The 72,089-nt window shown below is 31.9% G+C and overlaps 1 protein-coding gene and 3 non-coding genes across 5 annotated transcripts; all 4 read right to left on the reverse strand.

Annotated features, from left to right (window-relative positions):
• Positions 1-5,457: 5,457 nt before the first annotated feature.
• Positions 5,458-5,564, reverse strand: LOC128039359 (small nucleolar RNA R71). Its single transcript, XR_008193863.1, has one exon. It is a non-coding gene; the product is annotated as a small nucleolar RNA R71 (small nucleolar RNA).
• Positions 5,565-5,770: 206 nt separating this feature from the next.
• Positions 5,771-5,876, reverse strand: LOC128039380 (small nucleolar RNA R71). The gene has a single exon (XR_008193885.1). It is a non-coding gene; the product is annotated as a small nucleolar RNA R71 (small nucleolar RNA).
• Positions 5,877-15,943: 10,067 nt separating this feature from the next.
• On the reverse strand, positions 15,944-16,050 carry LOC128039370 (small nucleolar RNA R71). Its single transcript, XR_008193874.1, has one exon. It is a non-coding gene; the product is annotated as a small nucleolar RNA R71 (small nucleolar RNA).
• Positions 16,051-47,642: 31,592 nt separating this feature from the next.
• On the reverse strand, positions 47,643-49,464 carry LOC105787970 (protein RGF1 INDUCIBLE TRANSCRIPTION FACTOR 1). 2 transcript variants are annotated; one of them, XM_012614602.2, is made up of 4 exons: positions 49,258-49,464; positions 48,886-49,095; positions 48,356-48,571; positions 47,643-48,271 (listed from the first exon to the last, which is right to left on the reverse strand). In XM_012614602.2, exons 1-4 carry the CDS (start codon positions 49,318-49,320, stop codon positions 48,044-48,046), a joined length of 717 nt encoding a protein of 238 aa, XP_012470056.1. In that variant the 5' UTR covers positions 49,321-49,464; the 3' UTR covers positions 47,643-48,043. The 2 variants fall into 2 exon arrangements, with proteins under 2 accessions (XP_012470056.1, XP_012470058.1); XM_012614604.2 differs by having other exon boundaries at positions 48,886-49,109; positions 49,258-49,443.
• Positions 49,465-72,089: the final 22,625 nt, after the last annotated feature.

Raw genomic sequence — 72,089 nt, forward strand, 5'->3', positions numbered from 1 at the left:
CATTCACTAATTCATCATTTGAATACTGAATTCATTCCATATCATTTTAATTTGTCAATTCATATAATCTATTTTGCTTGGTGAAACTTAATAAATGAACTCGAATACACAAGTACTAAATCACATTAGTTGCTCATTTGAGCTAAATATAAATTCGTGTTAGATTAGCAATCCAGACTAAAACTTTAACGACATGTCAAATTGCTTGGCCAAGTCGAAAATATACATGTCAGGTTACTCGTCCGAGCTAAAGCTTTAAAACGATACCAAGTTACTAGTCTAGGATAAAACTGTGTCCCATGTATCTTTGAGGCCATAAAAAATTTTGAATCTTGATAATCATCAGTAACCAATCCATATCAGTGTGCACAAGACCTTTACTAAGTTCATTCGGACATTTTCATCATATATATACATTTTTTACAATTTAGTCCAAATCTCACCTTTATACCAATTCGCAACCAAACACATATATAATCACAAATTCAATACACAAGAAATTAAACACATTTGTCCTATACGAACTTACCTAATCAAATTAGTGAACAAGTTGAGTTTGTAAGGACTAATAGATAAATTTGCCTTTTTCTCATTATCTTCGGTTTTGTTCAATTCTCGATCTATACGATAATTCAATTCAATTTATTAATTCCAAATAGTTTATAATATACTATCATATGCATAGATCGGTTCAATTCCTAAATTTTTCATTTTATTCAATTTAGTCCTTAAAACTTAAATTGCTATAACTTTCAAATTTGAGCTTGAGTTCAAATTGATCGTAATTACATCCTTTTAATACCATCTACTATCAATTATTACAAAAATTCACATCAAATTCAAAATCTATACACTTTGGTCCTATGTTCAAAACTAATTACTAAACTTTACAATCTAGTCATTTTTCACTTTTAAGGTTAAAATCTAACAATTTAATACAAATTTCTTCAAGAAACCATCAATGACAACTTTAGAAATTTTAAAAATTTTAAAAATTGGTACATAGGTGATAAATGCTAAATGTAGCATGTTTTAGCCTCATTCTTAATGCGTTTTTGGATGATTATTCGAGTTAAAATGGTGAATTTTATGCTCCTAATCCTTTAAGTTCATGTTTCTATACTTAAGAGAGCATTTGGGAGAAGAAAAATGAAAATCAGAGCATGTTTCAAGAGCCACACGGGTTGGGCCATTCCACACGAGCGGTACATATGGTCGTGTGAGCCACACGGGCTGCCACACAACCATATGACAGGCCGTGTGGATTTCAAGAACTGCACTCTAAATGCTCGGAAAAATGAAATTTTTAGGTTTTTTTTGGGCATTCTAAGACATATATATCAAAGATAAGAAGAGGAGAGCAAGCCGTCAGAGAATATTAAAGAATACAACTTGAAAAACACCATTTAAGCTGACTCTAAAGTAGATTTCCATCAAAATTGAAGATCTCCTTTTGATTTCTTTGAAGTTTATTATGAGTTTCTTAATTTCTTCTGTTTATGGTATCTTTGAGATGTTTTTATTTGCGATTATGATCTAATTTTGTAAATACCTAGGGAAATGAACCCTATGATGAATTCTCTTTTTTTATATCTATTTTACGCGATAAATACTTGAATCTTGTTCTTAATTATGTGTGCTTAATTCTTGGTTTAATATTTCTAGACTATTAATCCATGTTTGATGTGCTTGAATCAGAGGAGAAAAAGTCCATGTTTAAGAGTAGATCTAGCATAATTGAGTGGAGTTGCATGCAATCCTAGAAATAAGACAATATAAATCTACCGAATTAGAGTCAAATCTAATAGGGAATCTTTAGACCAAGTTAATGCGATAATAGAGGTTTTAATCAGGAAAAAATTTCTATTAATCAACCTAGAGTCAGTTGCTCTTAGTCTTGAAGAGAGATATTGGCATAATTTATGGATTTCTATGGATCAAGATACTAAGTGAAGAAATTGTTTAATTCATATTGATAATGACAGATGAAATCTAGGTGGATTCTTTTTTGGGTATTGTTTCGCTTCTTGGTTGTTAATCGTTTGTTTTCCTAATTTATTCTTTGTCGTGTTCTTTGGTTAATTAATTTAGTTAATTTTAGTTTAAATCAATCACTCTAATTTTTTGGTTAAATGATAGAAAGAAGATAATTACCAGCACTTTTAGTCTTCGTGGGAATGATATTTGTGCTCACCTAACTATACTATTAATTGATAGGTGCACTTGCCTTTGTCGAATTCTTAGTTGGTTTACGACTTGCAATCAAGTTTTTGGTGCTGTTGTCGGGGACTAAAATGTCAGGAAAACTTTATTTCTATTAATTTAACCATTTTTTATTTTTTGTATTTAATTTTATTTGTTCTATTCTAATTTTTTTCGTTTGTTTGATTCAGACAAGTTCTCTCGGTTTATGACTAGAGGAAACCAATCGAAACTGTTGATTTTTTACAGTGAGATTAAAAGAACTACTCGTAGAAATCATAAAAAAGGTTAGAGAAGCATGACAAGGTCAACAAAATATAGTAGACGATCAAGAGGAAAATGATCTGACTGTGGAGATGGGTGATAATCAAAATAATCAGCTACTTCCTACTCCTCATACGATGTTTGATTATGCTAACCCTACTCTGATTGAGACTAAATCGACTATTGTGAAACCTACCATTGCTGCAAACAATTTTGAGCTAAAGTTGAACACAATTCAGATGGTACAATAGTATGTTCAGTTTGATGGTTTGCAAGATGAAGATCCGAATGCTCATTTGGCTAACTTTCTAAAGATTTGCGACACTTTCAAGATTAATGACACTACTGATGACACCATACACTTACGGTTGTTCCCATTCTCTTTAAGGAGCAACGCAAAATAGTTGTTGAATTCATTGCCATGAAGTTCTATCACGACATGGAATTAGATGATTGAGAAGGTTTTGTTGAAGTGCTTCCCACTGGCTAAAACAGTTAAGTTGAGGAATGTAAACTGAAAAATATATAGGATTTTTCCTATATAAATCATCAGCTTTGTACTTAAATTTGTTGTTAAAACCAAGTAATTGTTTAATAAATTAATGAAATATCAAAAATATGAAATTAGGACATAGAAATTATTAAAATGTGATTTTATGCTTTACTATATAGTTTTCATGCATAAAATGACTTATTTTATATTAGTTTGATCGTATTATATTCTTAAGCTATAAAGTGGGCCATGCATGATTAAATTAAATAATAAGATATAAATTTATATTTAATAATTCATTTTAAATATTTCATTAATAAATTGGGTTTTAATTAATTAAGTAAATTAATTAATTGAAGTGGTTAAAATTATATTATTTGGTCCTCTAAACTATCTACTATTTTTGGACAGGTCTAAGAGTTTTTTTCTAATTGCAAAACTGTCCAAATTGGGGACCAAGTCAACCCAATTTTCGGCTGCACATGGCTAATCATAAATCAATTTTGGTTTAATTACACAAGGTCCTTGAAGAGTTAAAGAAATCAGAAATTTTCCCGAAGATTTGCTGGTGACCGAGTCTTAGTCCTGAGTTGTGGTGGCACTCAAATTGACCAAGAATCAAGCAGAATCAACCACATTTCCTCAATTCATGGCCGACCATCCTTGGGAGAAGTTTCAAAAGATGGACACTCCTATTTTTAGCAAACTAGCTCATTTGCCTCACCTATAAATAAGAGCTCCTTTATCACTTTTTCAAGCATCCCTCACTCACTCATTCATCATTCTCTCCTCTCTCAACTCTCTTAGCTATGTTCCCCCCTCACACCTATAATCATCCTTGCATAAGGATTTTTAGCAAAATTATCCTCTTAAAGAACCCTTGGTCGGCCACCTTGGAGAACCATCAACAAAGGAGCGAAGCAAAGAAGCGAAGGAGCTTCGTCAGTCAGAGTCTTGGGTGACAGCCACTCTGAATTGGGTTTAATCTTTCTTTTCTTTCATTTAATCTAAAGATGTTTGCTATGTGTTCTTTGTTCTTGTTTACAACAATGTTAGCTTAATTTTATTTAAGCTAGAATGATTGCTTTGATTAAATAATATTTATTTGATTCATGCTTATAATGTTTGTGCCTCAATCGATCATGTTTTCAATTAAAATCAAGTCTGTATGTCATTCATACGTGATTGGAATGCACCTGAATCAGCTGAACGATGCTGACCAAACGACGACTAGTGGACACATAATTGAGATGTGCATGCTTAATTTAGATACTAACCAAGCTCTGTTATCTGCATAGTTTTTAGATTTGTGTGATTAAATTGTTTCAAACTTGACACGTCCCTGTTACTTCACACGAATACTAAGAAACCCTTAGTAAATAAGGATCAGTAAAATGTGTATTTACTAAGTAAAGGATTCCGAAAGGACCTAATGTGGTTTCCAAACTCATGAAAGATCGAGTTGCCATGGAAAGTTTTTCCGAATGTTGTTAAGCATGTTGATAATAAATTAAGTTTAATTAAAGTAATTGTCCTAGTTTATTTATGTTATAATTGTTGCAAAATTGTGGTTAATTTTACTAAAATCTATTTCATTCAGTTTGCATACTTAGGATAATTTGCATTAGGGATAATTGCATTTAGTTTAATATATTTTAATCACGACTTCTCAACTATATTGTGTTTTTATTTACCAAATTATTAATATAATTTTACAAATTAAGTGATTTAGCACAAATACAATCCATGTAGAGACGGTAACTCGATACTTACTTATTACTTGATAACGACTGTGTACACTTGTACAAACCTATGCGTTACAAGTTTTTGGCACCGTTGCCGGGGATTGTCAATTGTTGCCATAGTCATTTTTTTGTGAAATTCTTTATTTTTAATTTGATTTATTTCTAACATTACTAACTTATTCTTTTTAATTTTTGTGATTTTATTTTCAGGTGTTTATGAGCATAGATCGAATTATCGATTTACTCATTGTAGGCCCTGAAATTGAGCAAACTTTCAGACAAAGAAGACGTGAATAAACAGCTCAAAGACAAGTCGAGATGGACCTAGGAAATCAGAATCAAAACCAAGGTAAAGAAGCCGATCATGTATGAAATGCTATCCTCATTGCCGATGATAGGGATCGATGCATCAGACAATATGCTGTGCCACTTTTCAGTGAGTTAAACCCAAGAATTAGAAGGCCAGATATTGAGGCAACTCAGTTTGAATTGAAATCAGTGATGTTTCAAATGCTACAAACGGTGGGCCAATTTAGTGGTATGCCCACGGAAGATCCACATCTCCACCTTCAATTGTTTTCATTCAAGATAGCCGGTGTGACTGAAGACACACTGAGGTTAAAGTTGTTTCTATACTCGTTGCAAGATCGAGCACGAGCATGGCTCAATTCATTTTCACCAAGTTCCATATCTACATGTCAAGAATTAGCAGAGAGATTTTTGGTTAAGTATTTCCCACCTAGCAAAAATGCTAAGTTGAGGAACGAGATCACAACTTTCCAACAATTGGATGACGAGTCTTTGTATGAGGCTTGGGAGAGATTCAATGAGTTACTTCGTAAGTGTTTTCATCATGAGATTCCTCACTGTATCATTCCACCTTCGATTATTTTCATTCAAGATAGCCGGTGTGACTGAAGACACACTGAGGTTGAAGCTGTTTCCGTACTCGTTGTAAGATCAAGCACGAGCATGGCTCAATTCATTGGCACCAAGTTCCATATCTACATGACAAGAATTAGCAGAGAGATTTTTGGTTAAGTATTTCCCACCTAGCAAAAACGCTAAGTTGAGGAACAAAATCACAACTTTCCAACAATTGTGGACGAGTCTTTGTATGAGGTTTGGGAGCGATTCAAGGAGTTACTTCGTAAGTGTCCTCATCATGAGATTCCTCACTGTATCTAGTTGGAGACATTCTATAATGGTCTCAATGCACATACAAGATTGACGGTAGATGCTTCTGCGAATGGTGCAATTTTGTCCAAGTCTTATAATGAGGCTTATGATATCATTGAGAGGGTTGCGAGTAATAACTATCAATGGCCAACAAATCGAATAGCCTCAGGAAGACGCGTAGTCAGAGTTTATGAAGTTGACTCCTTCACTTCGTTATCAGCTCAGGTATCGTCTATTTCTTCTATGAAAAAATAATTAACCACTAATAGTACTAATAATTCTGTAGCTCAGCCACCAAGTCCGTTTGAAGTAGTTTCCTGTGTGTACTGTAGGGAAGGTCATTCTTTTGAGAATTGTCCATCAAATCCCGTGTCAGTGTACTATGTGGGGAACTAATATCAAAATAGGAGTGGACAAGGATCCCAGTCCAACTTCTACAATCCTTCATGGCATAATCATCCTAACTTTTCTTGGAGCAACCAAGGAAATGGATTGAACAACAACTTATTACAACAAAGACCCAACCAATCTCAAAGGTTTAATCAACAAGCTCCAAAACCACCTCAAGTTGAGGCATGAAATAGTTTGGAGAACTTGTTGAAAGCGTACATGGAAAAGAATGACGCTTTGATCCAAAGCCAAGCAGCAACACTGAAAAATTTGGGAAACCAAATGGGTCAGTTAGCTACAGAGCTACGTAATAGACCACAAGAAACCTTACCGAGCGATACTGAGAATCCAAGAAATTTGGGTAAAGAACATATCTCTGCAGTGGCATTACGAAGTGGTAAAATTCTAGAACCCCAATTGATTGATGTCTAAGATAAGCCCGTTGAGAAGAATCAACCAGTTGTTGAAGTTTCTACACCAAAGGAATCAGAAACTACAAAGTCTGACAAGGTAAACACTGACTTAGTGAATTAAGATATTTTAACATCTTCTTTGGATACAGATTTACCTACTCAGAAAAGTTGTCTGGTTCAACCGAAAGTTCCATCACCTCCATATCCGCAAAGATTACAGCAAAACAAGCTGAAATAGAAGGTGTAATTTAAGAAGTTTTTGGATGTTCTGAAGCAGTTACACATCAATATTCCATTGGTGGAGGCTTAAGAACAAATACTGAATTCTGTGAAGTTTATGAAGGATATACTGTCCAAGAAGAAATGACTGAGTGAGTATGAGACTGTTGCCTTGACAAAGGAGTGTAGTACGTTCCTGCAGAACAAACTGCCACCGAAATTGAAAGAACCTAGAAGCTTTACTATACCCTGTATCATTGGTAACTCCTACTATGATAAAGCTTTGTGTGACTTAGGAGCGAGTATCAACTTGATGCCTAAGTCTATCTTCAAGATGTTAGGGATAGGTAAAGTAAGACCTACAACTGTGACGCTTCAGCTAGCGGATCGATCTTTAGCATATCTCGAAGGAAAGATCGAGGATGTTTTGGTAACAGTCGATAAATTTATTTTTCCTACCGATTTCATTGTCTTAGATTTTAAATTAGACAAGGAAGTGTCGATCATCCTTGGGACACCTTTCTTAGCCATGGGAAGAACGTTAATTGATGTGTAGAAAGGATAACTCACCGTGCGAGTTCAAAACAATCAGGTAACCTTTAACACTCTTAAAGCGATGAAATTTCTCGATCTGGCAGAGGAGTGTTCAGTTATGGAAGATATAGAAACCTTGGTTTCTATGGAAAGCAATTTTGAAGAAGATCCATTGGAGAAAGCCTTAGATCTTGACCCTTTGAAGGATGAAGAAGGTGAAGAAAACAAGGCTTTGATGGAAGTCAATCCGGGAAATTGTATTTAATCCACACGGTTTGAACCGTTGGAGTTGGAACTCAGAGAATTTGTGCAACCCAAGTTGTCAATTGAAGAACCACCTAAACTCGAACTAAAGGTACTTTCTTCTCATTTGAAATACATTTATTTAGGTGATTGTTCTACTTTGCCTGTGATTATTTCAGCGAAACTGACGAAAGATCAAGAGGAGCAACTAATTGTTGTTCTAAAAAAATTTAAGAAAGGAATTGGTTGAACCATAACTGATATTCGAGGTATAAGCCTTTCTTTTTGCATGCATAATATCATTTTAGAATAAGGTGAAAAAGCTCGAATTGATGGGAAAATGAGGCTCAATCCTATTATGAAAGAAATTGTGAGAAATGAAGTGATCAAATGGTTAGATGCAGGAATCATCTATCCTATTTTAGATAGTTTGTGGGTAAGTCCGGTGCAGTGTGTGCCGAGGAAAGGTGGAATCACGATTGTTGAAAATGAGCGTAACAAGTTAATTCCATCAAGAACTGTTATCGGTTGGAGAATCTGTATTGATTACAGAAAGTTGAACAAAACCACTCGGAAGGACAATTTTCCGTTGCCTTTTATGGATGAGATGTTAGATCGACTGACAGGTAATGACTTTTATTATTTTTTAGATGGTTATTCAGGATATAACCAAATAGTTATAGCCCCAGAGTACCAACATAGAACAACCTTTACTTGTCCATACCGTACGTTTACTTATATGCGAATGCCTTTTGGTTTATGCAATGCACCTGTAACTTTTTAACGATGCATGATGGCTATATTTACTGATATGGTCAAAAATTTTGTTGAGGTTTTCATGGATGATTTTTCTGTTTTTGGTAACACTTATGATATCAGTTTGAGTAATTTGGCTAAGGTACTACAAAGATGTGAAGAGACAAACCTTGTCCTTAATTGGGAAAAATGCCATTTTATGGTCAATGAAGGGGTTGTCTTAGGTCATAAGATCTCAAAGAAAAGAATTGAAGTCAATAAAGCAAATGTGGACGTAATTGAAAGATTACCGTCCCCAATTAATATGAAAGGAGTCAGAAGTTTCTTAGGCCATGCCGGTTTTTACTGAAGGTTTATTAAGAATTTCTCGAAAATTTCTAAACCGTTGTGTTTGTTGTTAGAGAAGGATACAGTGCTCGATTTCAACGGTTAATCTCAACCCCAATAATCATTACACCCAATTGGAGCACACCTTTTGAGTTGATGTGCGATGCAAGTGATTATGCTGTTGGAGCTGTGATAGGTCAAAGAAAAAATAAAGTGTTTTATCCTATTTACTATGCAAGTAGAACTTTGACGGGATCCCAACGCAATTATACGGTAACCAAAGAGGAACTCTTCGCTATAGTTTTTGCTTTTGACAAATTCCGCTGATAACTTATAGGTACCAAAGTTACAGTATTTACTGACCAGGCGGCCATTAAATACTTGCTCACAAAGAAAGATGCAAAACCAAGGCTAATTCGTTGGATGCTTTTACTCCAAGAATTTGACCTTGAGATCTAAGACAGAAAAGGTGTCAAAAATCAAATAGCTGATCATCTATCGAGTTTGAAGCAAAATGAGGTAACTCAGTCATGTGTGTCTATCAACGAGAATTTCCCAGATGAACACTTATTTAAGGTAAATTGAATTCATGAAATACCCTGGTTTGCTGATTTTGCCAATTATCTTGCATGTGGAATAATTCCTTGAGAAATGACATACCAACAAAGGAAAAAATTCCTTCATGACAGTCAGTATTATCTTTGGGAGGATTCATTTTTGTTTAAACAATGTGCAGATAATATAATCCGAAAATGTGTAGCTGAAAGCGAGATTGCTGAGATCTTGTATCATTGCCATTCATCTCCAAATGGGGGACACTTTGGTGGTTCACGTACTACAGCAAAGATTTTGCAAGCAGGTTTCTTTTGGCCTACACCATTTAAAGATACTTATTCTCATGTGAAGAACTGTGATAAATGCCAAAGGACTGGAAATATATCAAGAAGGAATGAGATGCCCTTGACAAACATTTTGGAGATTGAATTGTTCGACGTATGGGGCATTGATTTCTTAGGCCCGTTTCTTTCTTCGTATGGGGAAAAATACATCTTAGTTGCTGTGGACTATGTATCCAAGTAGGTTGAAGCTGAAGCTTACCCTACAAATGATGCTAAGGTAGTCATGCGATTTCTACATAAGCATGTGTTTACACGATTTGGGATGCCAAGAGCTATTATTCGTGATGAAGGTTCTCACTTTGTGAACAAATGGCTTAAGTGGTTGCTTGATAAATATGATGTGAAGTACAAGATTGCTACTGCCTATCACCCCCAGTCTAATGGGCAAGTTGAAAGAGTGAATCGCAAAATCAAAGGTATCCTTGAAAAGGTAGTACGCCCTAGCAGAAAAGATTGGTCTCGAAGGCTTGATGATGCATTATGGGCCTATCGAACAACATTTCAAACTCCGTTAGGAATGACTCCTTATTGGTTAGTCTTTGGAAAAGCTCGTCATTTGCCATTAGAGTTGGAGAATAAAGCTCACTGGGCTTTAAAGCATTTGAACTTTGATATTAAGCAAGCCGGTGAGAGAAGGATGTTACAACTTGATGAGTTGGAAGAGCTGAGGTTGTTTTCCTATGAGAATGCCAAAATGTGTAAAGAAAGATCAAAGAGATGGCATGATAGTCATATACAACCTCGCGAGTTTAAAGAAGGTCAGAAGGTTTTGTTATTTAATTCAAGGTTGAAGTTATTTTCTGGAAAGCTTAAATCCCGATGGAAAGGACCTTATACCATCTACTGTGTTTATCCTTATGGAGCTATTGAATTATACGACAATTACGGAGGTACGTTTAAAGTTAATGGTCAATGTCTCAAACATTATTGGGATGGCGAAGTTGAGCGAGTTAAATCCTCGTTCAAATTAACAGACCCTTGATTTTTCATGAACTCGTCTTATAAAAAAATAAATCATTAGAATTTATTTTCTTCATGAAGTACATTTAATTAATTCTGTCTAAGGAGATTGGAACTTAAGCGGGACCGCTGTGACCCCTCCGACCTTTCTTGGGAATTAATTTAATGTAATTTGTTAAGAAGAAATTTTCTAATTAAGCTTTAAAATGTTTTTTTTCTAGTTTAATTTATTTTGATTAATTTAAAATTTTTATGTTAATAAAGGGGATCAAATTTGACCCAAGTACTAATCAGTTTCTCTTTGTTGAATAAGTCTGTAAGGAGGGAAAATACACACCTAGTGCCGCCACTTCCATTGTTTCCCGCCCAAGTAACCTTACTGTGGCTAAATGTTTGCTACATGTTGCCCTAATTTTTCTCTTTATAAATCCTTTTTCATTCTACTACTTTCATATATCTCAAAACAATTTGCTTAACCCTAAAAATCTCAAACCTCTTTCTTGTGCCGCTAGCCTCAAATCCCGAAAGAAACCCTTAGCCATTTTCTTTTCTTTTGCTGAGACCACCTAGTGTCGCCGCAAGAGAATAGTCAGAGCATCGACGTCACCGCCACACGTAGCTATTATCGTCGCCGCACACTACCATTGCTGTCGCACATTACCGTCACTACCGTAAATTCCTCGCCGTCGCAAGGTTTGTCGAAACAAGTTCTACCCTTTTTTGTCGATTTCTCTTCTGCCCCTGTAGGCAGAAACTTTCCCAAATTATCGAGAAGAGATACCATGTCTCGTAAAAGAACCAGATCTTCAAAGAATACTCTTGAAAACCCGATTGTGATCGATAAAGAAGTGAAAGAGCGATTTGATTCAATTTTCAAGTATCAACCTATGATGCCGGAAAAAGGTATTAACCTAAAAGCAATGATGTGATGGTTATTCCTATGTCGATTAGAAAGATAATCAGTGCTCTCAAGTGGGAAATATTCTGTGATGCTCGTTCACTTTCTGATGATGAACTAGTTCGAGAATTCTATGCTAGTTTGACTATGCAAGATGCTATTGAAGTCATCGTTCGAAAGAAAAATGTACCTCTTACTTCTAAGTCCATCAATGATTTGTTTAATTTACCTGATGTTGAAAAAGTTGAATACTACTCTATGATGAACAATATCAATTGGGATTTTCTTCAATAAGTGCTTGATGTTGTGACAAATCTAGGATCCCAAGGGATTATAAGAAAGTATGGGAGCCATTCTTGTCGAAGAGAATACTTAAAACCAGTAGCAAAGGTATGGTTTTATTTCGTTCGCTACAGTTTTGTGCCTATCTCACATAGTTCCACTATCTTGATAGAACGAATGCTTTTGTTATATGCAATTTTGACAGAAAAGTCCATTAATGTTGGGAAAATTATCCGCAAGGAGATTCACGATTGTGTTAAAAAGAAGGCATGAAGTGCTTATTTCCCATCATTAATCACTTCACTTTGCTTAAAGGCCTGTGTTAAAACACAAGCAAATCTGAAGGGGAGATATGTTCAAGGATGCCTTACGAGTCATGATTTTGAAAGGTTCGTAGAGAGAGTGCATGAGCTGAATCAAGGCGAGCAAGAGGAACCAACTGAGCCAGACACTGAAGAGTCAACAAATAAAACTGAAACTGAAGTTGATTTAGTTACAGACACTGAAGAAGAAGAATCTGATAAGGAACCAAATAGTCATCAACCAGCTAAAAGAGTTGAAAACCCTGAACCTAGGGTTGAGCTAGAAGAAGAACCAGTCAAGCTAAGTGTTGAACCAGAATTTACAACTCCAGTACCGACTCCTGCAAGTACTTCAAAGAAATCGGAGCTGTCAATTATGATGGACATGTGCAAGTTCATGCACAAGCAACAACAAACTTATTGGAATATGCAAAAATTAGGGATGATTCAATTCGAAATACTTTTAAGAATAGCTCTAACACTTTTGTTCCTGAGTTCCCAGATGCTATCTTTAAGACATGGATGGAAGATACCGAAGATCCAAACTGAAAAAGGGAATGAGTCAGAAAAATAAAAGAGGGTACTCTTGTATTGTTATTTATTGAATTGTTTTTAGGTCTTTAGGAATTTATTTCTTTAGTAATTAGGATTTAATTTCTACAAAATAAAACATAGCAAGCATGAATAAATACTTCTTTAGAAAGAAAAAGACTAAGTGATGTGGCAATGGGAAGGAACATGTCTAGGATTGGGTTATGAGGAAAGACTTGGTATTTAAGTAGTCTTATTGACTCACCTCTCTTTACAACCTTACCTGGTGTTCAGTTTTCATTCATTACTTTGTTCTTGCAATGAGGACATTGCTTCTTTTTAAAGGGGTAAGGCAAATTGCTCAAATTTTTAAAATTTTCAAGTATGTTTCAAATCATTTCTTTCGTAAGTATGTTTTAATAAATGAATGTTTAGAGAAATTCTTTTTAATAAGATAGTTTGTATGCAAGCATGAAAGATGATTTTATCTGGGCGATTGTATGTTATCACGAAGAATGAAATGTTTTTATGATCTTAGGCTTAGGTAATGTTTGCCATGAAAACTCAGTTTCTCTTGAGATTAGACATGCATGAAGATTTATATCTTTACAATTGACTTAGTAACTTTCTTGAGGCAAAATCCTAGGAGACATAAAAATCTAAAATGATATAGGCACCATTTTTCGTTGGATCGTTTGAGCCTTTTCAAGCCCCACTTATTATATTAGACCATTGAAACTATAATTTTGAGCTTAAAGGCCTGTTCATTGTAATAAACCTACATTACAAGTCATATCTCTATCTTTTGAAGTTATCCTAATTTTGTGCACTGCCTTAACTAAAGTTGTCTTGGTAATTAACATTTGAGGGGAATTTTCAGAAGATGTATGTGATCATGCTTATAAAAAAAAGATACAAAGTGAAGAAAATTTTGCTCAGTATCCAAAAAGAAAATATATGAGCATGAGTTCCAAAGGTTCATTTGAAGAAAAAGGTTGAATTTCGAGAAATCCAAGACAAGTTAAAGGTTAAGATTTTGAAACTGAAGAGTCCCATCTCTTAAAATCCCTACCTTTAACCGAGCCCTATTACAACCTTACAAAAAACCTATTGATTTGATAATTATGTCACCTACATTAGTGGAGAGAAAGTATTAAGTTCGACATATAAAGATCATAAATAAGCCTTATGATTGTTTAGCTTAATTGATGAGAAATTGTGTTGAATGAAAAATATTATCTATGGCTGTGACATACATGCAAACTATGATTCATGTTGGCATATCTTGAAACTTAGAATAAAATTTTCAAAATGTTTGTATATGAGTTACTTGTTAATAAAGAAGATCTATGAACATGAATTTATTGATGCATGATTATGAGACGAATATTGATGCTACTTACACTTTTAGCAAACTTTGCCTTAGCAAGACCTTGTGCTCTGTATGAACATTACTTGCGATGAGCAATGATTTAAGTTTGGGGGTGTGTAAACTGAAATATATATAGGATTTTTCCTATATAATTCATCATCTTTTTACTTAAATTTGTTGTTAAAACTAAGTAATTGTTTAATAAATTAATGAAATATGCGAAAATATGAAATTGGTACATAGAAATTATTAAAATGTGATTTTATGCTTTATTATATAGTTGTCATGCATAAAATGACTTATTTTATATTAGTTTGAGCATATTATATTTTTAAGCTATAAAGTGGGCCATGCATGATTAAATTAAATAATAAAATATAAATTTATATTTAATAATTCATTTTAAATATTTCATTAATAAATTGGGTTTTAATTAATTAAGTAAATTAATTAATTGAAGTGGTTAAAATTATATTATTTGGTCCTCTAAACTATCTACTATTTTTGGACAAGTCTGAGAGTTTTCTTCTAATTGCAAAACCATCTAATTTGGGACCAAGTCAACCCAATTTTTGGCTGCACATGGCTAATCATAAATCAATTTTTGGTTTAATTACACAAGGTCCTTGAAGAGTTAAAGAAATTAGAGATTTTCCCGAAGATTTACTGGTGACCGAGTCTTAGTCCTGAGTTGTGGTAGCACTCAAATTGACCAGGAATCAAGCAAAATCAGCCACATTTCTTTAATTCATGTCCGGCCATCCTTGGAAGAAGTTTCCAAAGATGGACACTCCTATTTTTAGTAAACTACCACCCTTGCAAAGAGCTCCTTTCTCACATTTTTAAGCATCCCTCACTTATACATCATTATCTCCTCTCTCAACTCTCTTAGCTATCTTTCCCCCTCACGCCTATCATCATCCTTGCATAAGGATTTTTAGCAAAATTATCCTCTTAAAGAACCCTTGGTCGGCCACCTTGGAGAACCATCAGCAAAGGAGCGAAGCAAAGAAGCGAAGGAGCCTCGTCAGTCAGAGTCTTGGGTGACAGCCACTCTGAATTGGGTTTAATCTTTCTTTTCTTTAATTTAATCTAAAGATGTTTGCTATGTGTTCTTTGTTCTTGTTTACAACAATGTTAGCTTAATTTTATTTAAGCTAGAATGATTGCTTTGATTAAATAATATTTATTTGATTCATGCTTATAATGTTTGTGCCTCAATCGATCATGTTTTCAATTAAAATCAAGTCTGTATTTCGTTCATACGTGATTGGAATGCACCTGAATTAGCTGAGCGGTCCTGACCAGACGATGGCTAATGGACACATAATTGAAATGTGCATGCTCAATTTAGATCTTGACCCGATTAAATTGTAGGTTGCATAACAACTCTGACCAAGCTCTGTTATCTGCATAGTTTTTAGATTTGTGTGATTAAATTGTTTCAAACCTGAGACGTCCTTGTTACTTCACCCAAATACTAAGAAAACCTTAGTAAATAAGGATCAGTAAAATGCATATTTACTAAGTAAAGGATTCTGAAAGGACTTAATGTGGTTTCCAAACTGATGAAAGATCGAGTTGCCATGAAATGTTTTTCCAAATTTTATTAAGCATGTTGATAATAAATTGAGTTTAATTAAAGTAATTGTTCTAGTTTTTTATGTTATAATTGTTGCAAAATTGTGTTTAATTTCACTAAAATCTATTTCATTTAGTTTGCATACTTAGGATAATTTGTATTAGGGATCATTGCATTTAGTTTAATATATTTTAATCACTACTTCTCAACTATTTTTTGTTTTTATTTACCAAATTGTTAATATAATTTTACAAATTAAGTGATTTAGCACAAATACAATCCCTGTGGAGATGATAACTCGATACTTACTTATTACTTGATAACGACTGTGTACACTTGCACAAACCTACGCGTTACAAGGAACAACATCTCTTTTTTTGCTCAAATTGATTTGGAGACGTTATATGATGCATGAGAGGGATTTAAGGATATTTTGAGAAGGTGTCCTCAGCATAAATTACCTTTGTGGTTGCAAGTTCAAACCTTCTACAATGGTTTGAATCCCTCGACTAGGGAACTAATTTATACTGCAACTGGTGAAACACTGAATAATAAAACACCCGAGGTAGCTCAAGATTTTATAGATGAGATGAAACTGAATAACTATCAATGGCAAGTCATGAGAATGAAACTGATTAAAGTAGTCGGTTTTTTTAATATTGATGCAGTTTTTTTGTTAGCAAATCAGGTTGAAGCTCTTGGTAATAAAATTTATGGTTTGAAATTTTCTAAGCAGGTAAATCCAATAGTGTAATGTGATACGAATGGAGGGGAGATGACCAATCAAGAATGTTTACCCTTCAGTTCTAGGATAGAGCATGAGCAAGTCAACTTTATGGGTAACAATTCTAAACCTCAAAATAACCCCTATAGCAATAACTATAATGCAAGTTGGAGGAACCATCCAAATTTCTCTTGGGGTGGTCATGGAAATCAAAGGTCACAAACCCCTCCGGGTTTTCAACAACCTTATTAGCAAGAGAAGAAACCAAACTTTAGGGAGATGTTGGCCAAATTTATTTCGATGTCAGAAACTCAATTTCAAAACACTTAGACAGCTTTAAAAAATCATCAAGCATCGATTCAGGGACTTTAAAATCAAATTGGACAGCTTGTCAAAATTGTTTCAGAAAGACCATAAGGCAGCTTACCTAGCAATACTAAAACTAACCCAAATGAGCAAATCCAAACAATCACTATTCGAAGTGTGGAAGGGTTAGTCGAGCCTGAACAGAAACCGAAGCTAGAAGCTGTTGGGAAAAATCATGAGGTTGAGGAAAGTAAGAAGGTGTAAAAGTAGGTGGTTAGAGAATACAAACCTCGAATTCCATATCCAGCATCATTGAAGAAAGATCGCACAAACGAATAATATGGTAAATTTCTTGAGCTCTTAAAAAAACTGCACATCAACTTACTGTTTGTTGAAGAACTTTAGCAGATGCCAAAGTATGTAAAATTGTTAAAGGAGTTGTTAACAAATAAAATGAAGTTAAATGACTAGTTGACTGTGGAGCTCAATGCAGTTTGCTCGACCATTCTCCAAAAAAAACTACCCGACAAACTTAAAGATTCAGGGAGTTTTACTATTTCTTATCTCATTGGTAGTCTAAATGTTGAAAAAGCTTTAGCTGATTTTGGGGACTAGCATAAATGTCATCCCTTATAAGATGTTCAAACAACTTGGTCTTTGGGAACCAAAACTCACTAGGATGAGTATTCAATTAGCGGATAGATCAATTAGTTATCCTAGGGGTATTATTGAGGATTTACTTGTGAAAGTGGATAAATTTATATTCTTTGTTGATTTTGTTGTATTGGACATGGATGAGGATAGTGAAGTACCCATGATCTTAGGTCGACCCTTTTTTGCCACTGCAAGAACTGTTATTGATGTGGGTACTAGTGAACTTGTGCTTCGTGTAGGTGATGAAAAGATTAATCTTCAAGCACGTGATTTTGTGAGAGTCTTTAGTGAGCGAGATGACACTAATTGTTTTGCTAATATTAGTAATCATGTGGCTCAATGTTTTTTTGTAGGAAATCCCTCATGAAAACGTGTTAGACCCATATTTTATTCAAAGTGATATAACTCGAGGGACGAGTAAAGAGCGAATGGTGTAGTTGACGAACTAGATGAATGACGAACAAAGGTTGATGATAAACCAAAAAAGAAAATAGAAGAAACAAAGCAACACCATGACATGCATGTGAAGAGAATGAACCATTTCAAAGTCGGGGACAAAGTACTATTAGACGAATTGGATCCACGAATTTTTCCTTCACACAATTTAAGTCAAGAGGGCCCAACCAATGTGTGCTAGAAACCATTTTTCCATATTCTACAATTGAGGTAACACATCTTGAATTCAGCATGTTCAAGGTAAACAGTACTCGTCTCAAACCTTATTTTGGTTGTAAAACTAATAACTAGAGAGAGAAGCTTCGATTCCAAGATCCACCTTAATCGTAAGCTTAAAAAGGAAAGTCAAGCTTAGACTCTGAATAAGCGTTTCTCGAGATGCAACCCAAGTGATTTTATTTTACTTATTTATTCATTTTAATTTTATGTTATTTTAAAAAAAACCTTCAAAAAAAAGAAAGAAAAAATTTACATTCATTTTTATTTTTTTATTACTTAAAAATTGAAAAAAAGAAAGAAAAGCTTTTGAATTAAAAAAAATTTGAAAAAAAATTGAAAGAAAAATAAATAAAAGGGTTCACATGGTCTGCGGTGATCCACACGGACGTGTGGTAGACCATGTGACTCACACAAGCTCGCACACGGGCACGAGAGATGCGAATGAGCATCACATACGGCTGCGTGGTTACTAGGCCTATTTTTTCTCTATTTTTGAATCACACACGGTCTGAGTGATTCCACATGTCCGTGTGGCAAACACAGCTTGACCATACGGCTATGTGGCTCACATGGTCTGTCATATGGCCATGTACTTTTTTTTTCCTTTTTAAAGCTATTTTTTTCCTCTTTTGTTTCCTTCCTACCCCAACTAAAGTGATTTCATTTAGTTTTATATTATATTATATTATATTATATTATATTATATTATATTATATTATATTATATTATATTATATTATTTTTTCATTTCCGTTTTCATTTTTGTTTTTGTTTTTGTTTTTGTTTTTGTTTTGTTTTTGTTTTTGTTTTTTTATTTCATTTTATTATGCATTGTATTTTTATTGTTTTGTTTGTTTTTTTTTTCTATTTTGTTTTCTCTTTATCTTATTTATTTGTCTATTTTCTAATTAGTTTGCTCAGAAATATGCACTTCATCCAAATTTAGGACAGTTTCAGTTCTCTCTCCCCCTTCTGATATTGTGCTTATTCTATGATTATATATGTTTGTACATTGATGGCAATGTACATCTTAAGTGTGGGAGAGTGTTTATATGCTTATGCGATAAAATCCTTGAATTGTTGTTTGTTTTTAAGTAATTTTCTCGAACCTAACATTGAAGTAATTTCTTTTAATTTGGAGTTTTTATTGATTTTTTTGAATTTATTTGTGGATATTTCTGCATTGATTGATTTTTACTTTAAGACACGAGAGAGTCAAGCATGACAAGTTATTTTTCAGAAATTATAATTTTAGGTTGTCTCCCTAAACTGAATTATTATCTTGTTATTTTGAATTTGCAAGTTTGAATGGATAAATTTTTTTTTTACTGGAGATTGGGAATAGATGGACTTTCTATAGGGCCCATTTTTCTGACAGGATTTATCACCAGTTTAGCGACTTTGGCGGCTTGGCCAGTTACTCGAGATTCGCTATTATTTCATTTCCTAAAGCTAGCTATGTACAGTGGTCAAATAGGATCATTTTCTTCTCGAACCCTTTTACTTTTTTTCATCGTGTGGGAGTTCGAATTAATTCTCGTTTATCTACTTCTATCCATGTGAGGGGGGAAAGAAACGTCTGTACTCAACTACAAAATTTATTTTGTACACTGCAGGGGGTTCGGTTTTTCTATTAATAGGAGTTTTGGGTCTCAGTTTATATGGTTCTAATGAACCAACATTAAATTTTGAAACATTAGCTAATCAATCATATCCTGTCGCACTAGAAATAATATTCTATATTGGATTTCTTATTGCTTTTATTGTCAAATTACCGATTATACCCTTACATACGTGGTTACCGGATACCCACGGGGAGGCCCATTACAGTACTTGTATGCTTCTAGCCAGAATTTTATTAAAAATAAGAGCATATGGATTAGTTCGGATCAATATGGAATTATTACCCCATGCGCATTCCATATTTTCTCCCTAGTTGATAGTAGTGGGTACAATGCAAATAATTTATGTAGCTCCAACATCTCTTGGTCAACGGGATTTTTTACCATAATTTTGTGTGAGCTTTTGAGCCTATAGAGCATATATTTTATTTCGTGCTTATTTTATTTTTGGTTATGAGTGTGTCAACTTGATTTGGAGTTCTAGAACTTGCTTCAATTATGCATGTCGAGACCATATTATTGGTTTGATATATTGAGATGATAGAAACACTTAGAAATTAACCCATTTAACCTATAAAAAGTTTACCTATTGAATTAACCTCTAGTAAACCCATTTGATCCTAATACATTTTTTTCTAATCTGTTAATGTTAACCCATAACCCATATCTATGTTGTAAATTTATCCTTTTTATTGACTCTTTTTTCAAGATTTGATTTGGTTAGTTGCCTAACAATGTTTCATTTTTTGAATTGCTGAATTTTATTTTTGTTCTAAAAATAAAAAAAATATGAAAGAAGAAAAACAAATTGAAAATGCAAAATATAATATTTGATTGAGCTTGAATAGTTAGTTTGTAATTTCTCTTGATCCAATAGCTGATTGTTTTTCTAGTTTGGTAACTTATTAATTCGATCTTGATTACAACCAACTTTTCTGACCTTTTCTATACCCTTCACCTAAGCCCCATTACAACCTTTTAAAGACCTATTGATTGGTGTATCATTTCATTTTATAGTGGTAAATATTTGATTTTCAAGCAAGCTTATGGTAATGACATTTCTTGTTTGACTATTGAGTGCATATTACTTGAAACTTAAAAATTTTGAGTGCTTTGAGTGAACCTTTAGTAAGGAAGTCAATTCTTGTTGGTTTTGAAATTAAGGTAATTATGTAGATAAGGGGAGACACCTACGTTTTTGTGCTTTAAAAATTTCGGCTTGGATTGCTTGAATCTTTAGTGTCCTTTTGGTTGAGTCTCCAATGCATGATTTTTTTGTGAATCATCTTGAAACATTATTGATGAAAATGAAAAATTGGGAAAAGTTAACTTGAATGTGAGTTGAGGATTTTGCTTGAAGACAAGCAAACACTTAAGTGTGGGGATTTGATAAATGCTAAAACTAACATGGTTTAGCCTCATTCTTAATGCATTTTTGGATGATTATTCGAGTTAAATTTAGGAGCCAAACGAGTTGGACACACGGCCGTGTGAGCCACACGGGCTGCCACACAGCCATGTGCTAGATCATGTGGATTTCGTGAACTGCACTCCAAACACGCGGAAAAACATAATTGTTAGATTTTTTGGGCATTTTAAGACCTATATATACCAAAGATAAGAATAGGGGTGCAAGCCATTAGAGAATATTGAAGAAAACAACTCGAAAAATACCATTAAAGCTGACTCTGAAGTAGATTTCCATCAAGATTGAAGATCTCCTTTTGATTTCTTTGAAATGTATTATGAGTTTTTTTTATTTCTTGTGGTTATACTGTCTTTGAGTTGTTTTTATTTGTGATTATGAACTAATTTTCTAAATACCTAGGGAGATGAACCTTATGATGAATTATGTCTCTTGATTTCTGTTTTACACGATAAATACTTGAATCTTATTCTCAATTATATGTGCTTAATTCTTGGTTTAATATTTCTAGACTATTAATCAATGTTTGATATGCTTGAATCAGAGGAGGAATAAACCCTGTTTAAGAGTAGATCCAACATAATTGAGTGGAGTTGCATGCAATCTTAGAAATAGGACGACATAAATCTACCGAATTAGAATCAAATCTAATAAGGAATCCATAGATTGAGTTAATGTAATAATAGAGATTTTAATTAGGAAGAAATTTCAATTAATCAACCTAGAGTCAGTTTCTCTTAGTCTTAAAGAGAGATATTAGCATAATTTATGGATTTCTACGGATCAAGATACTAAGTGAATAAATTATTTAATTCAGATTGATAATGACAGATGAAATCTAGGTGGATTCTTTCCTGTGTATTGTTTCGCTTCTTAGTTATTTTTTTTCCTAATTTATTCTTTGTCATGTTCTTTAGTTAATTAATTTAGTTAATTTTAGTTTTATTCAATCACTCCAATTTGTCGGTTAAATAATAGAAAGACGGTAATTACTAGTACTTTTAGGCTTCATGGAAACAATATATGTGCTCACCATAGTGATACTATTAATTGATAGGTGCACTTGCCTTTGTCGAATTTTTAGTTGGTTCGTGGACATCAATGGGCTAGCTAGATAAAGCTCCCTCTACCTTAAAAACATAAAAATTACAAGAAAATGACTTAATTGTAAAACCTAATTAGTGACTAAAACTTTGAAACTTCAAGGAGGGATTTCTATCTTTTGTTCTTCAGTGGAGAAGAAGAATGATGAAGATGACCATTTGTTTGTTTTATTTTAACTTATATACATTAATTAAAAGTTAATTAATCATAATTATTCAATTTTAATTTTAATTAATTAAACCTTAAGCTAAATTAGCAAAAAATAGTGGATTTAACTTATCCACCATTGTTTGACCATTTAGAAATGGCCTTATTGTTCATTTGGTCATTTGGCTATTTAAAAATCTATAGCGATAAAATTATAGAATTTAGAATTTAGTCCTTATACCTTAATTAGCTATCAATTTGATAAAATTAAGGGACGAAACTTTAATTCTAGCCTCGTAAATATTAAATAATAATATTCACGGACTCGAACATTAGAAATGCGATTCTGAAATCGTTGCTTCTGATACTCCTGAAAAATGAGTTGTTACAAATCACCACACAACATATGACCTACCATTGATTACAACCTTCATAACACTCACGTCCTATAATACCCCTAAAATTGTTATACTTTAATAGTAATAAATCGAGATTATGTACAACTAATTTCTCTATAAAGTAAAATGAGGAAATGAAAGTGATAAAAGAGAAGGTTGAGGAGTACCAATGAAAGTTGAATTGAGAAGTATGTTATGGTACACTAAATTAAAGTAAGGACTAAATTGTAAAGATGTAAAAAGTTTTAAGGTTCAAGTATAATCATTTGAAATTTGAGAGGTTAAAGCATAAAGAGGAGAAAATTGAATGACCAAAAGTTAAAATAATCCAATTTCTTATGACATGATAAGTGGAGAAGTATGAAGGACTAAATTGTAATTTTACTAAATTAAGTGATGGTTTAATGAAGAAATTGTAGAGAATGTTTAAGGGTAAGATAATCATTTCTCAATTAAGATAAATATTTTAATATTATTTTAATATTTTAATATTGGTGTTAGATTTTGATTGGTTAAGATTATTTTAATATAAGATATTTTATTATTTAATTAATGATTAAGAAAATAAAAAGAAAAGATGATGGAAAAATTCCCTATCTTTCTTTCAGGCTCAAGTCCACCATTCTTGAAGAAAAGAAAGTTTTGCTTTCTTTGCAAGTTGGTTATTTCCGTCAAAATTCACCATTTTTACCTAGAAATCAAAGGAATTTACATAACCACCAAGAGAGAAATTTGATAAGGAGGCTATGGAGTGTAAGAATATCAATTTAGATTCAAGAAAATAGAAGTTGGAGGAGAGAGAAAAGTAAGCTAAAACTTAATTTCAAGAGAACAATGTATGAATGTTAAGGTTTCATATTGTTTTCAAGTTTAATCTTGTTAGAAAAATATAGAAAAGATGTTAAAGTCAAGATTACTCATGGAATGTTTTATGTTTTGCTATGATGTTGAAGAAAGAGATTGAGAAAGTGAATCCAGTGATGAGGAAAAAGGAAGAGCAAGTGATTTGAGTTTGAAAAAGTTAAGTACCCATGAATTCTTTTGTTATTTAAGGATTAAAAATGTAAACTTAGCGAAGTTGTGGTAAAATAGTAAAATAATGTGTAAAACAATTGAATATGTGAATAATGAAATTATGATAAAAGTTTAATGAATGTGTTTTGAGATGTTGAAATATGCATGAAGTATTGTAAAAGTAAAATTGTGGAAAATATGGAATTTTATGATGACATGGACTAAATTGTCAAACTTGAGAAAATATATAGATAAAATAAAATAAGTAAAATGCATAAAAAAATTGACATGTGAAACAAGATCTTGAGATAAATTATGTGATTAAAGTGTAACAAGAAAGAAAATTGATTTAATATGATTAATTAGTGAATATTGAACTTTTATGACAAATAGGGACTAAATTGAAGAGTTATGAAAGTTTACAAGAAAATATTTAATAAGTGAAGAATGTAGTTGAGAATGCAAAATACATGATTATCGTAATTCAAATTACAATTGTCCTTTAAGTTGTGGGAAAATAAGGATTAAATAGAAAAAAGTGTAAAATTGTAGTTAAATTTTAAAATATTATATTGATTAAATAGAATGTGTATGAAAGTGTGATGAATTAGTATATGTATGAAAAAGTGAAAGTGAGATTGAATTACAAAGAATAGTGAATTTCATGATAGAAAGGACTAAACTAAAATAAGTCCAAAGTATGCAAATTCTGTTATGAAAATTAAATTTACTCTGATGTGGTTGCGTAAGTGGACAAGATACGAACTAATAGGATGTATGTAAAGCCCCTAACCCATCTCCGTCGTCGGATTAGGGTTATGGAGTATTATGAAAGAAAACAAATTCAATAACATGCTTCTACTATTCGAAGTTAAATTTAAATATCAAATATTCATAATGTAATAACATTCATAACATATATATGAAAACATGCCTTAAATTGAGCATATGGAACATTTAAAACAGACTAGGATAAATTCTGGATTAAATTGAAACTTCTACAAAATTTTATGTAAAAAGCGTAAACAGGGGTCACATGGCCATGTGAAGGAGACTAGCCCGTGTACAAATCGAAAATAGGGTCACATAGCCATGTCGCCAGGCCATGTAACAACTTGTGACCGTGTGAGAAAATGAAATAGGCCATATGGCTGTGTAGAGTGACCATGTGTGGCACACGGCCGAGTGACAGCCCATGTCCCAAGCCGTGTCCACCTAAAAGGACTTCTAAAACAAGACAAAACATTACCCATTTCTTAGGTGTCAAGCCAATATGCCCTCATTAGCACCACAATTCAAACATCAATCTAAATTCACATTCAAAGCTTACAAGTTATTACCATATAGGCATGTTAAACATACCAATTCATCTATTCCACTCATATGCATATTAACATGCCTCAAACCTCTTTCAAGAAGAATGAACCAAATAACCAAAAGCACTTATAAAGATATACAAAAGCCAAAATACCAAATATATACACAACCACAAATCTTTCTTAACTAAAGTTATAAACAACATCATCATAAGCAAAAGAACTTAAAGGCTTTTAGTATATGTCATTTATAACCAACTTCAAAATGATCAAAACTTCTACCTATTTGAAGAACAGAAAGTATGTGTGCTCCAACTTGAATTTTCAATCAACCTTAACTTTTGATGATCTACAAAGAATTAAAATGCAACTAACGTAAGTAAACAATGCTTCGTAAGCTCGTATAAAATTTAAATGTAAACTTACTGAATATGAACAAATTTATACAATTCATACATATTTTAATTAATAAGCTCATGAGTTCACTCAATTCCTATACACATCACAAACCTTACAAATTAGTGAGTTCACATATATAAGAAACTTATAACCAAATCATATCATATAACATTTCTAAATAACAAGTGTAACTCAAATTATCCATCTCATGTTCATATTATATAACACATTACATTTCAATGTACCAATTCATATTCCTCCATTCAATATCTAATTCCATATAGCAACATAGTACATCCTTTTCATTTTACACATTTATTACCCAATGAACCAAATGAAATAACGTCAGATCCTCGGGAAAAATGCTCATACAAGCTGTGACTGTAATCGTATATGCTCACACGAGTTGTGAAATCGGTCTGCTCACACGAGTTTTGGGTTGGGATGTTAGGCTACACGATGCTGCTCACATGAGTTGTGGAGAATCCACAACAAATGCAGGACCTCCATCATCAGTAGGACATCCAAGACTAGCACCCGAAATTGTAAATAACCCCTAATTACATGTCATTTGTATCCTAAGCATTCACAAGGTTCATACAGGCCACACATATCCGAATCATTTAAATTTATTTTCATTATACAATTTCAAGCACACATCCATATATTTCTCATTTTCCAAGCATAATCATCAATTTAATCAACATCGCAATTTAGTCCAAAATCACTAATCGTCATTTATCATTCAATTTAAACTATACCTAACATGAATGATAGTTAACATGTTACCAAAAGAAAATTTTAATAAGTTTAAACAATATACAAACTTACCTAGACAAAAACGATTACAAATACAATGTCGACGACTAATCCGCTAACTTAGCTTTTCTACGGTTTGAGCCTAATTGATTTGTTTCTTGATCTAAATAATAATTTTCATTCAATTAATCAATTCAAAAAGCTTAAAAAATCAAATTATTTTTATAGACCCCATTTATTATCAATTTATAAAATTACCCTAAAAACCGAAACTTACAAATTAAACACATTTAACCACACTTTATGCTAGTCGAATTTCCTAGGGTCCCTCTACAACCAATATTTATCATCTTTTCACAAAAAATTATGAAGTTTTACTATTTAAACAATTTAGTCCTTTAACATTAAATTCACTAAAACTACTTTACAAAATAGTCCTATTTAACAACCAAGTTTAACAATCTACCATAAAACTTCAAAAACACTTCAATTTCATCAATTGTATAATCTAAAAAATTAAAAAACTTTACAAATTAACCCCCAGGTTAGCTAGATTGAGCTAAAACGAACAAAAAAACATAAAAATCACTAAAAACAGTCTAAAATTTCATACCATGAAAGAATTTGAAGGTTGGTCAATTCTTAAGCTAGCAACAATGGTGATTTTTGGTTCAACGAAGAAAGAAAGAAGATGATAGTATTTCTTTACCAATTTGATTAAGCGATTATTTAATTAATGACCAAATTACCATTTAAAACCAACTTAACAAATAATAAAATAATGTCCATAATCGTCCACTATCTATCTATATGGTATAATTACCACTTACGTCCATCAATTCATATTTCTATAACTATTTACCACTTTTAGCTAATAGAAACTAACTTTTGCAACTTTTACAAATTAGTCTTTTTTACTTAATTAACTATTTAAACGTTAAAATTTTCTAACAAAATTTTAATACGACCTTATAATAATCCTATAAATAATAAATAAATAATAAAATACTGACTCGCTTGTCAGAATTCTGGTCCTGAAACCACTATCTTTGACACCACTGAAAACGAGCTATTACAATATAGATGGCATGCCATTAATGAAAAACTTAGCGCGCGCTCTGTTCTGATTACGCACTTCGGTGTTTACCTGCTTTGACATAGCACTCCAGTGCTACTTCGTTTTGTTATTACACATCGATGATTACTGTATTGTTTCTGTATATCCTATGCATTATGTTAAGTCTACGTTTGGGCCTTTATTGAATAATAAAAGATAATGATAAAATAAAAAATTATAGTAAGAAAATTCTGATGAAAAATTCCTATTACACAGTGAGATGACAAGTAAAGGATTCTGATAACAATTTCTGTTAAACCGTGAAGTGATAATGTAGTGAATTAGACTGGTAAAAATTTTGTTCTTGTCAATTCATGAAAAGATAAAAGTAGTGAATTATGGTAAAATGAATCCTATAAACATGGAATGCTCTGTTAATTATTAAAATATACTCTGTTGATTATTAAAACATATTCAGGAATTATAATAGTAGTAATATTTTTTATATGTAGAATTCAAGGTAAAAAATGAGATTTGGATTCCTGGGTACTTACTAAGCATTCACGAGCTTAACGCGTGTTTTTAGACGCGTAGGTGGAAGATCAAATTGAAGCTCTAGATTCAGGTTGGAATTTTAACGCATCTCATCTCATCACCAGGGCCTGAAGAGGGTACGGATTTGATATTTTGGTTTTAGAATATGGCATGTACATAAGTTATTGCAAGTGCTTTGATATAATTTGAGTTTTATAGTGATTAATTGATGTGAAATCACCAAAGTTGCTCTGGCAATGAATGTAGCATCTTGGTGCTATGACTCGATGTTCGGGTCGGGTATGAGGGTGTTACACACTCACACTCACATAACAGGCTCAACATGTCCCCCCATAAAAACACACACGGTCCCACTATTTTTTTAGTTACCTAGGAACTCTACACGTGCTTTCTCTCATGAAATTTTTTTAATAATGAAAATATTTCTTACACCTAACATACTTTGCAAAACTAAGAAGACTTTTCCAACACCATTTATCTCAAGCAATGTCAATTTACAACACTCCTTTCAACAAGGGACAATTGTTATATAGCTACACTCTAGTGGTTGAACCTCGCTTGGTAAATATACATTGTCAGGGAGCAATATCTCACCAATGGGCGAAGAAGGACAACATCTCACCCTCCATGGTCACAGTCACCTATCTCTTGCATAACCTACATGTGGATACTCACATGGCCACATTGTCGACCAAGCCAAAAGAACTTACGAAGGCAAGACCCTCATAGCTTTCAAGAACATTTGTGACAAACTTCTAATCTTCAAGAGGTACATGGCCTTAAATAATTTCATAAAGAATTCCTTACGTATCCCTTGTTGACCAAAAATAAGAGGACACACTATTAGAACCATACTCTCAGCCATCTTTCTACCTAAAGCTTTCCATCACAATCTAAATATTCTTGTATAGCTCTTGGCCCTCAAGGTGAACCATCTCCAACCTCCAACCCATTCATTTATATCAAAATTTGATAACAATTAAAATAATCTTAAAATTTTAAGATAAACTTTCATAATTTACATTATTCTAATGTATCAAGAAATTGTTGAATGTGTTCGTTTTTCTTTTCATCATACAAAGTCCACGGGGAAGGGAAAAAATTTTAAAATGTTAAATATTAAGTTTATATTTGAAAGGTTTCTTTAAATTAAAATTTAAATATATCTTAAGATATATATGTCAATCTATTAATTCTTTTTATAAAAATTAAAAATTCTACCATTTGTAAAATTATGACAATTTATTTTAAATTTTTATCCCTTAAATTTGTTGATGAGAGAAACCAACAAGGATCAATAAGGAGAAGTAAGGGAGGATGATGGTGGTAGTTCACCCTAGTAGGGTAGAGAGTCGTCGTTTTAAGTGGGTGGGAACGGTTGATATAATAACTGAGAGAAAGGGAAAGAATAAGTTGGGAAGGAAATGTTTTGTGATGTCTCTATCCCTCCCTTCCTCATTGTCATGTGAAGGATTATATAAATGAGATAATGATGTGCCACATGTTAGAAGCCCACTATTAGCAAAGTCACATCTTATCTTCCTAGGATTATATACTCCCTTCCTAATTGTCATGGGAAGGATTATATACATGTGATATGACCTCATAGGTTGGTGACAAGACATCTTAGGATGACTAAAGAATCCACGGGCATGGGGTTTTATGCAATATTGATGAAGGTAGTTCGTGGGGGAAGTTCATTGGACCTACCATGGAGCAATCCAATATTGGAGATTTACCCACTGTAGCATTTGCATAAAGGGGACAAATGCAGGTGCTAGCGGAGGTGGTATAACAAAATTATATATATAGCAAAGTTAGGAATTTTATATTAAAGGGACCAAATTATAAACTCTTAAAGGGGTAAAATTTTAATTTTACTATTTCTTTATCATTGAATAGTTAAACATCTTTGAGAGATCGAAGGAATTAATGAGGCAAGGCTTTGACTAATGCTTACCCTCATGAAACTGCCTTTGACTAATGTCGTGAATGAAAGAAAAAATTTAGATAGAAAATATCAATATTAAGAATTGAAATGTAACACCCTATACCTGAACTGATCACCAAGTCCAAGCTACAAGATGCCACATTCATTGCCAAGGCAACTACAATTAATAGTATTCAATCCAACATCATTATACATTTGAACATAAGAAAATCATACGTATTAAACAATACATATTCATTTTTGAGTCTTACACGAGCTTACGAAAACTCTTTTGTTATCTCGAGGTCGAAATGGATCAAATTGTAAAGATTACAAAATTTTGAGTTGATGTCGCAACTTTGAAGGTTTCCTTATTGCGATGTGACTCTCTGAACCTAGGCCGGTTCTCGTTGCGTGTTGGGAATACGTCGTCAGGACATTGCAAGCTATTACCTCAAAAATCAACCTGTTATATGTCTAAATGACCTAAAATCACCTATACATATTTTTATCCAACCAAGAAAACAACATACCAATTAAAGTCAAGCCAAAATGTGTCAAAATGATACTTTACAATAACATTACCTACCAAATTATACCTTCAACTATTTATAATGCAAAAACCAACCAAATATTCTATCAATTGTATAACCATTAACCTTAAGACTCCAATTCAACCATATAAGCATATTCAAAACACAAACCTTAAACATTGCACTTTCTTATATAAGCATAAACTCTAAACGTTTCATATGATCACCATATTTACAAACTTAACCATTTGAACCTTTAGTTAAGATTCCCTAGGTACATGCCACAAGATAAAAAAAAATTGGTTCAAAAACAACGGTCTGGATGCTAAGTTTAATTCCTGGGGCTTTGAGAAATACCTGCATCTACGCACGTAACAAACAATCATACGCTAAGCAATAAAGCTCAGTGGTACTTTCACGATTCAAGATAATTTAAACTAAAGCAACATTTATAACATGCCATGATATTTATAATCTCGATGTCTACTAGTATACAAATATATATATCCAATATGGCAACACAAGTACATAACAAATTCCTCATGAAAATATACAAATATCAAGGCAAAATAATTCAACTACCATAGCAATAAGATGATCAAGTTCAATTACATTTATCAAAATTTATCACAAGGCCTTTAGCTATCAATACTCATTTCACAATTCAAACATAGTTTTAGCATTATGGCATTCAAATCTAGTTCATTCATAACATAAATCCATTAGCAGATCATCCGAACCTCTTTCTGGAGTATATCGACTCATTCATTTTCATTTTCGTATCATATTTTATTATCAATATATTTCGTTACATTTTCAAGTTTTCTAATTTCAATTATATTGTTACACCTAATGGAACCCTAGTAAAATGGACTTAGATACATGAGTAAACTACACCACACCAGATAACTCATAAGAGCTTTAACTACACCAATGCATTCCCATATACATATACATCCTTCCAACACACCAATGTCTCTGTAGAGACATATAATAATTGATGATTCGCAACAAATGCTGGATCCTGACATAATCTATAATGATCTCTGTACAATCACATATTCCGTACAAACGTGCACAAAACTGTATTGGTATGTCAATCGTATCCTAACCTTTTAGTAAGTTCACACATGCATCAATTATATATAAGCATTTCCATACTTGTAATTGTCTTGCTCACATATTCATACCATGTATTCAATCGCATATGCATTTTTGTGCCTTGTACACTATTTTATCGAATAACAAATATTTTTTTAATTTAGTACAAATATCACTTCTCAATCAATTTCACAATCACAACCCCATTTTATCATCAAACACATATATTTCATATTATATGACACGTTTCAATGCAATTTTCATATCACATATCATAATATAAGTATTTTCATGTTATTTCCCATTGTATTCATTTTAGTCCTCTATCTCGATAATCCATATCAACTCAATCAAAGCATTTGATATTATCACATTAGGATTACCTCAATGACTCATCAATCAATAAACATGTATACACAATCAAATATTTATATCCCAAATCATAAAAGTACAAATCGAAGATACGCACGTCACTCATTGACGATTTTCGCTTTTCTTTTCCCTTTCAATGGTTTAGTGTTGACGTTAGCTAAGAAAAATCAGAAAACACATCATACAATCAATTTCTAGCCATTTTAGAATCAAATACAGATTTACACAAATTTTACAATTTATTCAATTTAGTTCCTAAAATCAGGACAAACATAACTTTCAATTTAGGGCCTCAGATTAGAATTCTATTTCACCATGGCTCATTAGGGACTTTCTATTATCTATCCCTATCAACATTTCGTAACAATTTTATGTTTCATTCAATTTGGTCCCTAATGTATGAAACATACAATTAAGCTCTATAATTTAGTCCTTTTCATGTACTAAGCTTAATTTCTAACAATTTCACACTAATTTCATTCAATTCTCAACAATGAAAACTTTTAAAAACTTTAACAGTTTTACAAATTGGTACATGGGCTAGCTAAATCAAGCTCTCATGGTTCAAATTCTATAAAAATCAAAGAAAAATGGCTAGGGATGTACTTGAAATTAAGGGTCGAATGTTGAATACAAAGCCAAGCTTTCTCTTTTCTTCTAAAAAGGAGTCGGTGGTTTTGGGGAAGATAATGACTTTGTCATTTTTTTTCTCTTAAATTACTTATATACTAAGGTTAAATTTAATTAAACTTAATTAATTACTTTAATCATTCTTAATTAAACTTTAACCCTTAATTAATTAAATCTAATGACACTTAACATCACATCCCACTATCATCCATTTAAAATTGGTCTAATATCCATTTTAGTCCTCTAGATAATTTCTATTTAAGCCTCCAAGTCTTATTCTAATTAAAAATCTTTAGCAATTAAACTTTTACGATTTAGTTATTGAGCCTTAATTACTCACAATTTCGACGAAACCGCTTAACCAAATTTCAATTCATCAATACACTAAGTCCATAAATATCTTTATCTAATATTTACGGACTCGATTTACGAAAACAAGATCCCGAAACTACATCTTTTGATACCACTGGAATGGGTCGTTACAAACCCACACCCAAAGAATTTAAAATATTTGAACTTAACCCCTCGTTCATTTCAAATTTTTTCTTAAAATTGTAGTTTAAACTATTTAATTTTTAAAAAATTATAAAATTATAGAAAAAATAAATACCGTTATAATGAATTTTACTTTTTAAATTTTTTTAGTTTATTATTCTTTTTCGACTAAGTTGGTGTTCGGTTTACTAATAGCACCAACTCAATTAGAGACTTTATAGGTAATCGTGAGTAAAACTTCATTTGACTAAAAAATCAAAAATTGAGTTATTCAATATTTTGAATAAACTCAAATAAGTAATTCATTTTTTTAGTTTGAGTTGGGGTTAAATTTTGCAACTCAAATAAAACAAATTACAAATTTGTGTAAATATCCATTTCCTCTTGAAAACAATTACAAAAGTTTCAAAATAATTTTCAAATTTTGAAAAGAAATAAAATTTTCAAAATTTTATAAAAATTAATTTTTCTATAAAATCCTAAATTTCTCTATAAAATGTTAAATTATCAAATCAAAATTGAAGTCTTAAAAAATAAATTAGCAAATCAAATTTATTATAATGAAGTAAGATACAAAACAATGTTTTACTTTGACCTATTTAAATTTTTTAACTCAAGCACATTATCCGATTGGACTCAATTTAAATTTGATTTCTACTAGAGTTAATTTAAAAATATTTAAATTAAATTAAAATAATAAAACAAGATTCACTAACTCGATTAACTTAATTTTTTATTGATTTGATCAAATGTTTACCTCTATGAATACATGCATATAGAAGAGTCCAAGCTGAATTAATTTTGTTTTACTAATACTGTTTAATTAAAAGTTGACTTTTTTATTGAATAATTAGTTAAATAGTAAAAAGAATTGTTCAATTTTTAATTAATAATAATTTTGAGTTCGATTAGGCCACACTTATTCTTACCTCTGCTTCTTAACTATATATAAAAGAAAAAGTATATTGTTTCCTTTTAATCGGAATCACATAGATTGTTCGAGCATGGTCAAATTATATTTTGTAAGAACCTCTTTGAATGCATGTTTACCTTTAATGATGTGTATATAGTTTTTTTTTTTTATCTTATGCTACAATATAGTATTTAATCTCATCGTTACTGCTGTTTTTAGCTAATCGTAAGTAAATGCACCACACATCTAAAAAGAGCCTAAGTGTAATTTACTGATTTGTGGTTGATAAATAATAAATAATTCTCGTCCAAACTTATCTTTCGTCACGCTTCAATTATTGATGACAAGTTGAAGATAAAAATTTCTTCATTTAAAGGAAATATCGCTATATAATAAAGATGATGAATATTAGTGTCCGTGAATGCTTGAGAAAGTTCATTTTCACAGTGATGGTAACCCAAGCTATACATGAACATTTTGTACTTTTTATTATTATTTGTTGTTCTACCCTTATTTAGCTCTAACATGAGATTCTTGTTAACATCAATGTTTTCATAATTAATTATTTAAGATTAAAACTCTTTGCTATACGATTTAACCAACCACCAACCCTACTACAATTAATACCTTTATATCAACTTTTAACTAGTTTTCTTTAACGCTGTTTTATTAAACTTAAAAGTTTACTATATTAAAAATAATTAAATTAATTTGGAGATGATGATGGACTAAATTGATCCAAATTTGAATGGGTCTGTGTATGATATTAGTATCATTCATAATTTTTCAAATCCGATCAAACTTGAAATATGAACTTCAAATTTTGTTTAAACTTATCCACTTCTAAAAGTGGCAAAATAAGCACAAGTTCAAGAACCCAATCCAAAAACCTAGCCTGAACTTGTTTAAACTTAACTTAGCTAAAAAATTAAACATTCGAACTTAAAAAAAAACTAGAACCTCATACAAAACTTGAACCCAATAAAAATAAAATAATTAAATATTTTTATAAAAGGTTTAATATTAGCACCTAAATTTTTAGTTTGTTACTTTAAGTATTTATAGTTGCATTTTATTGCATTATTTTATCTTCTTATTTTTGGAACATGTTGACGTAAGTGGTTGTTTATGTGCCCATGGAAGTGCCCACTTTGGTCATCACTGTAATATCCTTTATCTATTCTGGCGTACGGTACAAGGAGGTGCTATCGGAGCAATTTCAAACTTAGACAAAAAATTTCTTTTATACAAATATCCATTTCACAACATGTTAATGTTCTTTGAATCAAATTAACCAAGTTTAGAAGAAATCAAATTAATTCTAAATCATTTTGAGTCATCAAATACTTATTGGGGCACATCCAGACTATAAAACAAATGTTCGAAGCTCATCAGCTAAAAATGAGATCATTCGGGTTGAGAATAATAGGAGTTTTATCATAATTTAAAACTTTAAAAAATTTAAATAAAATCATAAAATGACATGAAAAATATTTAGAAGACTTTAAAATCATCTTAAAATAATTTAGAAGTATTTTTCAAATGATTGAAGGTGCTCGGGGTCAAGTACGAGCCTCGAAGGGCTCAAAAGCACCAAATCAGTGCAGTGGCCCTGTCCAGGAGCCAAGGTATCAATAAGTATCAGTACTTGGTCCCTTGACTATAGCATCTTAGCTACTAATTTCTTTTGGTTTGATACATATGGTAATGGTATAGGACTTTGGGCCCCTAAAGCTAAAGAATAGGCTAAAACACTTAAAAGTTCATGCCTAAACATATCCATATCATTTATATATGTCTCAAAATATTATAAACCAATTTCAAACCTTATTTAAACACATAATACAAGCTATAAACACATTCAAACTAAACCATGAAATAAAACTTGATTAAAAACATAAAAAAGGCTTGAATTACAACACAAATTCTACAATTGCAATATCCAAACTAAGTCTTTGTGTACATTTCAGTTCCTAATATAAAAAAAATCCAAGACAAATGATACACAATCCCAAGATGATTGATGATGAGAAGATCTCAAACCTAGACCATATACATCTCGTCGAATCGAAAACCTATATGTTTTAAACCATTAACGCGTAAGCTTGATGAGCCTTTCTTAAACATATCATACCAATTCATTCAAGCCACATTTTTTATGTTACACCCAGTCTCCATTAAGTCCAAAAATTTAGAAATAATTGAAGGGTTAAACTGGAAAAAGCCATAAGCTAGCGGCCTCTACTGAAAAATCAATAAAAGTCAAGAATGAAATTGGACATGGCTGAAATCCAGTTTTTGTTCAGTGAGGTTAGAACCAGCCGGTCCCTTAGTGGGGGAAAATTATTATCAATGGATGGTTTCTAAATAGTTGAAGACTGTGCGATAAGGGTTATAAATAGCGGGAAAATAAATTCCCGGGGAGACTTCTTCTCAAATCAATTTCATTTTCTTCTCTTCTTCATCTTCTTACTAGGTTTCTCTGAAGAAGAGATAGTTAAAGGAAGCTTTGTATGGAGCGATGATCATGAGGTTCAAGTAGGAAGGATAAAGAATCCATCAAGCTAGTAAGGTTCTTAGCCCTTTTGTGTACGTAAATTTAAGAAAGTGAAGTCATGGATTTCCAAAACAAAAACCTCCTAAGGGTTCTGCATGTTTATGGAAAACTGAGTTTTAAGTCGAAGATTCTAAGCTTAAATCATGATTTTGGTTATAATACTTAGTTGCTAGAAAAGCTGAAGCTTTAGTGTTCGGAAAAGCTAAGTAGAGGAGGAGGCAAAAAAGTGTTAGGTGAGTTCTACACCCTGCCTCATAATTGATAAATATTTTTGCATGAACTTGCCAGTTATTATTTGCATATTGTTTAATAGTAGATATTTTTGGAATGACTATCTGGTGTGATGCATGCATAATGATAACTTGTATGGTATGCATGATTACTGTATGCATCGTATGTAAGGGAAATTATTTATTGGATAGATGAAGTTAGGATGGGGAAAGGGATGATTCTATTAGATACCATCATACAATGTTGTTAAGTGCACTCGTGATGTGTGAAGCTCCGAGTCTTGCAGAGGGGACACTATGGTGTTCGAGCATCAAGGTTAGCATGACGAATGGAAGAATAAGTGGAGGAATAGGGAAAAAGGAAATTGGAATTATGTTAAGATTCTGCCATTTGGGATTGCTAGGAGCAAACTGTAATGTATGAAGCTCTGGGCCTTGCGGAGGAGACACTTCGGTGTTTGAGCATCAAGATGCATACAAGTTAAGATGATGTTGACGACTTTTAGGTTCCATAGAGCCACACCTCATGGGGGTATATTGTGTAAGACCATAGCTCGGCTATGGCATTATATGTAATCTACTAGGACAATAAACATAGGGATTATATAGTGTAAGACCATAGCTCGGTTATGATAACCAATCGAGTTTGTTAGGACAATAAATGCGAAATATTTGCCAGAACGTTAATTAGGGGGTCAAGTTGCGAAAGATCGAGGCTCGGTCATGGTAGGAATTGGTGGTTCATTGGGATACTAAAAATAAGATAATATGCCAAGATGATGACTTGGGAAAGCCTTGTAGATGAAGGAAAAAGGAAAGTGTAAGTTTATGCAAATGTTATTAGACAACAGATTAGAAATAAAGCTGCCGAAGGGAGTAAATAGAATAGAAAAAGGAATAGTCTACCAAAACAGTGATTGTGGAAGTTGGAAAGGCATATAGGTGGTAACCCAGCAGGAATCAACTATGGGAAAAAACGAGCCAGTATTGCCTGGGGTCTAGGCAGACGGGAGGGGGTATCTAGGGATTTCAGGTAAAAACCCACAATTAAGAATCCCCTAGAAGGTGTTCAGAGAAACCCTATATGCTAGTTGTTGATCAAAAATATATAGGTTAGTCCATAAAGAAATGAGGTGTACATAGGAATCTAATGGAGAGAGTTACCAAAAAAGGAAACATTGAATAACAGATTTGCCTGTCATGGCTATTCCTCTTAAATGGGAAACTAATGAGGAAGTGCCAGCCAAATGGTTAGTTTAGTGGGAAATCAGCATGAAAGAAAAATCATGAACTCAAATGCCCATTTAGATGATAGTCTGTTGAGAACTATATGCCAAAACAATTCATAACCGATAGGCATACTTCACTTAAAAGTAAGGCAATGCAAGTAATGCAGGTTACAAGGATGTAACCCGATCAGTAGTTAACCCAAGTGAGATTTATTTCACTAGAGTGGCATGGGACCTCATTAGTTATTCCAATAGATGGAATGTGAGCAAGTCCTACAAGATTATGGTAAGGAAAAGAGTACTCCATGGACTAAGTAAAATTCAAATGATCGCCAAGGGGGATATACCCAAGGGCCTTTAGGAAAATAGGTTAAAGGGCCATTTTAGTAGGACATGATGGAAGGAAGATTCCACACTGGGAATCGTTGGATCAAATAATATAAGTAAAGGAAGGATAGAGTCCGTGGTTATTGCAAGACATTCGAGGAATTGTCGAGGCTGATCAAGGTTTGGTAGGATTTCCTAAGGAAAGATTTCTTAAAGATCTACCATTCAGAAATAAATCAAAACTTGTTGCTTCAAGCAGAGAAAAAATTTCCAAAAACGAGCAGGGAGTTAACCGTGTTTAGTTTCTTTATATTTAAACCCCTACACTATGGGGTCTATTTTAGCGTATTGTAGAGACTCTCTAAGTTCTTTCAAACTTACAGAGGTTTGATCTTGTGTTTGCAAGATTTGCAGAATAAGGAAATCAAGGAGGGACCAAATCAGACCGTGTTGGACCAAGGAGCTCCGTTAGAAAGTGTCATGCACATAGGTAGGGGGTACTTTTAGAGACTTCGCCAAGGGAGCTAATATGTTGTAACCAAATAGTTCCTTCAAAATCTGGAGTTGAGGCAATAAACTTTTAGTTTAAACCTTATAGACTTTGTTGTATAGGATTTTAAAGAAATAGGTAAAATACAATCTGATTTTAAAAGATAGTGAGTACTAAGTATATACAATAACCCAATTCAGTTGTGACGCTTATACCCAGATCTGGTGATCGGGTCAAGTTATTCCATTAACTAATCAACTTATCAGACTTAACTTACAAGTTAATTATTATTAGTCATTTCCATCATGAATCTTAACACATTGCTCATAATAGGCATTAAATATATATGCAAAGAACTAAAGGATGGTATATTCCTCTCATAAGAGAAGTATGGTGGGTGAATTGTCAGACTTTCTTAGGATGAGTATGGTGGGTGAATTGTTATACTTTTTTAGGTTCCAAATTAAGCAACTAGAGCTTGGTAGATTCCTCTCATATAATGGTTCAATTGATTTAAAGTTTTTCCCACTCAAAATCATTTGGCTAACTTATTCACCAAGGCTTTGGATTCAACCAAGTTCGAGAGCTTGAGAAATTTAGTTAGGGTCTACCGAGCTTGAGGTCTCGATTGTTGTTGGAAGGCATCCAAATGCCCGTGCTTGATGCCGTTTTGATAATTTGGTAAATTTTGGTAAATTTGGTAATTTTTAATAGTTTTGGTGTATTGTGAAAATGTTTGGCATGAAATATTTTATTTTTGGTGGGTAAATATTTTCAAGATTTTTTTCTCTGTATCTTGGATGGAAGCCATTAAAGGAGGTGCCTACTTAGTTTGGGTTTAATTACCTATGGTAGAGCTTATCTTAATCGTACTTGCCTTCTTATATCTTTCTTAGCAACCTTAAAGCAAGAATCTTTACCAAAAAGTGCTTTCTTGTTTTTTTTACAAAGTTCTTTATCTTTTCAATAAACACTTTTTTCAACTTTTTAATGGCCCATGTCAAGATAACCTCTACTGAATAGTTTGAAAAGGCTTAACAAGAACAATAATGAAATGATAAGGAATCATTAGTTCCTTCTTTTCAATGGATGTGCAAGAACTATCAACTATAGTGGTAGTGGAAGTGCTCACTTTCACCTGCACATTAGAGAAGGGTGTTCACAAAAAGTTCCCATTGGTCTAGTTTCTTATACATCTTTTGAGGAGTCTCTTTCTATTACCCCTATTGAGGTAAGGGAGATGATACATTAAATGCTTTGGAGACAAAAATAGAAATCTAACCCTCTTGAAAGACTTAGCAGGTTTCTACTAAAATAGACGCCTTGTTAGACAATCCTCTAATGCCCAATCACACTCTCATTCTAGAAGAGAAAATCAACTCCCAATCCAAGTCGTTACCAACCAAGGTAATCCTGTTTCAACTATCGATAACACCTTGGTTAATGTTGCTACTAGTTTTTTTAACTTGCTTCAATTGAGAGTCTTGTTGATACCTCTATTTTTACCACTAATATTGTTGAACCTAAAGTGGTTACTGAGCAAGTTATAGAAGATAAGGTTTAAGATGTTGATGGCCTTATTAACCCTAAAGTGACAAAGAAAGAGTCAAAACTTGATGCCTCTAGTGATGAAGTTGAAGTGGCCGGAGAAGTGCCCACTTTCACTAGTTCATCCTAGATCGAGCAAATAATGATTCTCTTAGTTATGGAATAGAGATTCGCCACCCTTTCTTTCATCAAAAAGGACAAGCTCCCATGGTTACACGAGTCTATGAAAAGAAATATTGTATATTAAAACTCGTCTGAATAGTTCGATGATTCAAAGACTCAAACAGATTCAAGCTTTGGCAAGGATGCACCTCTAAAGAAGGCATTTGATAGAAAAGCAAGAACCAAACGTCATAGTTTTCCATTAATTTCCTAGTAAAGGAATAAGAAAATGAAGTAATCTCGAATCCCTACAATGCTTGTTGAAGCTTCAACAAAGGAAAGGCAAGAAGAAGTAGCTTTTCTAGAAAAGAAGAATAAAAGCCACCTTACCCCAGCATGCTCTAAGAGATATCTCTCTTTGATTAAGAAGAACTTTGTCTAGGAATAGAATATTGAAGAAGCCAGGTTTGCAGATCATGGAATCGATATATTGTTGTAGAATAATGGGTTGATGGGTCTATGAGTTATGTGAAACCTTATATCAAACAAGTGGTTTTTGAATTTTATGCCAACTTGTCAAAAAGCATAAATGATTACCAGAGCAAGCTCTATCATAAGTTGTTCATTTAAGGGTCCTGATATAATTTTAGTCCAGAAGTAATAAGACAGGTAATAAATTATTATTACCAAAACATGGTTGAGTTGGACGAGTCTTTGGACAGAACAACTTCAATCATCACCAACAATGTTCACCTATCTTATTCTGTTAAAGGTAACATTCATGCCCCATCCTTGTCTACTAGTTATGCTTTTTTTTTCCATTGCCATCATGAATTGGCTCCAAAATAGCCAAAGAGATATATTGAGCAAGAAGGTTGTAGTGTTGCTCAAGAAATTGGTTGAAATAGTGGAATTCGATTTAGGCCTTGTTATGTATGAAGAATTGTCAAACACGTTGAAAAGGACCATGGAAGGTATCTCTTACCATTTCCTTTCCTCATTTTCCAAGTACTTCTCAAGTAGAATACAAGGCTTGTTAAAGCTGCAGAGCAAGTTAAGAAAATAGTTTTTGAGTTGAAGTTCTCTCCAAAATGGCTTAAGGGAAAATATGCTAACACTAATCCTAAAGAACAACATGATGAAGTAAAGGAAAAAAAAAACCTAAAGATGAACTAGTCTAAGAGACTGTTGAAATGCCCACTTTTGTAGGCACTAAGGCGATCTCTATAGGTTTCAAAAAGTTAATGGTTGATGATCTCACTTCCTCTATTGAGTTACACAATTTCATTATTAATAGGCTTCAAGTCAAGGTCAATGTGATATAGAAAATCAGATATCGTGATATCCTACAAAATGACTTGCTTGCTCTCTCATGAAACTAATGAATTGACAGTCTTAAGAGGGGTATAATCTTGGAAGTTGCTACTGTTGATGATGATTTTGATGTCTCTTTTTGTTTCTGTTTTGATTTTTTTGTGTAATCTTGGTGTTTTGAACTTTAGAGTTTGGAATGTTTATAATTGTTAGATTTTTGCATTGGTTTACATTTACTTATTCACTTATTACTTAGATATAATTATAGTATTTTGATTATTGATAAGAATCCTAGACAAAGCATTGATGGTTGATCTATTTAATTACGTTCTACGTTAAGTTGAAGGGTTAAGGATTGTGTTGAGGGGGAGCTATGTTTGTTTTGTTGATTAACTTCCTGCCTTAAGTAGTTTTGTTCAAAAATTTGCTGAGGGAGATTGTTGAGGAAAATTTTTGAAGTGGCAGCCAATGTGCCCATGGAAGTGCCTACTTTAGTCATCATGACAAAATACTTACCGTATTTGAATGTTGGCAATTTCTGAAACAAAATCATTGGGTTATATCGATGTTGATATTGTGGGTGTATTCAAGCGTAGGAGATCAATTCATTTGGAGAAACATATATTAAGGATTGAATCATACTGGATCATGCATATCGAATTCCTTGCTTTGTGGAGATGGGATTAGGAGCATTAAGACATATCTTCGAACAATCCACTTTATTATGGTCTTTATTACTATGTTCTTTATTAGTATATTGTGTTTAGTTATTTTAATTGCTATTTAATAGAGATTTGGATTGTAATTGATCTTTTGTATGTTAGCAAGTCTTGGAAACTTCTATATATTGATAGACTTGTATACTTTTGTGTACTGAGTATTGAGAGCACTTGTCAATTCATAGAGGAACGTTTTCTATAAGAGTGCAATTGAGAGAGTAAAACATTTTGTTTGGTCTTACAACCTAAGTTCTCAGAGGGAGAATTTAAAGGTGAGAGGTCTTGTCTTGGGATACAAAAGTGAGGTTACTATATCGAGGTGTGATATAACTAAGGTCACTTGTTATATTAAGTTCAAAGGTAGTGAATTCATCTCATTGAGCTAGGCTTTGCAGACGTATGAAAATTAAACTGCGTAAACAATTTTTTGTCCCCTATTTCTATTGTGTTTTACACAGTGCCATCAAAAGTGTCCACTTTCGAAGTGCCCACTTTCACGGTCACTTTTCTTCATACTTTATTTTCTTAGTATATTAACGACTGAGTCAAGTCAACAAAATATAAATTTATATTGAATTATATAATTCTTACTTCTTTTTAGAAATGAAGAGAAAGCTATCTATCTAAGAAACGATCATTCTAGCAATACCTGTTTAATTCTTAATTTTGAAAGACTTAGATCTAATAAATTGACTCCGCAAGTTATTTTTTTTGTAAGCATAAAACTTTCGGTTATGCAAATGTATAAAGCAAATTCATTTCATTTGTTAGTGTCTTTTATTATTATTAAATAATAATAGAAATTATAATGTAATATTTGAGAATCAAATTTATCTAATAAATTGTTTTAAAATCAATATAATTAACTTGTAATATTTCATATCTTTATAATGAAATTATAAATTATTTAATACATTTGATTTTATATAACAAATTAATAATATATCATTTTACGCTAATAAATAAAAACAATTTTAATAAAAATATAATTAATATATTATATTACAATAAAATTTTACTTAAAATATAATAAATTAATATTTTATATTGAGATATAAAAATTTAAATATGAAAATATATTCAATTACATGAAATGTAAAACTAACCCAAAAAAGCTTGAACTCGAAAAGCTCAAACTCAAAAAAGACCAAACCCAAAATGCTCGAGCTCGAAACGGTATGAACCTAAAAAAGCTTAAACTTGAAATAGTTCAACCCAAACTTGCTCGATTGCCGCCTTCGTCCATATATACAAATGGTTAATCTAAATTTGTTTTAAGTCGGCCAATATTAGTTTTTATTCCTTTAAAAGTTATGTAACTCTAATTTAGTATGTAATAATTTATATGATTTTTTATTAAAATTTTAAATATAAATAATATTTTTTTTATTTTTATATTATAATATTATATGTTTTTGAAGACATAATTTATATATAAAAACGAAGCAATATATGACAATATTTAACAACATGAATTATATTCAAACCTTAAACGTCGATTTAAAATTTTTTTATTCAAATCTATTTTTGAATTTTATATTTTTTACTAATTTTGTACACTACTTCAAATTAGTGCATCACTATATTTAATATAAAAATTTAAGTAAACTATTGAATTGGGCACTCAATTTTTAGGGTGTTTTCATTTTGGTTGCCCAAAAAGAAGACATTACAATTTCATTACCGTCGTTAGAGAACATTTTCATTTTAGTCATCCAAGCGTTAAATCTCTAACTGTGGTTAACTATACATGTCACATCATGTTTAAACTTTCAATATGGTTAACTAACTTCTAGGTTGCTTTTATGTTGGTCACCCAAAAAAATTATTTTTTTATGTATTGATATGGGTAAAAAAGAAAAATTAAGGCTTAAAGTGAAAAAAAGGGCAAAAACTAAAATGATACTTTAAAAATTGTCAAATTGTATTTGTTTATCCCTTGCTAAAAATTCTAAATTTCTTTTTTAATTAAATCTTAAAATGTTAAATTTCAAAACATCAAAATTAATTAATTAAATTATTGAAAAGTTATTGAAATTATCAACTGATTTGTTACTATAATATTAAAATTAATTAAATTAATTAATATAATTTTCTTCTAAAAGTTAAGACTTTGTTTTATCTTTCCAAATTATGCTTGATGAAATCAACTCAACTAACATCTCTTTAATAATTGTTTAGGGAACCAATTTTTTTAATTATATGATCTTGAATCTTTAATGCTAATTTAAAAGAAAAAAAGCTTGCAAAATTTAATTAGTTAATTTTATCTTCTATTCTAAACACCTAAAAAAAATTTCCATCACTTCTTCACCCAAACAAAAAAAGCAATTAATTTAATTAATAATAAGCATTTTCTTTGCTTTTAGCTTAGTATGAAAGATTCAATATCATATAATCAAAAGAATTTAAGTTTCAGAGACAATTATTAAATATGAGTTATTTGAGTTGATTTTATTAAGAATAATTTATTTAATTGATTTTAATGTTTTGAAATTTAAAATTTTAAGATTTAGAAAAAAATTTGGCAATGAAATAAATAAGTACAATTTGATCATTTTTAATGCACCGTTTTAGTTTCTATCGTTTTCACTTTAATCCTTCAAAATTTTTACCCAAATAAAAAAAAAGAAGAAGAAGAAGAAGATTTTTGGATGACCAAAATAAAATTGTAAATATGACGATAACATGAATAGGCACGTATTATTAAAAGTTTGACGTTTGGATAACTAAAATGAAAATATTATGTAATAATGATGAAATAATTGCAAAGATTTATTTTAGAATAACCAAAAGAAAAGCAAATAAAATTGGATGAACAACTCTATAGTATACTTAAAAATTTGATGGTAGACGGTAGCACAAGTATTCTCAATCAATTTCCTCAAAACACTCGTTACTAAAAATTCAAACTAGAATCTAACTAAGACAATAAACAAAGATGATATGATTAGCATTTTAGATTTTTTTTTAACTTAATACACGAATTGTATTAAATTAAAATGTAATATTTTGCTTGTATTTCTTTTAGAAATATTATTCTAACTAGTGAAATTGGCTAACTTTTTCCTTTAATGTTAATATTATAATAAAATTTCACAAATTTATAATATAAAATCAAATCATCTATATAATATATTAATATTAAAACCTAATATTTTTACAAAATGAATGCCACCATTAATTTATTCTGAATTTGTCATCATAACCCATTTGATTTGCCACTACTATTATTCAACAAAGTACAACGCCAAAGATAGGTATTTGTTTTTGATGATGCAATGGACGGCTGAGACAATTATTGGAGTTAGAGAGGGCACGTGTCGCTCCCTGATTGAACTTAAGTGGTATGATTACGACGGCAATTTCAAGGTGCTTCGACTTTCTAAGGCGGCGTGTACTCCGTCGCTTTCACTACAATATTTTTTTCCTAAATATTAATTGTAGAAAAATGAAAAATTCGACCTTACCGGTATTACCGGTGAAAAAGACAAAATATGCGTCATTGTCAACACCTTACCAGCAAATGCACGCAATTATAATTTTTCAATTTTTATGAGGTTCATTTTGTAATTTAAATTTTTATTGATGAGGTGACTGCAAATATTGTTAAATTACTTGTATTCTTGGTATGCCATGGACTCAATCATCTACCCCCTTCTTTTTCTTTTCTTTCATTTGTCTTTTAGAAAGGAAAAAGACGACTCTTTTAGTAGAAATGTTTATACTTCAGGGGTTTATAATTTCTTTCTTAATTTGTTTTTATTTAAAATTTAGTTATTAACTTTTTCAAAATGAGTTAAATTGTTTTTTAATGAAAATATTCATTTTTTTATGACGTTGACAGTTCATGTATACTTCATATTGGCATTATACTATATATTTTATATGTCACATTAACCAATGGCTCAGTTGACATACATGAGGTCAAACTTTTTTTAATACAATGTCTAAAACTATCTATAACCTCTCCCCAACCCTTAAATAGAAGGGTAAAATATGCTTGAGCATGCTCGAACTCACATTCTTCTCTATTGACAACAACGTCGTTCTCAATTGAGCCAAGACTCAATCGACTACATGAGATAAAACTTGAATAGAAAAAAGAAAAAGAAAAAGTATCATGGAGGCCCTTATATTAGGAGACAGATTGCATTTTGCTCCCTCTACTAAAAAAATGAGCAAATTAGTCCTTATACATTAGATCAAAGAGCAAACTAGTTTTTTTGTGAAAAATTTCATCCATTTTTTATTATTAATAACTAGTCCTTGTACGTCAACATGAGATACACATGGCATGTCACTTGTAATTGTTTGGTTATTCTATCAGTAATGTTAATTTTTAATAGTCGAAATGGATGAAACTTTTAATAGAAATGACCACTTTATTCTTTGATCTAACATGCAATGACTAATTTACCTATTTTTTAAGTAAAAAGGGCAAAATGTAAACGGATTCCAAAATAGAAGCCTCCATAATACTTTTGGCTCAAAAAATTTTACTTATTCAACTAAAATATTCTTAAATCCAAATTAATTCAAGTTTACTAGAAATTACAATTACTGATCTCCTATGAAAGATATTAGTACAAAAGAAGTCTAAAGAACATCTTTATTGAAAAAGAAGAAGAGAGAGATTAAATTTACGAAATTTGAAAATATTGAAGTTGTAATCATTCCTCTTTAAAAGGAATCGAATTTTAGAAAGAAGAAAGAAAATGTAATAAGCATTTATTGGAATTATCCTGAGTTTAAAAATATTCCTTTTTTTTGTAAAATTAAACTTTTAATGTGCTTTTCTTGAGAAAATTACTTAAAATATAGGTTGAGGATCATCGAGAATAATAACTAAAGAGGAGTTCAATTAATTAAACATTTGTTAATTAATTCTTTATGAAATTCAAAATCAGTATTTCCTGAATAATAACATGGGGTGAATGCATGGCCATGGCTATGGAGGTTTCCATTAAAGGAAAACTAAGAGTTCCTAAAACCTTGGAAACAACATAATGATAATACTTTTCATCCCAAATGTAATGAAGACAAAGCACAGATTTGAGTACAAAACCACCCAACATCAAACAAGTATTAAGCCTTTAATTTTCATATATTTCTTAATCTTATTTAACTTGAATTAATTATTATTTCTTTTTCCTTCTAAAAACAAGAGCTACTTCCATTATAGTGCGTTTGGAGAGAAAACGTGTTGAAACTCTCGGAACAAAATAAAAAGAGAAAAATTCCACTTCGTACACCATTTTGGTTCAACTTCAACAACAAAATGCTCCAGAATTTATGGTCGCGTTTTTGACAAGATTTTCATGGCAGTGTTTAAGAACTTTGGTAGGAAAAGAATGTCACCACCACAGTACATCACTGCGACAATATATATAAAACAAAAGAATATTTATAAATTGTCTATTCATCACTCCATTAATTTCATTTTCACAGTATCATTTTAATTTCTCTTTATAAAATACATCCCATCTACTATATATAAATTATAATTGTATATACACGTTTTACACCACATATAATACAATAAAAAAGTTCAGTAAAAAATAAATAAAGTATCAAACGCCTACTCATCAAGCTACTGATCTTTCATCTTTATCATATCAAACCCATATCTTAAATTCAGTTCTGATTTTTTTTTTTGCTTATTTTTATGTACAATAATGACATTGGTATGGTGGTTTCCCTTCTAACACCGGCCTCTTGAGGCACAAGGCTCAGGTGCTGACATTGCCTGCTATATCAGTCGAGGTAAAAGTTATATATAGAAGTTCATTTTATTGTTGTTATTATTAGTATTCTATGATGAGACCTCCCATTGGAGCTCGATGAGGAACTCCCTTCCTCCGTTTGGCAGTCCTGTAATTCACGGCTGTTGGCGGCGGTGTCGACGGCCTAAAGCTTTGTACTTTGCTCTTTGTGCTTCCATTGCTAACACCATTCAATGACTCAGCATCTGACCCGTCTGTTTCCTTGCACATTTTCTTTTTCCTGATGAAGTTCTTTGATGTCCCAACAATCTAAAATGGTTTAATTACAACCATAAAAAATGTTAAGGGGCCAAAGATTGGAGGAATTATAGTAAATGCAGATGAATGAATTACCTTGCAACCAAGAGAACAGAAGCTGAAGGAATCAAGGAGGCTGCGCTCGCAGACTTGGCAGGTATTGGTGACACCTTTGCCAGGCCTAGGCTGAGGCCTTTCATTCAAGAACACAATCCTCGCACTGTTTATAATGTATGTTTGAATCCCTGTTATGTCTACGAATTTCTGAATCTCAGAAACCCTTATCACATCATGGTATGAAGATCTCCTTATCTGCATCAAACAATAACCCATCCCCAAATTTTAGCACCAAAAATTTGGTCAACAATGTCCTATTGTTGTTCTAAATAGTTTTAAGCTTTTTTGACTATTGAAAAGAAGAAGAAGAAGAGAGAGATTAAAAAAACAAATTAATTGCCTGTTGCCTTTTTGTCAATCACCCAAAGAAAAGGCACATGACATTGCTGAAATCAATGTACATTCATATAATTTTGTGCCTATGATCAAACAAGGATAACTTCATGATAATGGAATATATGTGTATGAATAGCCCAGAAATGGGAAAAAAATCCAACTACTTATGGTACCTGAATAGCTCTATGGTCTTTGTGATAAGCAAGGCAAAGAGAACAAAGAGCACCATTCATGCAATCCAAGCAATACATATTGCATTCACTCTTATGAGCGTCAGCATGGAGTTTGCATTGAACAAAAAAGCTTGTTTGTAGCAGTGGTCTCAGCCATGGCGGCCACTTCACTTCCTCTTTATCATCATCATAATCTGGACCACCTCCTCCCTGAATTATACCCCCTCCCCCCCCAAAAAAAAATATATCATCCCCATCATCTCAATGACAGTATCCTTTTACAACCAAATACTAATATAAAACCAAGAAAAAGAAAGTGATAATAGAGGAAGATAGATATATATAACTGAACAAGGTGGTTGAAGGGCTAACCATGATTCTTCTGCTTTTTGGTTTGATTTCTCTAACCGTTGTTTCTTGATCAATATTGATCATTTGGAGCCAGTTCTGGGAGAAAGAAGAAGAGGAAAAAAAAAAAAAAAAGGAGAAACTTTCTTGGAAAAACTTTTTAAAATTTTTCTCGGGAAAAAAGAAGGGGTGAGAAGAAGAGAGAAAACAAGTGGGGTTCCTTTGTAGTGGTGGGTGGTGGATGGGGGCATCGAAGGTGCTTATCTTTGGCTTAAAAGTCTTCAACCGAACCTCAATCCGAACCTAACCCAAAAGTAATATTAAATAAATAAAAATATATTTATTATTAGATGCGTTTATTTCAAGAAACTTCATCACCTTCTTAAATTTTCATTTAAAAAATTAAAAAAATGGTTTTCTTATTTTAAAAATTCATATAAATTTACTTGGACAGAATAGGTTGAGGCTGGCAATAGGGAACCCTGTAAGATGGATCATTTGATTAGACGTTTGGAAGGCCAAGATGTAGACACGTGGAAGGAGTAATGAATCAGCTAGAATACAAGGAGGGTGAAAACGCCATGTGTTAAAACTTATTTACTAAAATATGTGTCTTAAAATTGCATGGTGAAGTAAAAGTTAGGGCTTTGGAATTTGCCACCTCAAATGCTGAAGGATCATATAAAAACAAATATTTCTCTTTAGAATGCTCTTGAAGATGATGAGTTGTTGGTGCATGCAAATGCAAGGGAATATTATCACATTAAATCTTTTTTGGCCTGTAAAACTCCTATATTTTACTACTACAACTAATAAGGTAAGGAGAATAATTTGGAAAGAAAAGAAGGTAAATGATTTTCGTCCAAAGTAGACGCAAATTCCATCATAAAATTCAGGGTAGTAGGACGATAATTTCAAGGTATTAAAAAAAAAAGCTTATATTTCAGAGTTATATGTCATTGTAGTCGGTGGATTGACATTTTAACAATTGGAAATATTGAAAGTAGTTTTTATGTTTGTTTAGTTTTTTTAAGAATGTGATATGCTTTAGTTCGCAATGCTTATTAATTATTGTACCATTTTTAAATTTTTATAAAATTGATAGCTTGTCTTAACTCTAAACTAGCATAGTCTCTTCCCACCTTAAATTCATTTTAATTTGTATGAAGCTGTGTTTTAAGCTTTTATTAAACACTTATTTAATACTGAATTCAAATCATGTTATTTTATCTTTTGTTCTAAATAATTAATATACTAATAAATTAAGAAAATACCAAAGCCAATATGGAATACTAGCTTCATGCATCGAAAACCTAGATATCATAAAATTCAAATATAAGATTTCAAACTCCAACACTTTGGTGTACCTTTAATATGACACTTGAGGCTGTCTCTTTGAGCCTTGAAGAACCATTTATTCCAAATTTCCAATGTATTTTTTATTTCAATATCTTTTCCTAAATGACTTCAGCCCTAGCTGACATTATAATGAAATTTTAATTTATGTAATGTCACGTCACTAAATTCTTTTAAAATATCGCATTAAATATTTATATTATTATTTAAAAAATATTATTATTAAAAAAAGCACTACAAACTTCTATATATTATAAAATGGATATAAAAAATATTTAAATTTAGAGTAGAATGGAATTAGTCCACTCAAACGTAATCTATAAGCCCAATGTCTCGACTGTTCTTAATCCCCCCGCCCCTATTTTTTCTATTAAACGTCGCTTTTGTACATGTTGGATAAATGCATACACGTAGGCATGGCAATATTTTCTACTTTATATTTTCAACTTTTTGTAATTGGATTTTGCTGTTATTAAACAGTGGGTAGTTATCTGTCAAGAAATGAAAATTAATCTTTTTATCAATACCCTTTGCCTTTAAAATAAAGTAAATTATTGCGGATTGAGTTTTAGCTCGACTAGTATGGATGTTGTTGTCAATATAAGAGGAAGTAAGTTCAAGTGCGTTGAAGTGCATTATCCTCCTATTTATGGGTTGTAGAGAGATTATGGATAATTTTAAGTATTGTGACAAAAATAGTAAATACGATCAGAACCTATAATAAAATTATTCAAAAATATATATATATTACTATACACTTTTCTCATAGATATATATTATGCCTAGATTTTATTTACATCTTTATTGATTGATCTGATTTTATTTGTTTATTATGTATTATATTAATAAATTTTATTTTGTAATTGATTAAACTTTTATATGTTATACTTTTAACCATATAATATTTATACTAATGACACTTCCAAGAAAAAGAAAAGGAAAATCAACTTATTATTATAATGTTTTTACAATTGATTATGAATTTGGTTGGAACAAATGAAAACTTTCTTTAATTTCATATAGCTTCACCTCGCTTTAAAATTTTACGTTTAAGTTTCATTTTATATAAATTATATGTATTCTTATTTTAAATTTTATTAATTTTAGTTCAAATTTTATAATGTGTGAGTTATATTTAAATTTATTTTAGTTTTAAGTTTAAATTATTTTAATTATCAATTTCGTTATGCTTTTTAATAGTTAATTTTAATATAATTATTCAAATACATATATTATTTATAACTATAATTGTGGTTGGACTCAAACTTTTATTTGTAATTTCAAAAATAAAAATCATCACCTCTTTTGAAATTCAAATTTAAGTTTTCAGTAATATATATGGGCAATACTATATTAATAGGTTGCTGATCAAAGTTAAAAATAATGTTAAAGCTTGTTGAGAGGTTTTTGAGTGCTTCTGTTTGAGGTTCGTTATGTAAAATTATGATGTCAAAATTAAATTAAATTTTTTTTTAAAATTCAATCGATTGAATCTATCTATTTGACATATAATGTAACACTCCCCCCAACGTAGTCTTGGTTGGTGTTTTGTGTGGGTGGATAGTTAGCTACGTTAAGCCAAGGAAAGGCTGATTTGTGCCCTATCCACCAGTAGTGTAATTGTAATGACTGTTGCGTCATGATTGACGGACTGTTTGGTTAATCTGGCTGGTCTATAATGTTTCGGTTGAATGGTTCATTTTTTAGTGAAGTATAGGATTGTGGCCTTTATGTTTTGTCTTAGTTATTATGGGAATCCGCCCATCAATGTTTCTTCGTGGTAACATTTCTGTGATGGATCTTTCTGTTAGTATTGTAACAGCCCGATTCTGGGTCTAGTCGGAATAGTGGTTTCGGGACCACAAATCCGACGAGAGAAAATATGATTATTATTATATTTTCATGGTCTACAATTTTACGGAAAAATTTCGTAAAAATTTCGTTCGAAAATTTCGACGTTTGGGCACTCAATTTAGTCAAAGGACTAAATTGTAAAAAGTGCAAAAGTTGAGTTCTACATGTTAGAAGTGTTTAATTGTTATGAAATTATAAATTGGGGGTCCTTATATGGTAATTAGACCATTAGTTAATTGATGGACAAAATAGACATAAGAAATGGGTGAAATAAATTTTTTTAAATGGGGCATTTTAGTCATTTAGTAATAAAAAGAATTAAAAGGAAAAAGATGGCAAATGTGCTCATCTTCTTCATGGTGAACGAAATCAGCAAGGGGAAGCCATAGTTAGGGTTTTTAAGCTTCCAAGCTCAATAGTAAGTGATTCCAAGCCCCGTTTTTAATGTTCTTTACGTTTTTGGAGTCCCGGTAACCTAATTTAGCTTATTCTATCAATAATTCGTGTTAGGGTTCATATTTAGAAAAATACCCATAGGTGAAATGTGTTTATTTTGCTGTTTTGTGGTGGAATATGAAGCTAGAAATTATGTTAAACAACTTTTGCTAAGCGATTTTAAACGAAAACGGGTAAATTGACATAATCGGTAAAAATAGTTAATGTTCAAAAGTATGTGTTAGAGTGAGAATTTGATGTTGCCATAGAAGGGAAAAATGTTCCGCATGTCATAAAACCTAAGAATAAGTGATGAAGTTTAATTTCCGAGCTTAGGGACAAAAGTGTAAATATGTAAAAGTTTGGGGGCAAAATTGTAAATTTTCAAAAAGTTGGGTGGAGGATTATTTTAATAAATGTGAACATTAAACGAGTTAAATTTGCTATTATAGATCAAGAGAGACGGGAAGATTATCTCAAACGAGGAAAAGAAAAGATAGTGGAGTGAATTGCAAAATTACGATATTTTGCACCGAGGTAAGTAAACATGTGACTTAATGTATTATTTTGTTATTATTTGATATGTGTTGAGATTTATTTGAATATAAAATAAATGTTTGGCAAGATTCCAAAAATGTTGTTAAATTGGGAAAGGTGGTAAGGGGTTGCAAAACACGGTTTTTGGTTGAACACTCGGAATAGGCCGGAGCATATAGCATATAAAGGGGTTGCTGTGTGCTGATTCCCCAATTCATTGGTGGTTGCTAAGTGCTGATTCCACCGCATCTGAAATGTGAAGGGGGTTGCTAAGTGTTGATTCCCCCAAGGGGTTGCTGTGTGCTCATTCCCCGATTCATTGGTGGTTGCTAAGTGCTGATTCCACCGTATTTTAAATGTGAAAGGGGGTTGCTAAGTGCTGATTCCCCCGAGGGGTTGCTAAGTGCTAATTCCCCTATTCATTGGTGGTTGCTAAGTGCTGATTCCACCGCATCCGAAATGTGAAGGGGTTGCTAAGTCTTGATTCCCCAAGGGGTTCTTGTGTCTTGATTCCCGATTCATTGGTGGTCGCTAAGTCGCGAATCCACCGATAACGATTAACAGTCCGAGTGTTCAACGAGTAAATTGGGAAGGTGAATATTCATATATGTGGTGGACAAGTTTATGGGATGGATATTGGGTTTGATACTTAATCAACCCATGTATAAGATGGGAGGAAAATCAAAAATACAAAAAGAGACAGTTTGAATGCAAAACTGTTTTGAATGGCAGCAGTTGGGCAACTATGAAAAATCACCATAAATGGTGGAAAATGAATTAGAGGTTAAATAATATATGAAATTGAAGCTGAATGAGTCTATTTTCATATGAAAGAAATAGAGCAAGCAAAAGAGTTGTATTTTTGGAGATATTTGAATTTTACTGAGACAGGGTTGGATTGATTTCGAAATCCCCTGTTCCAAATTTGGAAAATCACCAAAAGTTCTACAAAAATAATTATGGCTTGAAATCCATATGCCTGGATTCCTTTTTGAGTCTATTTTTAATATAAACAAACGAGAACAATTTTTGAAACTTTTACAGAGAGTTATGTGAATTTTTGTAAGGGGAGGTCAGGACTGTCGGGCAGTGAAACAGGGGAATATTTAAATAATAAACTGTACTAATTGGCTACACAAAAAATTCTGAAAATTTTATGATAGAAATATACATGGGTTTAGTTTCAGGGAAAATTTACGGAATTCAATTTGGATCCCTGTAGCTCTGGATAAAAACAAATTAGTGGTCATGACGCAGAAAACCAGCTTGCTGGAAATTACACAAACAATGAAATTTATTTGTGAATAAATTTATACTATGGTGTAGTCATGTGAGAAATTTATTTATTTGTCATATGTTTACTTACTAAGCTATATGCTTACTTGTTTTTATTTTTCCCTTGATTATAGTGATTTCCATCAACTCGGAATTGGGACGGAGTCAGACAATCATCTACACTATCATCCACGTTTGGGTATTTTGCTACTAGTATTCCGGAAATTATGGCATGTATAGACGACTTATGTAATGGGGCGTCACCATGTAAATATATGTTATGGTTCGATTTAAAATGTAGTGTTTATTAATGGTTAAATTGTGTATGTTTATACAACTGAACTTGGTTGGAATATTGAATTGTGTTTGAAAACTTGCAGGAGGTTTAAGCAAAATAAGCGAAATGTCATGTAAATTTTTTAAAAATTTAGTAATACCTCATACTCTGTTTCGATCAGGAATGCGGGTAAGGGGTGTTACAAGTATACACCAGTAGTGGATTGTGGGATTTTGGACTTGATTGTTTTCTATTTGTATACGTGTGTTTACTGTTTAGTTTTAGTTAAGTCCTTATTAAGATCCACTTGATAAGAAATTCTATGGGACATTAGTAAGATCGTATTAAAATTTTGATAAGAAATTTTGACGTTTGCATGATTAATTAAGTGAAAAAGACTAAATCGTAAAAAAGGGTAAAAGTAGGGTTCTAGTTAAAGGTGCCAAATAGCTATGGAATTTTAATCTAAGGGGCTTGAATGGTAATTAGACCAATTGAAGTGATAGTGGAATTTTATGGGTATGGTTTTAATGAAATTATTAAAGTTTTTAAAGGTTAATTTGGTAATTAGGTATATAAGGTTAAAAGAAAAGAAAAGAAAAATGGTATTATCTTTATTTTCCATGCCTAACTGATTTTAAAGAATAAAAACCTCCATGGATGAGTGCTTGTTCGGACAAGCTTAAATTTGGTGCATGGTAAGTGTTTTTCATCCCGTTTTTAATGATTTCTATGTTTTTAAGGTCGTTTTAGCTTAATCTAGATAGCCCGAGGATCAATTTGTAAAATTGTTAAAGATTGAGGGTTATGCCATGCATGCTTTTATATGATTCTGATGTTTAATGATAGATTATAAGTCCTTGTTGATAAATAAACAAGTTTTGTAAAGTGATTTTTTATGAAAATTACATTTAGGGACTTGTTTGTAAAAATAGTAAAAGTTCAAGTTAAATTTATGAAATAATGGTTTGTATGAGATCTGTTAGCTTTAATGGGGAATTAAAATGCTTAGATTTCAATTTATGAGCTTAAGGACTAAATTGTGAAAAGTTAAAATATTATGGGCAAAATAGTAATTTTTCACAAATATGAAATGTGGACTAAATTGAATACTAGGGATATTAAATAGATTGAATTTGTCTATTTAGATCAAGATAGACCACGTACGGATTTAGATCGGGGAAAAGCTAAAGCCTCGAGTTAGTTTGACTTCGTTTCAACGCCTCTAATCGTCGAGGTAAGCTCGTATGAACAATTATCGTGTTGATATATTGAAATTGAATGTTATTATGTTATTTGTAATGCAAATGATTGATGTATAAACCTATCAATACTATGATGAATTGACAATTACCGAGTCCCGATTGAACCTTAGGAATTTGTAGGATACAAATGACATATCATTAGGGATTTCATGTTTCAGGTGCTGGTCTTGAATGTCCTACTGATGGCTGAGGTCCTGCATTTGTTGCGGATACTCCACAGCTCGTGTGAGCAGCATCATGTGGCTTACATTCTGACCTACAGCTTGTGTGAGCAGGCCCATTTCACAGCTCGTGTGAGCAATGGTGTAAAGGAAAGGTTACGATTATATGTTTAAGCACACTTCGTGTGAGCTTTCCTGAGTATCCAAAGATATTCTAGTTGGTTCAACGGGCAAGAAAAGGGATTGAAATGGTAAGTTTCCAAATGGTATTATGCATATGTTCATGGAAAGAATGAATGATTCAAATGATGTGTTTTAGTACGGAAATGACTTATCATGTGGTTAACCCTAATGAGTTATGTATAAACACACTAATTTGTGTATTGATAATGATGTTTAGGCTTGTGCCAAACTTGTGGTTTGAGTTACATTATGCTTACATTTATTGTTATGCAAATGAAATGGTAAGTTGTGTTTCATTTTCTACGAACTTACTAAGCATTATGTGCTTAAGTAGTTTCTTTCCTATGTTTTATAGATTATCAGAAGCTCGATCGGTTTGGAAGCTCGTCGGAGATCTATCACACTATCCAACATAAATATCGATAGTTTTTGAATGTTTTGGCCAATGTTATAATGGCATGTATAAGTTGAATTGTAATGTCATTGTGATGTATGTTTAGTTGGTGGATTGGCTTGTAAAACTTGTAAATGTTATCTTGGTTTGCTACCCTTGATGCCTTGATGGTTTATGCCATTGTGCCATCTTATGTTGCATGTTTTGAAATGGCTTATGTGGTATGTTTGTGAAATCTTGAATGTGGTAAAGTTATGGCTTGTTTTGAAAGGCATGCAATTAGTAGTTGATGATTGAAATATGACCAAATATGCATGTTTAGGTAAATTTTGATATTTGCATTTGAGGTGCCTTGAGTGGCATATTGGTTAATTGATTTTAGGACTCTTGAATTGGTCATAATGTGTATGTTTTTATAGGGTTTTGATGTCTTGATTATGCGTACAAAAGGCCTATAGGTTTATGCATGTTTTGGTGTTGAAAATGACTTGATTTTGGGAAAATTTGTCCACACGCCCTGAGACACGGGCGTCTGACTCAACCGTGTGTCCCCTGTAGGTTCCTTTGCATGCAAGTCAGTTACATGGCCTAGCACATGGGTTTTTGGGGATATTTCGAGAGTTACACGGCCTGGCATATGGGTGTGTGACACGACCGTATGACCTTAGAGAGTTACACGTGCAAGGACACGAGCTGGGACATGACCATGTGTCCCTAGTTCGAAGGTTACACAGCTTGGCCACACGACCGTGTGATCCCTGTTTTCCAAAATTTGTAACTTTTTCATAAACTTTCCAAATGATTTCAAATTAGTCACGGATTGTTTCTAAGGTGTTTCGAGGGCCTCATGGGCTCGATTTAGGGACGATATGTATGTGAATGATTGTTTTATAATATGTTTTTGATAATGTATGAAATGTATGTTTTAATGTTTTGTTTGTACGGTAATACTCTGTAACCCTAATTCAACGACGGATACGGGTTAAGAGTGTTACAATTGTTTTATTGTATGTTATACCAAGAATGATTATATGGCCATAAGAGAGTATAAGTTAGTTTTGCATGTTAGCCACATGCTAGTTCTGAGAGAGAGAGAGAGCTGTGAGCTATAAATATTAATGAACTTTGGTAATTGGGGTTCTTCTTCTATTTTTTTTTGTTTCTGCTCTGTTATGCTATGGTATTCTGTTTAAGGAAGAGTTCTTCGTTGGAGAGGACTCAATAAGTGATTGAATAGTAAGAAAGGGTTGTGCATGTTGTAATTGAGATAGTGTAACAACCTCGTTGAGATTTTCTGTGAGTATCCAGTCTATGCTAAACTTCTTTGAGTTTTCTTCTAGATCGAGTCTATTACTAAGTTTCGGTTGCTATAATTTAGAATTCAGGTGAGATGTCTTCGTGAAATGTAGTATGCTTCTATACGTATTCATCTGCACGTGCTTACGTAACATGAAATGGATGCAAATTCCTTAGGGGTGTAAACTCAGTATCCAGATACGATGAGTTATTGGTAGGGCATGTCAGTTGCAAACCAGAAGCGTAGATGTGCTAGACCACTGGTAGGGCATGTTAGTGCTAACCAGATTGGTGTGTATGATGGGCTACTGGTAGGACATGTTAGTTGTTAACCAAGTTAGTGGACCATTGGTATGGTATGCTAGTTACTAACCAATTGGCAGGAATGTTAGGTTTATGGTAGGGAATGTTAGTTGCTAACTAGTCTAGCGATATGGGTGATGCTTATGGTAGGACATGTTAGTTGTTAATCATGGCAAAGATCATTGAACTCACGGGAACACACATATGTTCAATATGATAAGAAAGGTGATATCTATTTTGATATGAGATTTGAGATTGGAGGTTTAACCCAAGGAAGGATATGAAAAGAATAAGTTAATATGACTCCGTATATGTTATATGTTATGTATTGAAAAGGGTAAGCAAATATGACTTTGTGTGTGTGATATATGTTTAGAAAGAGTATGTTAGTATGACTCTGTATGTGTTATATGTTATGTATAATTGCTAATAGAAAAGAAAAGTTAAGTGTTAAGTTGTCTTTGGTACTTGCTTACTATGTTGGAAATGTAACATATTTGCTAAGTGTTGTAATTGGCGTATAGATTCTTCCGTAGTTAAAGTGTGTATAAATTAGCTTGATGAGATGTTTGAAATGCGAAGGTATGTGTTAGTAAATATTGTGTTTAATGAGGAAATGTCAATTCTGTTAAAGTAAAAGTTTCGTATGGATGTAAAGAAGAACGTATACGCCTAATATTGGAGTTTGCCTGGAAATGCTATCTGCCATGATTAAGTATCCACCAATAGAATGAGAGTATCCGCTTAAATGTCAAGGCATGTAGGATAGTGAGATATTAGTTTAAATGTATATACATATGCAGTTGTGGTATTATTTGTGTTTCTGTAATTTCATCAATGGGTTGAGTCTTTTGTTTTTTGGAACTCACTAAGTTCTTTTAAACTTACCCCATTTTTTTCCCTCTTTCCAGGTGATACTTCGTTGTAAGCTTGTAGAAGGGACTCAACCAGAAAGAGCGACCTTTGTAGTGAGCTTTGCCTGTGTTAGTTTTGTAACTTGCATATGATCTTTGGGGGTGGCGTGTAATTCTATTTTGAATCTGAATCTGTAACAATGTGCCTTTTTAATTAAGTAAAGTTTTATAAAAATGTTACTTCTTGAGAACTTGGTTAAAGTTTATTGAATTATGATTGGTGAAGTGATTTCTATTTGTATACACCAAACTTTTTTATATGATATTGTTACTGTCAATACTTTTATTCTAAAGAAAAGATTTGAACCAAAAGTTCTAAGCTCAACTATGTTTGTTCTCTGGCATATACTTGTTTGATTTCTTTATCGCTTAAAAACCTTTCTAAGTTAACACCAGTTCAGTTTGTTATGCACCTTAACTAAATTAAATTCGAACTATGTATAAGTCTGTTTTCTGTTTGTGTAGCGCTTCAGTCGACCTTTGGTGATTAGGGTGTTACATATAGAATATATATTAGAGAAATATCATTTTCATTAATTCAAAACGGTAATATAATATAAAAAAAATTAGTGGGTAACACACTAAAATGACAACAAAACTCACTAAACAATATTAGTTAAGTACAAATTGGAAAAGGCACCAGAACAAAGAACCAAAAAAGATATGGCATTAAAACCCATCTGTTCTCATTATTCTAATAGTTGCATGTCGTGGTCATAAAATCCCAATGGAGGATAGATATACACAACAAGAAATGACTAAATCGGTAGTACCAAACAACTGCCAGAGATGCACTACCATGATTAACCGCTAGTAATAATGTCCTAGCCTTGCCATTGTTAGATTGTGTCGACAATGAACCTCGATTAACAACGACAATGCAAAAGCCCCCAAAAGACTCTACATCATTGGTGATGTAAAAAACTAGTCCTCAAATGGCCCAACCTCCTTTAAAATTTCCCGAAAAAGGAACTCCCCATTAATTAAAATAAAATAAAAAACTAAGAAAACACTAAAACTACAACTACTATCATTGCTACAACTTTAAGAGAAAATAGAGTGTGTTGGCGTAAGTTTTAGAAGTTGCTATCTATGTCCCAATGGAAGTGACCACTACAAATATCATTGCACCAGATACATAACTTGTCTTATTTGTTGGCATGTTTGACCAAAATATTGCGATTACTTGCTTGCACCATTTTCAGGATTTTATGCAACCAATCTTGTCTTTATTATTGGAGAAGAGATTCAATCTAGAAATGTTACTTTTTAAGTATTCTTATGTTATCTACTAACCTTATATACTGAGATATGCAATTAAATATGATAAATGATGACTTTATTACTAACAAATAATTTCAACAATCATTTGTCTCTAACAAATGAATCGTAGCCACATTCCTTTTTCATATCCATGCAATGCTAATGAAATGATACCATTTACTCTTTAATCGAGTTATGAATTTCCACTGTTGCAAGTGAAATCATGCCATATTTAAGTCATATACCTTGTAACATCTTGAGATCGGGCTTGGAAGTTTTGGCCTTGCAAGTGAGGGTTTGCCAGTGCTTCGGCGAACGGGGGAGTTTGCCAAAAGAGTATCAGCAAGGAGTTCGCCAAATGTTTTGATGAGGCAGTATATGTCAAAAGATGTGGTAAAGGGTTCACCAAGTACATTGCAAAGTGGGTTCACCAGTCTATTTAGCGAGCTAGTGTCGCCAGGTAAGTTGCAAACTGGGAGTTCGTTAGTCTGTCTGGCGAGCTAGTGTTCGCCAGATTAAGTTATGAACTGGGGGTTTGCCAGTCAAAGATTAAGTCAGACTCGAATTAGGAAATAAAGATTAGGTGTATCTAGGAATACTTTATGTGCAAATAACACATTTCTTAAGTCAAGTAGGGTATCGTAAGACTTCCATGACACTTAGTGCCTATAAATACGACCCTTATTCAATGAAAATTCTCTCATCAAATATTCTACCGTCAAGTCTATTCCGAGTCAAGTTCATAGCACCCAGGGTCAGCCTCTGTCCTATTAAGGTTGATTGTCCATAAAGATAGGTTCGCTTGCATGTGTGAATTCTGTAAGTTCTGTTTGCTTAGTAATATGTGTGTTTATGTATGTTGCGAACCCGTCGGACCATCTACCAGCAAGGATAAAGGCAAAGCCAAGGTTGTTTAGTTTTTCAATTTTTTGGTGAGTGATCTGGGATTTGTCAGAAGTATGTTCGCTATTATGTTTTTAAAGTGTAAATGGTTTAGAAATTGCTTTAAGGATGCTATCTATTACAATTTCCAAGGATTCTTTTTTAAAAGTAAGTTTTATGCAAAACCCTTTTTTAACTCCGATACTCTATTTTCAAGGTTAAGTTTTCAAGTTGTGTTTTAAATATATGTTTTATACGTAAGTGAGCCTATGTTTTTAAGAAACATTTTAACATACTATTTTATAAACTATGTTTTCACGAGCTTTTGTGTGAGCTTTTTACAAGTGTTTTCCAGCAAGCTCCCTATGCGAGCTCTATGTGATAAGATTCTGTGCAAGCTCCTTTAGGAGCCTAGCTCCCTATACGAGCTCTCTGTGATATGTCTCTGTGTGTGCTCCTTTGCGAGCCATGTTGGATATATTGGTATACCAAAGGATTGTGAGTACTCACCTTTCAGTTCTGTGATTTTGGGCATTAAAGCCCCAGGACATGTGGAAAGATAAGGGAATGTCGAGCTATACTCCATTCACTGGGACATGTTGGTGTACAAGAGAGTGTATTGCTTCACGCTGCACTTATGGGACATGTTATAAGGAGATCCGCATATCCAACGAGATAAAATTCTGATAAGTGTGGGTGAGAACATATCTTATGTTCCCCCGCCCTTCTTGTAACACCCCAAACCCGGTCTAAACATTATGACCGAAACTGGCGATGTCACATTGTAACATCTCTTACCCGTATTCGACGCCGGAACAGGGTACGAGGCATTACTAGAAGACAAACATTTGCATACGTATTAAACCAAGTTACAAAATTTCATCCGAATTAAAACTTTTAAATTATTCACGTGCTTTTATAATTCTTTACAGCATATCCTCGAAATATTATATTCATAACAAATAGGGCCTACGAGACCCGATATTTACTCATGTAATTCAAAGCTTCATTTCCATTTCATTCAATTCACAATTTCTCATGTTCATAATTCAAATCAATTTCTCAATCCAATATATATATTTCAATCATCTAAGAATATAATTCAAGTTACACGAACTTACTAGGCTAAATTGCAGAAATACCAAAATTCAGGGATATTTGGGTAATTTTCTAGTTTCCTTCGAATTTCCACTCAATCTTGATATAAATTAATATTTCATTTAATTTATTAGTTTAAATAATAAAACAATTCATTTCATGCAATTTGGTCACTTTTGACATTTTTACAAATTTACCCTTAAAATATTACTTTTATTCAATTTAGTCTCTGAACCTAAAACATGCAAATTAGCCATTTTTAACGAAAACTCATGCTAGTTGAATAATCATATATTTTCCTCCTCCTCTCCATTCCACATCCTTAATGTATATAACATGCTTATATGCAACATTATCTATAATTTCACTATTTATTTATTTATTCATTCAAAGCTGTCCACTTGAGTCATTGTCACAAAATTATGTATATCTTGAGCTATCTAACTTCGAATTGAGATCCGTTAATTTTACCTAAAACTAGACTCACATATCTTCTTACTATAAAATTTTTAGAATTTTTGGTTTAGCTAATAAGTACAGTTTATTCTTTATAGTCATCCATGTTCTGCTGTCTGACAGTTCTGACCCTTCTTCACTAAAAATTAATTATCTCAACATACAGGATTCATGATGTTTCCATTTTTTCCCTTGAAAATAGACTCATTCAGGATTTTAAAAATATAAATTTAAGCCCATAATTATTTTTCTCAAATTTTTGATGATTTTCCAAAATCAGAATAGGGAACCCCAATTCATTCGACCTTGTCTCACATAATTTATTATATCTCATGATTTAAAATTTCATTACTTAAACCGTTTCTCTATGAGAAACTAGACTTAATAATATGTAATTTCATATTTTTTCATCCTATAATTCAATTTCGATAATTTATGGTGATTTTTCGAAGTTAGCCTCTTCTTCTGTCCAAAACTATTTTAGTGGAAAATGTTGATTACTAAGTTTATAACTTCCTTATTCATTTTCTCTATAATATTTTCCATCACTTTCTCTTATTCCCTTCACTAATATATCAAGAACATAAGACTTCATTTAAGAAAACTCTACTATAACATCATTTCCATGCTTTTTCAAGTAATAATAAACTTAAAAATATATTGAAATCTTGATGTTCTTACCTTGTCCTATTGATTTCAATCTTTAACTTGATTTTCTCTCTCCTCCAACTTCTATTTCTTGAATCTAACTTGATATTCTAGCTCCCCATTGTCTCCTTGTTATCTTTCTCTCTTGATGGATATGAAAATTCTTTTGATTTCTAAGTGAAAATTGTGATTTTTTGGTGAAAGGACCAAATTGTAAAGAAAAGAAAGTTTCTTTCTTTCTTTTCTCTTCATACGTTGGATGCATGGGAAGAAGATGAAGATTCTTCATCTTTCCTTCCATATATATACTAAATAGAATAATAATAAAATAATAAAATATCATTTAAAAATCAAATTAAAATACTAATAAACTAATATTTATTTAATTAATTAATCTAAAATATCACCAACATCATCATTGCCTTCTAGATTTCTCTCTCTTCTAATTGACCATTTTGCCCTTTATAATCTTTAAAAATTCCATCCTTGAGTCATCACTTAATTTGGTAAAATTGTGATTTAGTCCCTCAAAATTCTTCACCTTTTCAATTTGGTCCTAATTCATCCATTTTCCTTAGTTTCTAGATTTTTCCACCCTTAAAATATTTACACTATTGGTCATTCAACTTTTTTATATTTACACTTTAACCCTTCAAATTTTGAGTACTTACTCTTGGGCAACAAAATTTTTCTCACTTTTGCGATTTAATCTTTTCTTGAATTAATATGTCATAATATAATTCTCAATGTTGCCATAACTCAAAATTTCTCTCTTTGTCACTTTATTTCGTTATTTTACTATCAAGGATACCTACTTTCTTACTGTAATAATTTTTGGGGTATTACAGTAGTAATTTTTGAGATATTACATTTCTCTCCCCCTTAAAATAAATTTCGTCCTCGAAATTTCCTTGTTTTGTTTTGATCATGAACTTCATCATTTCTATATCCTTTTAAGTATCCTTTTCTATCTATTCTTATCACTCACATTTCTAGTTTTTATATCATTTTGTACTTCCTTTTCAATAATATTCTTCTTTTTACTTAATCGAGCTCTTATTTCCTCTCTTTCCACTTAGACAGAAGTCCTTTCTTCATTTAATTTTCTTAAAATCATCTCTATAATTCTATTGTTCCCTTCGCACATATTTACTTAGCTTAGTATTTGTATTCATTCTCTATCCTTTCATTTCACAATTTATTTTTAATTCAATATTTCAAACATGAATCAGAGGTAAACCTTTACCTTGTAGCGAAAATTATTTATCTATTTTTTTAGAAGAGGCCCAGTAGATTAGACAGAACACTTAGGATATACGAAACTGATACGAAGGTGCATTATTATGCATTATTAAACAGAAAGCACTAAAGTGTTGTATAAAGAATATAAATGTGCTAATAATCGGAAAGCACTAGCGTGCTATTAATCAGAGAGTGTGCTAGGATCCTTTAATGATATACCACTAATATCCTAGTAGTTCTAATCTCATCTACTTGGGCAAATTATATCATGCATGCATATCACTTTTACACTTTTCGCATAATGCTTTTACATCCTTTACAATTAAATCCTTGTACCAATAATCCGTATATTTATATCTTCTCTATCTTTAATACATGTATTATATTTCAAAATTCATTATTCATCAGCAATTTACTAATAATCCATATCATGTACGTCACATATCACGTTTACATGTTTTGCAATTTAGTCATCAGCACAATATTTCTTTTAGCAAAACTATGCACTTTCTAAATATGCATGCAAAACAGAACAATAACTATTCATAAACCGATCAGACCAACAGGGCTTTCGTCTAACATTATAATTAGCTAACATTCTCACAACATAAGAACTCTATCAAAACTGAACAATTACACATACATATCTCTTAGGATAAAAGAATATATATAATATCTAGAAAAGATCATCATGTTCATTTCGACTGTAACCTTCACACACAGATATCTTTACCACTTAATTATCATTTCTCTGACTAATTCTGTTATCACGAACCTCACTTTATTCCACTCAGTAAAAAAAAATTCCAATTAATACATACATTCTTTTAGGTATCCCAGACATGGTCTTACATGGGACCTCTCATCTCAGTGCCAATGCCATGTCCCAGACATGGTCTTACATGGGACCTCTCATCTCGGTGCCAATGCCATGTCCCAGACATGGTCTTACATTGGACCTCTCATAATCTCAATGATGCCAATGCCATGTCCCAAACATGGTCTTACACTGGCTCAAATATCGATGTCGATGCCATATTTCAAATATGGTCTTACATGGAAATCACATATCACATGTTGCCATAGTCCAACCATGGTCTTTTCCGTCAATTCATCACATATCACTGAACGAAAGTACCCATTCCTGTGTTCTACTCAATTTGATCTTTCAATTCAATTTTCATACTATAATATTATTCATTGTTCAATAGCAAAAATATAAAACAAACATCATATTATTTCTAATTTTAACAATTAAACATAAGATTCTATCATATAAACATACTGATTACACTTATTCAAGCAAGTGTACATAAACATACATTCCATCTATTTGTGTATATTTACTTACCATATTTACTTAATCAAATATGTTGAGCACATAACATCAAATGCGCGCCAAGCAAACGCGGATGAGCATATCACCATATAAACTTTCATTTTATTCTACGTTTCTACATTTCTCAACTCATGGTTGTCTTACTTCATACGTTAACAGATACTTATCATGAATTTTCTATTCATACCTTTCTAAGTTTCGTTTCATCACAAACACATTTCAATCACCTCAACATAATTTTTTTTCAGCATTATTGGAAACAACTCGGTTAGAAGTCATCTCTGTCTTACAAAACAATTTCATTGGAGTCGGAAGATATTACATTATCACGAGTAATAATATGGCATGTATAGCTAAACTCACATACGCTATGTTAGTCCGAGAACTGACTAAACCATAGCTCTGATACCACTAAATGTAACACCCCAAACCCGGTCTAAACGTTATGACCGAATCTGGATATGTCAGATTGTAACATCCCTTACCCGTATTCGACGCCAGAATAGTAGGCATTACTAGGAGACATACATTTGCATACGTATTAAACCATGTTACAAAATTTCATCCTAATTAAAACTTTTAAATTATTAATGTTCTTTTATAATTCTTTACATCATATCCTCGAAATATTATATTCATAACAAATAGGGCCTACGAGACCCGATATTTACTCATGTAATTCAAAACTTCATTTCCATTTCCTTCAATTAACAATTTCTCATGTTGACAATTCAAATCAACTTCTCAATCCAATATATATATTCCAATCATCTAAGAATATAATTCAAGTTACACGAACTTACTAGGCTAAATTGCGAAATACCAAAATTCGAGGATATTTTGGTAATTTTCTATTTTCCTTCAATTTCCACTCAATCTTGATATAAATTAATATTTCATTCAATTTATTAATTTAAATAATAATAAAAATTCATTTCATGCAATTTGGTTACTTTTTGACATTTTACAAATTTACCCTTAAAATATTACTTTTATTCAATTTAGTCCCTAAACCTAAAACATGCAAATTAGCCATTTTAATGAAAAATCATGCTAGTTGAATAATCATATATTTTCCTCCTTCTCCTCTCCATTCCACATCCTTAATGTATATAACATGCTTATATGTAACATTATCTATAATTTCACTATTTATTTATTTGTTCATTCAAAGCTGTCCACTTGAGTCATTGTCACAAAATTATTTATATCTTGAACTATGTAACTCTGAATTGAGATACGTTAATTTTATTTGAAACTAGACTCACATATCTTCTTACTATAAAATTTTCAGAATTTTTGGTTTAGCCAATAAGTACAGTTTATTCTTTAAATTCATCCCTGTTCTGCTGTCTGAGAGTTCTGACCCTTATTCACTAAAAATTAATTATCTCCTCGTACAAGATTTGTATGATGTTTCCGTTTGTTTCTATTGAAAATAAACTCATTCATGATTTTAAACATAAAAATTTAATCCCATAATTATTTTTCTCAAATTTTTGATGATTTTCCAAAGTCAGAACAGGGGAACCCGAATTCATTCTGACCTTGTCTCAAATAATTTATTATATCTCATGATTTACAATTCCATTACTTACACCATTTATTCTATGAGAAACTAGAATTAATAAGCTTTAATTCCATATTTTTTCATCCTATAATTCGATTTCCAAAATTTATGGTAATTTTTCGAAGTTAGCCTACTGCTGCTATCCAAAACTGTTTTAGTGCAAAATGTTGATTACTAAGTTTATAACTTCCTTATTCATTTTCTCTATAATATTTTCCATCACTTTCTCTTATTTCCTTCACTAATATATCAAGAACATAAGACTTCATTTAATAAAACTCTACTATAACATCATTTCCATGCTTTTCAATAATAACAAACTTAAAAATATATTGAAATCTTGATGTTCTTACCTTGTCCTATTGATTTCAATCTTTAACTTGATTTTCTCTCTCCTCTAGCTTCTATTTCTTGAATATAACTTGATATTCTAGCTCCCCATTGTCTCCTTGTTATCTTTCTCTCTCGATGGATATGAAAATTCTTTTGATTTCTAAGTGAAAATTGTGATTTTTTGGTGAAATGACCAAATTGTAAAGAAAAGAAAGTTTCTTTCTTTCTTTTCTCTTCATACGTTGGATGCATGGGACGAAGATGAAGATTCTTCATCTTTCCTTCCATATATATACTAAATAGGATAATAATAAAATAATAAAATATCATTTAAAAATCAAATTAAAATATTAATAAACTAATATTTATTTAATTAATTAATCTAAAATATCACCAACATCATCATTGCCTTCTAGATTTCTCTCTGATCTAATTGACCATTTTTCCCTTTATAACCTTTAAAAATTCCATCCTTGAGTCATCACTTAATTTGGTAAAATTATGATTTAGTCCCTCAAAATTCTTCAACTTTTCAATTTGGTCCTAATTTATCCGTTTTCCTTAGTTTCTAGATTATTCCACCCTTAAAATATTTACAATATTGGTCCTTCAAATTTTTCGTATTTACACTTTAACCCTTCAAATTTTGAGTACTTACTCTTGGGCAACAAAACTTTTCTCACTTTTGCGATTTAATCCTTTCTTGAATTAATATGTCATAATATAATTCCCAATGTTGCCATAACTCAAAATTTCCCTTTTTGTCACTTTATTTCCTTATTTTACTATCAAGGATACCTACTTTCTTTTTGTAGTAATTTTTAGGGTATTACAGTAGTAATTTTCAGGATATTACACTTCTGATAAGACAAGTTTGTGAGTGTGTTTCACGCTATATAAAATCTTTTTTTCGAACAAACACAAGCTAAGTGTTATGTTGATTTACTATTAAAATATGCGAGTCAAAATTGTTGCTAAGAACTATTTTCTGCAACCCCTATATGTTTGCGATTCTCAAAATTTCATGCGTACCATGTTAGTGATAATCTTATTATTTAGCGAACCCAGGTAAATTATGAGATCCCATATATATATATTTATGTGAACCCTATTAAAGTATGAAAACCCATGCATGCATGATACCTCTTATTGCAAAGTCTGTTTGTTTGCGAAACTATATTGCATGTTGCGTACTATGCGAACTATTGGTATTTAGGGAACCTATACTACTCTATGCGAACCTATGTTGTTATGCGAACTCATAATTTGTGTGTTGCTAACTTATGTTGAATGCTGCTAAGTGAGCTTTTGTTATTTGATGTACGCGAACTCTTAACTCTTTCATTTTTACATACGAACCTTTCTTTTGATGTTTTGTAAGCTCGTATGTTTATATGTCATGTATAAGTTAATTTCGCTGCTATTTGATAACTTAGCTTATTTTATGTTGTAAATAAGTGGTGTGTTAGAGGTTTGGGTGAGAGTTAATGGAGAGTCACTTTAGTGGCTAATGTGGCTCGCCATATTCAGGTCGACCCTATTCGGCCGGGTTTGGATCCTATTTTATATATTATCAATCTAAACAATCACACCTATTTTTCTATCTTTTCGAGGGTCACCCATTTCCATACCCAAGACAAGGTATATCCCCTATTAGACTAGGTAGACAACATAATAGCCCCTTAAATTAACTGCTCAGTTTTGATCCCTTAAAATACGAACCATTTAGATTACCTATTAATATAAGTTGTCTTCATACATCAAAATTCAACCATATGATGCAACTTAGTATTAGTTAAGCATTAGGTAACTAATGACCCGATATTTGCTTTGTTCATTTTGCTTTTAGTTCCAAAAATAGTGAGGGCAATTTATAGAAAAGATAATAATTTAACTATGAAATTTTATTAACCAATCTATTGGAAAAGTTACAAGCATAAATGACGAAATAACTACATTAAGGGCACAAAATCCCAACAATCTCCCTATTGCCTTAGTAAAGTAAATTAGCCATGTTTTGCATTCCTATACCCTCCACATGTTTATCAAAACTCCTAGCCACTAAAATCTTAGTAAACTGATTCGTAAGGTTATCCTCGGATGCAACTTTGACTACATCTACTATTCTTTTTGTTGTTGCCTCTTGTATGATAGGATACTTGCGATCAATATATTTTGTCCTTATGTGGTTTCTTATTTCCTTTATATTAGATATTGCTGCATTGTTATCGTAATATAGTGTGATAGCTTTTCGATGCTAAGAATAACTTCAAGATCTAATAATTACTTTTGAAGTTAGACTCTCTTTCTTTTGTTGCCTTCGGCCTCGATATTAGAGTTAGTAGTACAAATATACTTGACATTTCTCTGCACTATGACTCCACCAACTAGGATAAAACATGATCTGACGTTGATTTCCTCAAATACTTACATGTTTGGACGTCCAAATCCATATACCCAAAGGGTGTTAGTTCCCCTCCAGAATATTTAAACATATAATCCCTTGTTCTCCGTAAATACTTGAGTATATTCTTAACTGCTTGCCAGTGTTTGAGACCAAGATTCACCTAATGTCTACTTACTAATCTTACTGCAAAATATATATTTGGACATGTGTAAAACATGACATACATAAAGTTTTTGGAAAAATCAACTTAGAAAACAGTGTTTTTTGCAAAGAGGAAGTTTAATTTTTTTTTCTTAAAATCGAGCCTTATGATATTTATAGTAATAAAATTTAACTAAAATAGTACTTGTTCTTTGTACAAGGCAATTTAGGTCGTTTCTCGATTTTCTACCGATAAATCTTTTCTGCTTTCCTTAAACATCGAATTGTTTTGAGTATAGACTCAAATAAAACAAACCAAGTGCATAGAATGAAAATTTTTCTTAACTTTCAGTGGGAAAATTAATTATCTCTATAGAACCAGAAACTATGAGCTTTTGATAGAAAATAAAGTTTATTCTATAAATAAGTTACCACTATTTCTGACAAAATAATGATGCTTTCAAAATTTGTTGAAATATGTTAGCTCATAGTTCCTACTTCATAGTTCCTACTTATAGAAAAACTGTCCAATAGTTCTGTTTGAATAAGGTTTAATTAAATATTAATATTTTAATAAAAAATAAGACATTTTACTACAAGTAGAATACATAGGGGCGGTGACATATCCTTATTGGGACTAGAGTTTGTCACCCCCTTTAAATGAGATTGTGCTTTTGAGTTCATCTCGTGTATAGAGCCCAATTATATGTGCTATCCAAAGTTTTATTCAACACTTATAATTTATCCAACCCAGTAGTTATTTTCTATTTCCAAAAATATTATTTATTTTATTTAATTAATCAATTCAATTAGTTTTTCAATTAAATTATTTTCTCAACCCAATTCTAATTTTGTTAAAGTCATTACAACTTTCTTGTATTAGAATCCATGAGGAAATTAATTTAATTGCCTTATTCAACAAATTTACAATGACTAATTAATGTAATTTTCACTTGAACTTTAATTATTTAATCAATACTAATTCGGATAAATTAAATTAATTTCTAATTCATCTTTTGTTCTTAGCAAGAAAAAGCATTCACTGCAGATAGATACATGCAATCTATTTCTCTTCTCATTTTTTATTCACTCCAAAGTTATCAATTCTACATGAAATCTATATTGGGTTATCTCAAGCTAGCGGAGGAACTAATTGAACATATATAATTAGGGCTCAAATAATTGTAATTAAATTATGGCTTTTTACATATTAATTACAACTTATTT

The sequence above is a fragment of the Gossypium raimondii genome, chromosome 2 (genome assembly GCF_025698545.1).
Source record: "Gossypium raimondii isolate GPD5lz chromosome 2, ASM2569854v1, whole genome shotgun sequence".
Taxonomy (NCBI): Eukaryota; Viridiplantae; Streptophyta; class Magnoliopsida; order Malvales; family Malvaceae; genus Gossypium; species Gossypium raimondii.

Bases quoted from the DNA above. Each gene is read 5' to 3' on its own strand.
- LOC105787970 (XM_012614602.2), bottom strand. From the start codon at position 49,320: ATGATCAATATTGATCAAGAAACAACGGTTAGAGAAATCAAACCAAAA. The intron at 48,572-48,885 runs GTACCATAAGTA...TGTTTGATGCAG, and splicing joins AAGACCATAGAGCTATTCAG to ATAAGGAGATCTTCATACCA. The intron at 48,272-48,355 runs GTAATTCATTCA...AAACCATTTTAG, and splicing joins TCTGTTCTCTTGGTTGCAAG to ATTGTTGGGACATCAAAGAA.